This window comes from Chenopodium quinoa, unplaced genomic scaffold (assembly GCF_001683475.1).
Source record: "Chenopodium quinoa cultivar QQ74 unplaced genomic scaffold, ASM168347v1, whole genome shotgun sequence".
NCBI lineage: Eukaryota > Viridiplantae > Streptophyta > Magnoliopsida > Caryophyllales > Amaranthaceae > Chenopodium > Chenopodium quinoa.
In genome coordinates this window covers 10,305,303-10,365,803 of record NW_018743252.1, presented here as the reverse complement: position 1 = coordinate 10,365,803, position 60,501 = coordinate 10,305,303, and the positions used below count along the sequence as shown (strand labels likewise).

At 34.0% G+C, this 60,501-nt stretch overlaps 2 protein-coding genes and 2 long non-coding RNA genes across 6 annotated transcripts; all 4 read right to left on the bottom strand.

The window, feature by feature from the left end:
- Positions 1-426: 426 nt before the first annotated feature.
- Positions 427-3,418, bottom strand: LOC110735222 (pentatricopeptide repeat-containing protein At5g39980, chloroplastic-like). 2 transcript variants are annotated; one of them, XM_021915403.1, is made up of 2 exons: positions 3,264-3,418; positions 427-2,653 (listed from the first exon to the last, which is right to left on the bottom strand). In XM_021915403.1, exon 2 carries the CDS (start codon positions 2,641-2,643, stop codon positions 634-636), a length of 2,010 nt encoding a protein of 669 aa, XP_021771095.1. In that variant the 5' UTR covers positions 2,644-2,653; positions 3,264-3,418; the 3' UTR covers positions 427-633. The 2 variants fall into 2 exon arrangements, with proteins under 2 accessions (XP_021771095.1, XP_021771097.1); XM_021915405.1 differs by having other exon boundaries at positions 427-2,644; positions 3,264-3,417.
- A 19,104-nt stretch (positions 3,419-22,522) lies between these two features.
- Positions 22,523-24,994, bottom strand: LOC110735221. 2 transcript variants are annotated; one of them, XR_002514032.1, is made up of 3 exons: positions 24,750-24,978; positions 23,512-23,891; positions 22,523-22,800 (listed from the first exon to the last, which is right to left on the bottom strand). It is a non-coding gene; the product is annotated as an uncharacterized LOC110735221 (long non-coding RNA). The 2 variants fall into 2 exon arrangements; XR_002514031.1 differs by having other exon boundaries at positions 23,512-24,994.
- A 15,456-nt stretch (positions 24,995-40,450) lies between these two features.
- On the bottom strand, positions 40,451-41,847 carry LOC110734865. Its single transcript, XR_002513938.1, has 2 exons — positions 41,608-41,847; positions 40,451-40,792 (listed from the first exon to the last, which is right to left on the bottom strand). It is a non-coding gene; the product is annotated as an uncharacterized LOC110734865 (long non-coding RNA).
- A 2,897-nt stretch (positions 41,848-44,744) lies between these two features.
- On the bottom strand, positions 44,745-46,777 carry LOC110734945. Its single transcript, XM_021915066.1, has 5 exons — positions 46,761-46,777; positions 46,395-46,510; positions 45,666-46,249; positions 45,331-45,506; positions 44,745-45,003 (listed from the first exon to the last, which is right to left on the bottom strand). The coding sequence occupies exons 1-5, from the start codon at positions 46,775-46,777 to the stop codon at positions 44,745-44,747; spliced, it is 1,152 nt and encodes a 383-aa protein (XP_021770758.1).
- Between the last annotated feature and the right edge of the window lie 13,724 nt (positions 46,778-60,501).

Genomic DNA, 60,501 nt, shown 5'->3' with positions numbered 1-60,501 from the left:
TAAAAGTATCACAGTACGCAGGACAATGAAATTAAAGATAATAGGATACTGATGCTCACCTGGAAAAAATAGATAGGAGACCTTGCATCTGGAAGTAAAGAGAAGAAGCAAAAGCGAAAAATATGCAGAAGAGGATGAGGTTGCCATTGACGACTACACGCTTCTTAGTTCTTCCACTAGTAATAGATAACAAATTCCCTCAAAACATTGGAGCACTAATTTGATTAATCAAATTCAATTGTCAACCCTTAAAATCATCTAAGAGGTATAGAGGCAGATAATTACCAGTTGCTTCGGATACTAGAAGAGGGTCCTCAGAGACCATAGCCATTTAATTCAATCTTCAATGGAGATCTTTCTAACAAAGCAATTACCAGACAGAACAAGGAAAAAGAGGAGCAGGATAATATTCTAACAATATTATTAGTAAAATGAATTAAAAAAACCTCGACTTCATGACAACATATCTGTTTGTTATTACACAAAAATTAGGCGGAAGAGAGTATGTATGAAGTGTAGATTATGGAGAACATATACACCATTTACAGTAATACAACACAAATATGTAACAAATTAAGGCCAAGGCAATGTACAAAACTGAGCATATACATTTTAATTTTGGCGATCAAGATTTCATTGGTCAGTCATCTCATTGATGACTCTAGCAGCATCACTGAGTCTTCTAGCTGATTTATATGAGTTAGAAACAACAAAATGCAATTCCTTCTTATTTATGTTTGGGTCGGAATTCAGCATCTCAAAAAGTAATTCCACAGTCTCAAAGTCACCTTTTGCACCATATAGACTCAACATTTGGAAATGAACTTCACTGGGGAAAATACAGCCCTCTTCTCGCATCTCCCGATAGACTAAATCAGCCCTTTCAAAATCCCTGACTTTTCCATAAGCATTTAAGGCAAAAGCGATGACATTTGAATTGGGGAAGTATCTTGCTGCTCTCATCTTTTCAAATACCTCTATAACATTTGAATATTTCCTGTTTCTCGAATAAAGTTCTATCATACACTCAAATACAGAGATATCCTTTACTTCACCAGCATCAAATGCCTGTCGAAAGACCCATGTGGCTTCTTCAATCCTTCCAGCTCTGCAAAGAATAGTTATTGCAGTATCTCGGGGGATATTGTCTGGACACTTAAGCTCATGGAGCAGCCGTTTTGCATGAGCAACTAATCCTGCTCTCTCATAAGCCACTATCATAGTCTGATACAGAACCTGGTCAATTTCAACACCAGAACTCCTAAGCTTTTGAAACAACTTGGCGGCACGATCCAATTTCCCAGCCCTACTCCATATAGATATTATGGTTGAATATGTAATCGCATTTGGCTGAATCCCACTTTTCTGCATCTCTTGAACCAAATTTCCAGCTTTCTCGTGCTCCAGAGACTTGCCATATATTTTTATCATGGTATTGTAGGTAACAACATTCTGTTCAATATTTTTTTTCTGCATCAAGCGAAAAAGATGTATAGCTTCACCAAAAAGCTCAGCTTCTCCATACACTCTCAAAAGTGTATTATAACTAACAACATTAGGCTCAATGCCCATCTTTCTCATACTCCAGAAAAGCTGATCAGCTTCCTTGGCCATATCAAGCTGTCCATAAACATCTATCATAATGTTGCAGGTAGTTAGGTCAAGAACACATTTAGCCTCACTCATCTCAGAAAACACAGACAATGCCTCAACAAACTTATGATTCTCCACATACATATTCAAAAGCGTCGAGTAACTAACTGTATCTGGTTTAACTCCATTTTCTTTCATTTCTTTTAAAAGATCCTGAGCCTCACAAAACAACTTAGCTTTCCCAAACACATTAATCATTGTATTGTAAGCCACAAGATCAGGCCTAATACCGGACCTCTTCAACCTTGAAAACAAAGAAATTGCTTTGGAATAATCACTCAATTTACGAGACAACTCAATCAAGTTACTGTACAAAACAAGATCACCCGACACACGATCCTGCTCCATCTTCTGTAGCCAAGAAAGTGCAGAATCAAACAAGCCCTCTTTCCCAAATTGGGTAATAAGCATCGAGTAAGTAAACCTATCAGGGGCCAATGCTCTCTGTCGCATTTCATCAAACAGACCATGAGCAACCTCCCACTGCTTTGCCCGAAGCACATTACGGATAACAACATTGTAAACAAACACTGATGGAGAATATAAAGCAACATCATTTATCCAATCAAGCAATGCAATTGACCGTTGCCAATCTGATTCACGAGAAAGAAGAGAAACCATAAACCGAACAGATAGCTGCCTGCCTTTATAAGGTGACAAAAGTGCAAACAACTCTCCCTCATCAGCAGTTTGCGAAATGGACTTCAACAAATCATCCATGTCTACACTGTGATCCAAGAAAGTGTTTCTTTGAGGTGGGTTTTGGCGGTATGTTCGTGGTGATTGCTGTGTAAAAGAAGTAGATAATGGAGAAGGGGCTGCCTCTGATGGTAACCTGGTCCAAACATCTTTGGTTGAAGATAATGAGGTTCGTGTGAGATTACATCGAGTTCTATGTCCATGAATGATGTTCTTAAAAGCGGAAATTCGTTGAGTGTGTGCAATTGCAAGACCACCTCCATCCACCATCAACAAAGTATTATCAAGCATCCTACATAAACTAAAAAAACCCATTTTAGAGATCTTACTTATGGATAAGAGCTCAGCAACCATACACTACGACAATTTCGCTCCCTAACTTCACAATAATCCATTCTTTCTAAGAAAATGAAATGGAAACTCGTACTCTATATTTGATTTATATGTATAGGCACACAACCCCTAGAATTTGTTATGTCCACCTGAATGTACCATACACCCGGGCCATTTGCTCATTTAATCAACAAATGAGCAAATAATTATTTGTACGGTACATAATAGGCTCTCCACAATCCCGTCTCCGAGCAAGGGCAAGCGGGGTAGCTGCCTAGGGCCCAACGAGAAAAGTTTCAAATTCATACTTCTATCCTAACATTGAAGATTTATAAGCAAATGATTTGAGTCCATTATAAAAATTAAGCTCTAAATTCACATAAATTTTTTCTTGCTTAACAATAATAACATTAATGTTCGGTATAATCTATCTTTAACTTCAGTAATAATAACCCATAGTTTTGAAATCTACCTGAACCCTAAATTGACTATACTGACAATTCAATTAAGGATAACCCTATATTGTGAAATTGAAATTCAATGAATAAAAACAAACAAATAGAAGAAAAACAGCTTACCTCAGAGGGTACTTCAATGGTGGAGAGCTGCTTCAATGGAAGAAAGGAAGGTCAGAATATGGTTCAATGAAGGAGGAACAGAGAAAGAGCTGCTGCGTAAAAGTGGGCGTTCACGGTCCAAATTCGGAAATTTAAAATTATATATCCAGATGGCCAGCGATTGGACCAGTTGTGACTTGTGCTAGACTTGGAACGGATTGGTATTTACACTATTACATAATTCCCGAGTTATACAAATATTTGTCAATTACAGCCATTTAACATTTTGAAAATTTTGACAATTACCATCTACTATTATTTTTTTGAATGTCACTGCTACTTTTTTCTTAAACACCAAAAGTTGCTACCTAGTTGGCTCTCAACCACCTTATGACGTCATGTGCACCCCAAATAATGTCGTTCCTCCCTTTTTCCCTCTCATTTCCTATTTCTCACTCGAAACTTCACTTCACTTCCCTGTCTCCATGGAATCGTTGTCATGTTGTAGCAACATCAATTCTTGTTCCTTAATTTTGCTTTGAAGAAGTGAATTGCAATGGTTTCGATTTCTTTAATCGAAAAATTGAGACAAGGGAGTGAAGTATTGAGTGAGAAATAGGAAGTGGGAGCGAAAAAGGAGAGGTTCACAGCCTCTAGCAACTAGAGACAAGAATGTCTCTAACAGAGGGACTAAACTATAAATAAAAAAAAGATGTGAAAAAAAAGAGGAAAATAAAATTGTTAAAACAAAAAAAGTCACATGACTCCAAAAGAAAGAAATAAGAAATAAGGAAGTTTTACTTTTTGCCATCCACTTTTGCAGTACAATGTCACATTGTCACCCACTTTTGTAGTACAATGCCTCGGAAATTTTGAAGTCTAGTATTATTTCGTCAGTCTTTTATGAAATACCAGCAACATAACAAAGTAAATCATCGATAACGGAAAATTCAATGATAGTCTCCATAACAACTTTTTTGGTATGAAATGAATCTAGATAAAATTTATCGTTCATTGGTATAAAATGTAATGAATTTGGTTTATATATGGTTGGATGTGGTAGTGATGTGTATTGAACGACAAAAATCGTACTTGATGGTACGATTGAGTTGACCCGTGACAGTGATGGGTATTTGGGCGGGATTTGTCCCTCCTAAATCAAAGCAACATTCAAATTTAAGTTTCATGAATTGAGTAATGATGAATAATTAAGAAAAGTAAGCAAAGAAAATTGGTTATAGTCTTAAAGCCAAAACAGCACTCAAATTTAAATTTCGAAACGTAATTTTCATATTCAAACTTTTCATTATCATAACAGGAACAAACATTGGTTTTTGCATTAATTTTGATAAGGAAATTAAATTTTGTAATTTGGTAATTTGCAAAACTACCTATGTCACATTTACACAAAGATTTACTAAACATATTACAATAATAAAATGAATTATATAATTTAGATTAGTTAGATTATATAAACCATATTATGTAGGACCAGTTTCGCAATGTTATCGAACCAAATAGAAGTTAAACTCATTCAAACAAAACTAAGTAATTAAATCGAATGAAAGTTAAATGCATTGAGCATGAAACAATGCTAATTGAATCAAATAAAAGTCAAATCCATTGAATAACACTAATTGAGTAGCACTAATTGATGAGTAAGATGAAAGTCAAATGCAGTCATCAAAGCTAACTGAATCATAGAAGAGTGAAATGGTTTTAACGAAGCTTATTAGATCGTATGATAGTCCAATGTTTGAATTATTAGATCAAATCATATCAACAATTAGTGTAATTAAATCACGTGAAGTCAAATGCATTTAACAAAGCCAATTGGATCATATGAAAGTCAAATGCATTTTTATTAAAACATGTGAAAGTCAATGCATTCAACAAAGTCAATTGGATCATATGAAATCAAATGCATTTTTATTAAATCATGTGAAAGTCAAATGAATTCAACAAATCCAATTAGTTTATATATATGATAGTCAAATGCATTTTTATTAAATCATGTGAAAGTCAAATGCATTCAACAAATCCAATTAGTTCATATATATGATAGTCAAATGCATTCAACAAAGCCAATCGAATCATTTTAAAAAGATGAAAGTGAAATACGCTAAAACATACTCCCTCAGTCCCTAATTATTTGCCCCAACCACAAAAATCACTTTATTAAGGCTTTTGGCAAAAATTAGTGCACATGGGTTGACACAAATATCAATGAGGAGAGAGATAGAGAGAGAGCAAGTGGAAAAAGATGCCAAAAATAGTATGGGGCAATCTTTTAGGGACAACCAAAAAAATCAAGTGGAGCAAATAATTAGGGACGGAAGGAGTAGGTAATTGAATCAATTGAAATAGATGAAAGTCAAATTCATTCACACATAGGTAATTGAATCAGTTGAAATAGATGAAAGTCAAATTCATTCACAAAGAGTTAATTGAATCAATTGAATGAGATGAAAGTTGAATTCATTCACACATAGCTAATTGAATTGATAGATTGAGTAAGATGAAAGTCAAATTCATTCACACATTGCTAATTAAATCAATTGAAATAGACAAAAGTCAAATTCATTCACAAAGAGCTAATTGAATCAATTGAATCGGATGAAAGTCGAATTCATTCACACATAGCTAATTGAATCGATTGATTAAGATGAAAGTCAAATTCATTCACACATAGGTAATTTAATCAATTGGAATAGGTGAAAGTCAAATGCATTCAACAAAGTCAATTAGCTAGATCATATGAAAGTCAATGCATTTTTATTAAATCATGTGAAAGTCAAATGCATTCAACAAATCTAATTGGTTCATATGAAAGTCAAATGCACTCAAAAAAAGGCAATCGAATCATTTTAATAAGATGAGAGTGAAATACACTAAAACATAGGTAATTGAATCAATTGAAATAATTAAAAGTCAAATTCATTCACACATAGGTAATTGAATTAATTGAAATAGATTAAAGTCATATTCAGTCACAAAGAGCTAATAGAATCAATTGAAATGAATGAAAGTCAAATTCATTCACACATAGGTAATTGAATCAATTGAAACATGAAAGTCAAATTCATTCACACATAGGTAATTGAATTAATTGAAATAGACGAAAGTCAAATTTAATCACAAAGAGCTAATTGAATCAATTAAAATAGATGAAAGTCAAATTCATTCACACATAGGTAATTGAATCAAATGAAATAGATGAAAGTCAAATTCATTCACAAAGAGCTAGTTGAATCGATTGAATGAGATGAAAGTGGAATTCACACATAGCTAATTGAATCAATTAAAAAAGGCGAAAGTCAAATTCATTCACACAGAGGTAATTGAATCAATTGAAATAGATGAAAGTCAAATTCATTCACACATAGCTAATTGAATCGATTGAGTAAGATGAAAGTCAAATTCATTCACACAGAGGTAATTGAATCAATTGAAATAGATGAAATTCAAATTCATTCACACATAGCTAATTGAATCGATTGAGTAAGATGAAAGTCAAATTCATTCACACAAAGCTAATTGAATCAATTGAATAATGAAAGTAGAATTCATTCACGTATAGCTAATTGAATCAATTGAATGAGATGAAAGTCAAACTCATTCACACAGACTCATTCACACAGAGCTAATTAAATCGATTGAGTAAGATGAAAGTCAAATTCATTCATACATAGGTAATTGAATCAATTGATATAGATGAAAGTCAAATTAATTCACACATAGCTAATTGAATCGATTGAGTAAGAGCAAGTCAAAGTCATTCACACCTAGCTTATTGAATCAGTTGATATAGATAGAGGTGTAAATGAGGAACCGAGCCGATCAATAAACTACTCGGGTTTGAGCTCAGTTGAAGCTTGTTCATGTTTGTTTATTTAATACATGAGCTGAGGTTGAACAAAATTTGAAGCTTGTCTAATAAATGAGCTTGAACACGAACATATATATGCTCATTCAGATAAGTTCATGAACAACAATGTAAAGTGCTTTTATGTTGAATATAGATTTGATATAAATTGATCGTAAATTTAACTCTTTCACAATTGTTAATTTAACTCTTAAGTTTATAATTAAAATTTAATTATTATGCTGTTTTTGAGATCTTTAAATATCAAAAAATATAAAGCTCGTTAATTAGAGAAGCTCGTTTATTATTAAACACTCATTCATGAAATGCTCGTTTATCAACTCGTTTAATAAATGAGCTGTGTTCATGAATCGTTCGCAAAACATGAATTTACTAAATGAACCTGTGTTCGATCCTTCGCAATAACAATTGGGAGGGGACTTGAACCTAATCACTTAGAGCTGATCCACGAATACGAATTAACCTAAATAAAAAAACAGCACATTTCAGATTTGGCGATTTGGCGGAGTACATTTCAGATTTGGAGGTACAACAAAATTTCAAGGTTGGCGATTGGCGGTACATTAAAATTTTAGAGAAGTTAATAATAATCTCAAACCCTAACTCCTCATTTTCCATTCGTTTTACTCCTCTCACATCTCACTTCCTCTTCTCTGACTTCATTCCTTTCTCTAACTTCAAATTCGGATCAACATCTTCATCATTAATCACCACCGTTATCGCCTCAGCTTGCCAACATCCGTGTTCGATTGTTCATTGTTTTTTTAATTTCCTATTTGTGATATAAAATTTCTTTGATTTTGACCGCTGTTGACCTTAAGTTTTGATGATGACTCAAAGAACCTAAGCAAACTCATATAAGTTTAACTTTCGTTTTTAGCTTTGATTAATGACAGGTTTATGCTATGACGTTCTTAAGTAAGAAGGGAGCATGGAACAAGATCTAAGTTAGCTATGGGAGGATAAAGAAGTCAATCACAAGTCGTGTTCCTTTAGTGAGGAACTGAAGCTCCAGAGTTGAAGCTTCGAAAGCTAGTTCCTTGAGTGAGGAACTGAAGTTTCAGAGTCGAAGCTTCTCAGAGTATCAAGGAGTCTAATGTATTTTATCTTTACTTTAGGCTACTTGTAATTATGTTAAGTACAATGATTATTGATAGGATTTAAGTGGATTTAATTTAATTTGATAAAGATTTTATTTTCCATATTTCAACTGATTTAATTTCGAAAATATCTTTTATGTTAAAATATTTTTTTGGTTAAAAAAGATTTTCTGTTTTGATCTTTTCTTATTCTTTGGAAAATATGACTTGGAAAATATTCTTTCAAATGTGTGTTTTACCTTGTCAAAAGAAGTTGAGAAAAATAAGGAAGCCAGTTTAACCACTTCCTTATAATTCGATTGACTTGCTGCCCAAGCTCTCACGAACTGCACTTCCTAGTTTTATGGAAGTTGTGGATTAGTGGAGATTAAGGCAAAACGGAAATGTTTTAACTTCCTTCTCTGCCTATAAATATATTTTAGTTTTCTGTTGAGAAAAACACACTTGAGCATTACAGTCTTTTAGCTTTCAAAAGAGTCATAATCCACTTAAGTCCTTGAGGGTCTTTGTACTTATCAATTTAGAGTTTAATCTTGAGTTGTATTGGGATAGAGTTTGGGGAAACTCTAAGAGTGTTTTATTGCTTTGAGTGAAGCAAGGAGAAAGAGAGAGTTAGAGAGATCAAGTGATTGAGGGATCAGTTGATAGGAGCTTAAGTTCGTTGAGGAACTTGAGTTTAGAGTCTTAATTTGTAATAGGATGTTTGCCCTATTATTATCAAGAGTTGAGTTTAAAATCCCTTGTGGTCGTGGTTTTTATTCTTGATTAGGGCCAAGAAGTTTTCCACGTAAAATCTCTCTTTGCACTTTTAGTTTTTGTTTGAGTTCCTTTATAAATTCCGCAAAAATTACCCTAGTTCCTCTACAATACAATTCGCCCCCCCTCTTGTATTGTTTGTTCGAGTCAACAATTGGTATCAGAGTCTGTTCCTCGAAGAAATCAAGAAACCCTGACGAGTTAAGTTCCTGAAGCAACATGAATAATCACGAGAAACTGGAAGAAGGTTACTCTACGCAGCGTCCTCCTATGTTCAATGGGAAGTTCTACACCTATTGGAAGAACAGGATGGAAATTTTTATCAAAGATGACAACTACCAAGTTAGGAGAGTTATTGAAGTTGGTGATTTCGAAATCACCAAAATCTTTGGTGAAAATGAGGTAGTGCCTAAACCCATATCTGAATTTGATAAGGAAGATTTTGAAAAAAAATGAAAATTAATGCACTTGCTGTTAAATTACTTCACTGTGGTCTTGGTCCCCATGAACACAATCGTGTTATGGGTTGTAAAAATGCTAAAGAAATTTGGGATTTAATTCAAGTAACACATGAAGGAACTAACGAGGTGAAACGCTCTAAAATTGATCTGCTTATGTCTAAATATGAACGTTTTGAAATGCAATCTAAAGAAACAATACAGGAAATGTTAACCAGGTTTACTAATATTATTAATGAGCTTGTTTCTCTTGGAAAACAAATCCCTATTGATGAGCAGGTTAGGAAAGTTCTAAGAAGCCTCCCTCAAGATGAAAGATGGAGAACCAAGGTGACTGCCTTATGATGAATCACATTTATATAGGATTTATAGGCACGTTTATGCTAATTTTACAGTTGCTTTTTAGGTCTTTTAGTCGTTTATTAGGTCGTAAATACATAAGTTGTTTGTTTTGTACTCTATTACGCTCCGTTTGTGTTTTTATTAATGTTTCAGGTGATTTGATAGACATTTGGACGCTTTCGTAGTGTTTGGAGTTGATTCGGATGATATTTGGATGGAAGCCGATGAATTGAGTTTATTAATTGGAGATCCCATGTTTGTGATGTTGATTTTGATTAATATGTGAATGATACATGAATATAGCATTCACAAGGGTCGTTATGTACTTTACGGAAATGAATTTGAGTTAGAAACGAAGAAAAATGAAGGTTTGTAAAGTGGCAAAACAGACCTTTGATCACTCTTTTGATCATAACTTGAGTTTTAAAGATCGGATTGAAGCGATTCAAATTGCGTTAGAAACTAGACTTGAAGAGCTTTCCAATGATAGGTCACACAACCAAAGAAGCTATATTAGAACAGAAGATATGGCCATTTCAATCTGAGCAATGCAATCAGCGACGAGGTGTAACTGCCCCGCGCCCACTCGAGGCCACCTGATGCTACTGCCAGGCCGCGGCTAGGCCTGCGCCCGCAGGTCTAGTCGAGCAGCCCTTGAAGCCTCGAGTAGCTTCATCGTCCCACATCGTACTTAGTCTTCGTGCCACGTCATCATTTATCATCTAATAATATTGCAACTTATGTATATATTATTTTCTTATTTCTTTTCTTTAATTATTTTTAGATTATATTTAGCACTACAAGAATGAAGCTGTATTCCGATGGACAAAATCCATCGGAAAAAATAAGAAAAGCCGTCGGAAACAAAATTACCGATGGCAGCCATCGGTAATTGTCACGATATAAGTGCACTTTAACCATGTCACGATATGGATTAGGTTGGGGAGGTGGGATGATTGGAAACCCTTCACCTTGACACAACCATTCATGGTAGTCCTCCACAAAACCCTTTCTATATAAGTGCACTTTAACCGTCTCAGAATCATGTAGCTGAAGATTCTGACATTTGACACAAGGGCACCTAACCTCATCAACTTTACTGCTCTCTGGATGATCTTTACAAAACTGAATGAATTCATCAACCCCTTTCACGAACTCCGGTCTAATGTTGCGGCCATCCAACCTTTCATACATCCAGCTACGCTCTATTCGTTTCATGATTGCAATTCTACAAATCTCACCCAAATGACCACAATATTCAATCTAAATAAAATAATCATGTTGTTTGAACAAGTAAAGCAAGCAATAAGGTTATGAATGACATCGTAGGGTCCTTATCTCTCCAACCTAACCCATCCTTGGACGTGTAATCCCACTAGTAATTGTATGCCAAGTTTTCAATTCCATGGAAAATTCGGCAGCATTTCCCTACAGTTCTCCAAGTACACAATATGAGTAGTTATGTATACTTATATGTGTACCCAGAGAACAGATTAGGAAAACACGTAGCCAAAATTTTCCATAGAATCAATAACAAGGCATACAATAACCACCTAAGTGAGAATGAACGTCCAAGAACAGTCCCAACCGGAGACTATTCAAGACATACACCTAATGTGTATGTCTTGAATGGGTATCTAGGCAAATGATGATGCAATTGTTGAATCAAAATTGAACAAGTACATGAAGATCAAGAAACAAAATTATAGACATTAACATCATTATCCATATAGCATTGCATAAAAAAGTAACACATAAAAATAATTTAAAGAAAAATCCACAAAATGTATAATTAATTCACAACAAAATCCATAATCAATCAAGCTAGAAACATATAAATTTTTTGTTTTTTAATTTATGAAACATGAAGCAAATAGGTGTATTTAAACATCCAACTGACAAGCTCCTAACACATTATTATATTTTAGTTAACAAGTTAAGTACTAAAAAAACTAAGTTATTATCATATAGCATAACTAAATAATTAACACATATAAACTAGTACAACCAAATTTAGGGAATTTAACTAAAAAAAAGTTAGGGTTTTGACATCAAAAATTGAAAATTAAACAAATTACTCACCTATGGAAGGAGATCGTCGGTATACTTGCTACTAGGTTGTCGAATCTGTAAAGATTTATGATCCGTCGGTAAATAATTGAGTGAAAAAAATAATGTTTAATTAACAAAAAAAAAATAAAAAAAATTGACACTTACCATGTACAACCGGCCGACGACCGGAGGAACAGGACCTGACGAAGACTCCGACGGTGCTACTGGTGATGATGCGCCGGAACAGGGGCAGCCGCCTTCACCGAAACCCTTCACCGTCGCCCTGTATTCTCTCTCTCTCCTTTGGGTCGAACTTTGAAAAAAATAGATCTAAAACCTGAAACTATGTCGTGGTTTTTTTTTTTTTTAAATATCAGCATATTACCGATGGTAATGGCCATCGGAAAAAAAATAATATTTTTTTAAAAATTACCGATGCCTATAACCATCGGTAAAAAACTGAGTGTTTTATTTATTTTTTAAAAAAATTCTACGACGGAAGAAAACCATCGGTAATAAATTCCCGATGGTTTAGCCATCGGTTTACCATCGGTAAATTTAGTAATTTCCGATGGTCACGTAAACCATCGGAAATTGAAGGTATTACCGATGGAATTTAATAGCCAACGGTAATTGCCATCGGTATTTCATCAATTTCTAGTAGTGTAGGAAGTTTATAAATATCCCAAACATAGCCGTGACTTGTTTAGTTTCTCCAATTTCTTAGAGGTTAGATTGAATACCATCTCTCTGTGGATTCGACCCTGCTTACCCTGCTACATTGTTAGTTGGATTTGTTAGGAATTTATTTTTGACAGGTGTACGAAAACCTATCACCTTACAGGAAACTAAGGACTTCACGAAATTCAACACTGAGCAACTTGATGGTTCCCTCATGACTCATGAGTTGCATTTAGGAACAAGCAATAATGAAGGGAACAAAGGAAAAGGCTTGGCTCTCAAATCAGGTGATCTAGAAGATTCCGAGGTTGATGAAGAAGAGGCTGCCATGTTGGTGAGAATATTGAAGAGAATGTTCAATCGAAACAATAGAACAAGGAACTTCACCAAAAAGTCCTCTACCTCAAAAGCTAACTCCGGATGTCAAAAATGTGGGTCTCTAGATCACTTCATTCGAGAATGCCCTCTGTGAGAAACTGAGAAAGGGAAAGGGAAGGCCAAAGAACAAAACAATAGCAACAAAACTCCTTTTAACAAAACAGACATTAGGAAGGCTATGATTGCTGCTTGGGGAGATTCTGAGAGCGGAGATGAGGAGGAACAACCTGAAGAAGAAACAACCAATCTTTGTCTAATGGCCAAACGTGATGAAAAGGCTTACAATGAAGAACTGGCTAAAGAGGTACTTGTTGATCCCAATCACCTTAGAACTCTTTCTAAAGAAGTAATTATTGATTTTATTTTAGAAATGGAAGATGATTGGAGAATTGATATTAAAAGGCTTAATGAGTGTGAAAAAGCTCTTAAAGTCTGCAAGGAACACAGTACCTGGATTGAGAACCAGCGCACTGATGTTTAAGGCAGATTCTTTGATCTTTTTGATAAGAATCTTCTTTTAAAAGAAATGAATGAAAAGCTCATGTATAAAAATATTATGGTTAATGTGGAACTGACTCAATACAAGCTTGCTAGTGCTGACTTTAAATCGTCAAGTTCCTTTTCTGAATCATTCCCTAAATTTAATGAAGATTTTGAAAATTAAAACACAATCTTGATGAGTTAAGAATTGAAAAGGCAAATTTAGAGAAGGAACTTGCAATCAGAAAATAGAGAAGCACTGGTCAGCTTGGCATACCTAAATGGATTGAGAATGCTCAAACCAAAAGAACTGAAGGACTAGGATACATTTGATCTAAGCATAAAGGTAAAAAGAAATATGTTGATTTACCTAGCTATAAAGTTTGTTCCTTTTGTAGAAAAACATGTTACTTAATGGATACTTGTTATAAGAAGGAACAATCTGTTAGTAAGAGTGTTAAGCAAGTTTGGGTTAGGAAATCTGACATTGCTTCAACGTCCAAGGAACCCAAGGAAACCTGGGTTCCTGAAACTAATAAATGAGTTCTTTTGCAGGTCCTAGTGAGGGAGAACAACACGTGGTACCTCAACAGCGGTTGTTCAAAGCATATGACAGGAGACAAATCAAAATTCCTCTCTCTTGAGGCCTATTCTGGAGGAACTGTGACCTTTGGAGACAACAAGAAAGGAGAAGTTATTGCAAAAGGAAAAGTAGGAAGGTCAAGTTCCCATTCAATTGAAAATGTACTTTTGGTCGAGGGTTTGATGCACAATTTGCTGAGCATATCACAATTTTTTGACAAAGGAAACTCTGTAAGTTTTACTTCTGATTCGTGCAACATCATTAATGACAAAGCAGGAAGGGTTGTTCTTGAAGGAACTAGAAAAGGGAACACATATATTGTGGATCTCAATTCTGTCCCAAGGAACAACCTTACATGCCTGAGTGCCATTAACGATGATCTTTTATTATGGCATAAGTGTTTTGGACATGCTGGTTTTCACTCATGGATAACCTTAGAGCGAGGAACTTGGTCATAAGGCTTCCCTCAGTCAAGTTCCTCATACAACATATATGTGATGCATGTGTGAAAGGCAAGCAAGTTAGGTCATCTTTTAAAAGTAAAAACATGGTGAGCACCACAAAACCATTGGAACTCATTTACATGAATTTGTGTGGTCCCATGCGTGTTCAAAGTAGAAGCGGAAAGAAATATGTTCTAGTTATAATTGATGATTTTTCTAGATTTACCTGGGTGATTTTTCTGTCTAGCAAGGATGAAACCTTTGATGAATTTGTGTCATTTTCCAAGAAAGTGCAGAAAACTAATGGAAATCAAATTATCCACATTCGGTCAGATCATGGAACTGAGTTCGAAAATACAAGATTTGATGAGTTCTGCAAAGAGAATGGCATGGATCATAACTTCTCAGCTCCAAGAACCCCTATACAAAATGGGGTTGTGGAAAGGAAGAACAGAACCCTAGAAGACATGGCAAGAACAATGCTCATAGCTAGTGGACTTCCAAGGAACTTCTGGGCTGAAGCTATCAATACTGCATGATATATTATAAATCAAGTTATGATGAGACCAATCATCAACAAAACTCCATATGAACTGTTTAAGGGCAGAATACCCAATATTTCTCACTTTAGAGCTTTTGGATGCAGGTGCTTTGTCCATAATAATGGTAAAAGGAATATTGAAAAATTTGATGAAAGAAGTGATGAATTTGTGTTCCTTGGCTATGCATCAAATAGCAAGGCTTACAGATTTTACAAAAAAAATACTATGTGTGTCGAAGAAAGCATTCATATGATATTTGATGAATCTAATATGTTTATGAATGTGCAAGAACAAGACTCTAATGATTATGAAATTGGAATGGTTAGAGACATGGAGGATGATGAAGAGGAAACTAGTCATCCCAAGGAAAAGCAAATTGAACCTAAACAAGATCATCAAGAAAAAAATGCTGAAGTTCCTCCACCTGAAATTCAGGAGGAACAAGGTGAAGGAGTTGTGTCTTCGATAAGTGCAATTACTAGATATATCAAGGATCACGATTATGGAGATAATCAGTTCATTCTATAGGGTCGTCAATGTTTGGTGCTAGATATGACAATTGATCTTTGGGCTAGCTTAATGGCCCAAAGCCTTGTAGAATGGATCCTACAAGGTCACACATAAGAGTATTGGGTTAAAAAAGTTAGAGGCCCATTATTGGGCCTCATGAGTTCATGACATACCATGTTGATAATTGGGCTTGGATAGTTAGAAGAGTCTAATGGGTTTTGGACTTGACATGGTTTTATTTCTAGATATGATCTATAAATATAAATCATGCCTAGGGTTGCATGATACAACAATTGGCATACAGTGAATTGTCACACAAGCAACCAGGTTTCCCAAAAACCCTAACTCTCTCTCTCTACTCGACCCTCTCTCTCTCTCTCCTCCCTGACCGTACGACCCTCCACCCCGGGTGGCGCGTGTGGTGGCGCGTGGGTGGTATTGTGGTGTGTTCGTGGCTCAAATCTCCGTTGAAAAATGATTGAAGTATTCAGTCACAACTAACTAGCATTAGTGGAGGTTTAATCCATGCTCGTGGACTAAGTAGAGGAATCACGCTTGGGGTTCTTTATCTCTCATTGTTCTTGCTCGATCGCACGTGGAATCACGCTTCAAAGGTACAATTATATGTTATTTATGTGTTATGCATTAGATATTGGGATTAGATACTGTATGAATATGATTCATGTTTTTTCCGCTGCGTAGTACCTATAATTCCTTACAGTGGTATCAGAGCCTATTGCATTTACGCATATTGACTATAATTCTTTGATAATCAACAATTTTAATTCAATTAGGAGAGAGAATAATTTAATTATGGGTCAAATTATTTTATTAAATGTGATTTAACTCTTGGAATTGATTAAATGTGATTTAATAATGCTCAAAATAGCCATGAAGAGATCCAAATTTTGCCCCTAATCACTCGAAAATTTCGAAACCCCACCCTATTTTTTTTTGAAAATTTCGAAACCCTAACCCTAAATTATGAATTTTGTGTTTTGGTTTCGATTTAATTCGTTTACTATGTAATTAAAGAATTTAATCTAATTGATTTTATGATAAATTATGAATTTTTCATGATCAAATCATTTAATTTAAGAGTTAAATTAAATTGGGGATTGATTTCATGAAGAACCCTAATTTCAAAATTGAATGTGATTTAATTTTGAAATTAATTGGACCACATTAACATTAATTTAATTTTACAAAATATGTTTTGTTTTATTTAAATTAAATTAAAAAAAAAGGTTTTTTTCGTAGCGGCAACCGTGGCTGGGTGGCGCAGCCACGGCGGCTGCCGCTGCAGGTGGTCCGGAGGGAGGGGCGGGGTAGGGAAGCAGGTCGGGTCAGGGGTGCAGCAACAGCAGCATCGTGCAACAATTGCACAGCACTACTGCTGCTGCTGTGCACCGCTGCAGAGCAGCGTACACCTCACGGTGTATGGCCACCGTGGCCGGCTTCGGCTGGTCACACCACGGTGGCTGGTGCACGGTTATAAAAAAAATTAAAAAAAATATTTCAAGATAAATATGATTTATTTTGGATGAGATAAAATATTTTGAAAATACGATCTTTTATTTTGAAAGATAAATTCGGTTTTATTTGGATTAAATCTTTTATTTTAGGATAAAGTCAAATCTTTCAAAAGTTGTTATATTTGATATTATCCATATTTAAAGTTGTTAAATTGGTAATTATCCATAATTAAAGTGGTTAATTTTGGATAAGATTTGTTAGGATATTCTGAGCATATTCCAAAAGGATAATAATTGATTTAAATAATGTGATTATCCCATAATTAATTTTGGTTAATAATTGATTTAAAATTTTGTGATTGGCTAGTAATTAGGATAGAATTTCCTAACTTTGTTAGAATAATCTTTGAGGATAAATATGATTTATCTTTTAAGATTAAAATAAGATTTGATTCTATCTCATGACTAATTTAGAATATATGATATTTATTAATGGTCATGAATAATATATGATATTATCTAATTGCATTAATTAAAAATTTGAGATATTTTGGTGCCATGTTTCCTTAATTGTGAACATTCGATGTTGTAGTTTAGGAAAGCATGACGAGTGATTTATTATGTGGCAATTTTATAATATATGATGTTATTTATTGCTATATAATGACTAGTATGGCCCAGTAGTTTACTAAATACGATCTGCGCATTGTGATGTATTTTTGTAATCTTAGTACGGTCTACGTACCGATAAAGTATTTTTGTAATTTTATTTTATTTAAGTGTAGATAGAATAGAGTAAAACTACAGGTTGCAGTTAATCCAAGAAGCCCATGAAGTGAAGGCCCAAAGGAACAAGGTGGATGAGATCCATGAAGGTTCAAGTGGGAGTTTTTTTCTTTATTAGTTTCTTAGGATTAGGGGCCATGCTATTTCTTGTTTATGCATTCAGTTTATTATGCATGTTAGATTTTATTGATGTTTTGTGATGATGTGCTAGAGTTCACTATTTAATAACAACATAATAAATCTAGGTCCCAGTAATATTAAGGTTGCTTTTCCAATTAAAAACCCGATGAAACCTTCGATATTTATGATAGGTCATATTATATCTTAGGGGAGTGGGGGTAAATCATGTTTTACAATTTTAATTGGTTATACTCAACAAGGTTACCTAAAGCGTTTAGAACCTTGAAGCTAAGAGTAATAATTAAACATGTGATGATTAATTATTCAACCAAGAGTTACAAAGAGTTGTAATTAGTAAAGAGGTTACTCACCTTGAAAATGCAATACTTGATGGTAGGACCTCAGTCCGGTCAATTATTGCACAAATAAAGGATCTTGAAATCATTTTATTCAATAGGGATCAATTAAAATTGAATAAATGCTTTAAAGTTACCAACTTAATTCGCTTATGGTACTTTAAATTTTACTAAACATAATTAAATTTTGTGTTTACTTATAAGTAACATGTCGTTCTAATTTTATTTTACATATAATCTCCTCGATTGGAAATAAATTTGAGAAACGTTCTCAAAAGGTTAAAAGATAATCCATAAACCTATATTCCAATTATGCTAAGATGGTTCTAAAAGGCAAGTTTTAGAAATCCATGTCACATGTCTAAGGTTGGTTTTATTCAAATCGTTTGAGTAAAATGCCAACACATCTTCATTTTGAAAAGTGTTTCAAGGGATATAATGAGATGGGAGGTACAAACCCTCTAAAAGACAAGTATAAAAGTCCAATAAAATCTCTTATCTTCAATATGATTGAATATAAGAAAGTGATTGGAAATCTCTATGATCAAAAGTTGATCAAATGACGCTATTCTTCGTCCACTTTATATAAGAGTTAAATAGTTGATTAAACTCTATTATAAATAATGATTGAATAGACTTAGCAAAATCATGAAAAGTGCTTAAAGTAGTTAAGCAAAGCATCATTTTGAGCCTAAGAGAAGTGTTCTAAGTGGCTCAAATGGGAAAGATTTAGGAATATATGAGGATTGCATTAAGAAGTTATAGGCCAAGAAATGCAAACAAGTTGCTACTTCTCTAACCTAAAACTACTTACATGCTAAAAGTTATTATGAACAACAAATGTTTCAAATTAAATGGACCCATTCCAATTGATTAGAAACTACCTCATATAGTTGGAAGGTAAAAGAATGGAAATGTTCCAAATTTAAGAAGTATATTATAGAAATTGATTTAGCACATTACTACTTCTTTGACATATGATGTCTTGTTTAGTTCTCTCTTATTGAGAATGAGGTTGAACTAAATGAAGAAGTATGGCTAAAGGAGAAATAAATCTACAAGTTTAGAAGCAAATGTTGCTACTTCACAAGTAGAATCTACAAGTCTGGAAGCAAAAGTTGCAACTTTACAAGTAGGACCTATATTTCACCTTTACTAGTTATTGGCTAGAATTAAATAAATGTTATTCATTTTTGCCATTATCAAAACACCATTCAATGTTAGTAATGACTAAGCATCGAAGATTCAAAAACGTGTAATAAATGTTATTCTATGCTTCATTGAGTCATAATGTATTTTGAGATTGCTAAATAGGTTCAAAGTTCTATATGATAGAAATAATTAAACAATTTCTATATATGAATTGTCTCTAATTCGAACAAAAATGAACATTGCATGCGAAAGATCCAAAGGGATGGACTTTCAATATCATTAGATTAAGAATCCATTGACATATGTAATTATCATTCTAATTTGAAATTTTGAAAAGTCACCAATTAAAGAAATGATGATGTGAACTCGAGGTCGAATACATATCGATGTAAGAAAACCAAAGGTTCAAAGGCTAGAGACGGACAATGAAACTTCATTTGTGATACGATCACTACTTGTGCTTAGTTGAAGCATAAGAGTGAAAATTTTGAAAAGTTCAAAATGTTCAGTATGAAGTTCAGTATCAACTTGACAAGATAATAATTGCATTAAAATATGATTGTAATTGTGAAAATTTGAGTCAAGACATTTACTTGGAAACACATTCAAAATATTGCGATATGATCGTAATAAAGAAAATTTAAGCCAAGACCTTGATGAACATCCAAGAGTTGTGAAATCGTTTTACGACAAACTCCGAAAGAAAACCTTGTGAAGTGTTTATGAAGGGAGCTATCAATCTATATGAGATATATTTTGATAATGGATAAAATTACCTATCTTCCAACCATTATTCAAGAAATATACTTTTAAGATAAGCTACAAAACTAAACAAAGATACATAGGTCAAATCAAAATGTAGCAAATGTTTCGTATGTGATATGGATAAGAATAGTTCTTATAAAGTCTTTCTACAAAGAAAGGAATAAATGTTGTATTAAATCGTTTAATGCACGATCAATTCCTATACAGAGCATGGGGTACTACTACACAAATCATACTTAGCACAAAATGTTTGTTGCTCAAGTAGGTTCCCTTATGGAAATTGTTCCAAAAGATCAAGTTGGAGTAGTGTAAATCTTGAAAGAGTTCGAGAAAAGCAACAAACAAACATGGTTCAAACCATGGTTGGTTCACCCTATGCTAAAAAGTGTCTCCTCAAAAAAGGCAAGTGGGAGTATAAGAATCTTGAAAGAGTTCTAGAACCTTGAAGAGTTCAAGAAAAGTGATTTCGAAAATCTTGAAGAAATTCAAGAAGTATTTGAATAAAAGCAACAATATGAGCATGATTCACCTCATGTTACAAATGACAACGCGTGGTCTCATTAAGTACAATGAGATTAATAACCATGTGTCGAAGGTAGTACATTCCAAGTGCAAATCCTCTATTGTCGTTTCTCATTGAAACTAAACAAAGTTGTTGTATAAGTTTCAATTGTTGCATCAAAACCCACAATGATGACTAGCATACGTAAAACTTAGCCAAAGAAATATGATTTCATATTGACTAAGAGTTCTAAAATACTCATTTTGGAACATGATGATTATGCAAGTAACAAAGATGATTTGACAAGTTATAACTCCAAGTGGTTTAAAAACCAGGAAATCTGAAATAGATTCTAAATCTGTAAGCAAGTGTGTGACACTTGAATAATTTGCCTAATTGGGTGAGACCCATTATAAGCAAAACAGACAAGAAAGAAAAATGTTTTCTAAGTAAGCAAAGACTTGTTAAAGGATTCAACTAATTCATAGTATGACTATGACTACGACGAAAATTTTACATTAGTCATGTTGCAAAGATCTATTAAAGATATTTTAGTGATTTCTACCTTATAAGATTTGGTAGATGGATTTCAGAACGCCTTCTTGAAATTGTTCACGAAAGAAGATTTGTATATGATACAATCAGAATGATTTTGAAAATCCAATAATCCTAAAGATGCATAAAAGATCCTTTAATAGATTGAAGTTAGCATCATGGAGTTGATTAATGTTCTTAATTTTGTGAGTAAATCAAATCGTTTGATGTTCTCGTAAAATGAAGAAAATGTCTTGTGTGTACAAGATGTTTAGTGGGAGCTATGAAGTCTTCTTGGTCTAGTATAAAGAGAAATTATTCATTGCTTGAAGGGTCAAGTAATGGCTGAAGCATTTTGTATGAAAAACCTTGAGGAGAACGATGAGTATGTTTAGGATTCAAAATCTATAGAGATAGGTTTTGATGGCTGTTTAAGTTTGGTTAAGAAGCTTATATTGATAAGATTCTTATAAGGTTCAACATTATATTGAAAGGAGTTTCAATCCCATGTAACATGGCACATTGCTTAATGATTCAATACTTTGAGAAAGGTCGATGAAACTAAGATTTTGAGTGATGATCCTTATGCAATTCGCAAAGGATGCATCATGCATGTTGTAACACCCCCGATTTACTAGCTAATAATAAATAAGAAATAAAGGAAAAATAGACAACCTTTAAATAAAACTGCGGAAGCATACACTTAAATCGGAGGTATTACCGCCACACTCAACAACCTGTCGAGTGTTAAGGCTTACAAAATCCCAATAATTACAACCCAATAAACTAGGTGAGCTATTAATACAACTTTATAAACTCATGACATCACACTAATCGAAACACTTGAGCTCCTTTAGCTACGACCACTTGATCAACCTGCTTAGAAAATCTTGACTGCTCACCACTAAGGACAAATTCCAAAATAGATCGTCGCAGCACTACAAGAAAACTTTTTTTTCGCAACAAAAAAAATCGTTGCAAAAAATACAAAGTCGTTGCAAAAAAAATCTATAGCAACGACAATTGCCGTTGCAAGGTCGTTGCATTAGAAGGAAATTATGGCAACAACTTTTGTCGTTGCAATATGTTGAATAATCTTTTGCAACGACATTTGTCGTTATAAAAATACCTTTTAGTGCAACGACTAATATCGTTGCTTTATTTAATTTGGTGTATGGTAACGACAAATGTCATTTCAAAATAATTGTATGTTGTAACGACATTTATTGTTGTGATAATGCATTATATTTTTTACAACCATACAAGTCATTGCTAATTTATGGTTTAGCGATAAATCTTTGTAGAATTATTTATTAATTTATTGGAAATGCAAATAGGTAAATTGCTAATAAGTTAATATATATTTAACATGTGTAATATTTAACATAACACAAGTGATTATATCCAAAAGATTAGATAAATATATACATCTAATAGTCTAAGTCAACATTAAACATGACTTCTCCCAAAAGATTACATCCATCTTTGTTCCAAAAGGCTAATTTTCTAGTCATCCCACCAATGTACAACCATAATAGAGTAAACCATCTTTCCACTAAGTCATGTCCAACAAGTAGTCATTGTGCAAAATAAAACCTATACTACATATCATCTGCACACTTTCTCCATGCATTTACTAATACTTTTCCAACATAACCTGCATTAGCAAAATAAAGGAAGATATAATTTTAGAATTATGAAGAACCCAATGCAAAATCTAGCATCACTTGTTCTTTTGATTTTATATATAATATATGTAATAAATTTCAAGAAATTTTGATAAATATTAAAAGATCTATAAGAATTATATTGGCATCATGTATTTGATTTACTATAAGCATGATTCTGATGAAAGAAAATTAGAAATTGCTGTAACAAAGTTTGCATAATTAAGAAATAAAATGATCATAGAAATCCTATACCATATACATATGAAGCACACATTTGATAGCCAACTTAGTCTTCCTTTAAAAAATTATAATCATTTGCTTTTTAATGTATTATAATTACTACTATAATTGAGATGATGACTTTCAAAGAAACTTATTTGAGAGTTAGAAAAAGGGAGCAAAGATCTCACATAAGAACCCTGGATTTAAGAGGAGAAAAGTAGAGAGAGAGAGAGAGAGAGAGAGAGAGAGGAGTAGAAACACAAAAACAAACTAAATAATTATAATAAAAACAAAGTGTAGCACGTACTATAAAACTTAATTTTTTTCAAAGAGGTTGTACTGATGGAGCATCTTGGAAAATTGTAGACAAAGATGGTGATGTGGAAGTTTTGGAGGATTAAGTTTACCCAACTCGAGTAAAAAAAAATAAAAAAAAGCACACACACACACACACAAAGATTTACAAAATAAATTACCTGGAAATATTTGATGTTTAACTTGCAACTCTATTACCAAGTGCTCTGAGTAATTCTTCCTTCATTGCATTCATTGCACGTTATGTCTCCTCTTTTTGTTGTTGTAATTGTCTTGCTGTTGCTTCCTGAGTCTCTTCTAATTGTTTGGTAGTTCTTTCCTGATTCTCTTGCAACTCCTTAATTAATTCTTGTTGCTCCTGAATTTTCTTTTGTTGCTCACGTATTAAGCTTTGATGCTCTAATTGATGTCTTCCTTTGCTGAAGCCAGGCAAGGCAGTTCCCTTTCCACGAAAGTACCCTGATCTTGGTGTCAAAACATCTAGAAGAATCTCTTCTTGAGTCTTTGATTCACCATGTGCAACAACAACTTTTAAATGTTCCTAACCAAAAACATAAATTTGAAGTTAAAATATGTAAACATTCATACAACTAACACAACACATTACATCGTCACTTTATAAGTCACAATATCAATATTTTTATACCTAACACAACACATTCATACAACTAACACAACACATTCAACTTTTGAAGGCCCAATATCAATATTTTTATACCTAGGTAAATCACAAGTTGGACATTTGTCTAACTTTGCATTTTGTTTCCAATACAAAACACAATCATTTTTACATGCATAAATTTTAACACACTCAAGCCCTAAATCAGTAATCAGTTTTTTTGCCTCATAATAAGAATCTGGAAGGCTAGTTCCCCAGGCTTGGCATTGCAATTTCAATAGACTATCAAACAAACTATCACTCCAATTATTTAAGACTTTCAAGTGCAACAATTTAACAATATAAGACAACTTTGACATTGTAGTGCCACCAACTGTTAGGGGCTCCTGATATTCATTCAACAAACGATAAAACTTTGCTGCCTCCCCTTTAGGTTCCTCATTATTGTTATTGGAATCCGCCTCATCTCGCCCTAAATGCATGCTTGGCACTCCAAAAGCATCCTCCAACATGTTAACCTCACTGTCATTATGTCCAATCCCCTCTATGTCACTAATTTCACTTATGTGACCACCATTAGAATGGTTTACAATTTCCCCATGTAGTTCCCAGGTAGTATAATTTGCATACAATCCCCACTTTAATAAATCAAACCTCACATCACTCCTTTTTTTACAAATTAGATTACGACATTTATCACAAGGACATCTAATTGTGGTAGTATCATGAACTTCTGTGACATTTGAAAATGCAAAGTTCAGAAAGCCATCAGCACCCTACCTGTATTCGGGCAATGAATGATGACTAATTTTCATCCATTCCTTATCAAAAGCCATTCCCTAAGTTCACATTGTAAGGAGGTTTAGAAGCATGTATATCATATCATATCTAAAACAATGTCATATCTGCAAAGTAAAAGAAAAAACATGGCCAATTTGCAAAGGAGGTTAGCTTACTCTGTACTCTAAGAAAGATAAAGAAAGATAGAGGATTGTCAAGGGCATAAAAAAAAAAAAAAAAAAATCTTGTAGGTGACCAAATTTAAAATGAAGTATTTTTGGAAAGCCAAGATAAAACAAAGAATTGGAGGGGCTACATGTATATAAACTACACACAAACTTTACAAAATAATAAAATTGTTAAATAGAATCAGAATACTAACCGAAAACGCAAGGGCTAGAAGGAACATTCACCAGTAATGTTCGACACCCTCAATATTATCGACACCCACATCTTTCTGCTGGTTTATGTGACTTCAATTTTTATTTTTTTTACTTAATAATGCAATAGAATGATAGAGTTGCAGCGATGCGGTGACAATTAGTGGCTAGATTACTTTGCCGGAGAACGAGAACGGTGGCGGGATGAAAGGGAAATAATGGCGCGTGAATGAGGGTAGGGTTTTACAATTGGGATTAGTAAAGTAAGACATTCTCTAAAAAGAAGCTTCTAGTCCACTAGTACAATCTTTTAAATTTTTACCTTTTTGTTTTTTTATTTTTTGCTACAAAGATGTCGTTGTGGTATATTAATTGAATATTTAACAACAAAACAAGTCGTTGCTGTATTTTATACAATATATTACAACCAAAAATGTTGTTGTAAAAAATAGACCGTGAATTAATTCAATCTCGCGCGCTGGCATGGTGTGGAGGGAAATGAAAATTTACCAACTGCAACGACATTATCGTTGCTAATAAAATTTTCAGCAACGACTATAATGTTGTTGCCAAACATTTGTTGCGATAAATGGATTTTCTTGTAGTGCAGGGCCACCATAAGAAAAAGACATGGGCCGCAAATACAAGTAGCACAACAAAATAACACACACGTCAGCAAAAAGCTGAGTAATCACCACATATCAGAATATAGAGTATAATATAATAATTAACATTATTAGATCAATTAAACAATGTAGTTCGAAACTACATTTCACATTGTACTCTGAAAATAACCTTTGTCAAACTCAACCTCGAATAATAATACGAACCTTTACTCAATATATCCCATAAGTGTGCCATGCTCGTTGTTCTATACCTAGCCTTGGACATGGGTAATTCAAATAAAACCAACAAGTATAAAAATTTGAATACTCTCAATAACCAGAAAACACCTTGAACCAGACCACATACGGGCCAATTCCACTGTAGAAGACCATAGAAAAAAATAAATAAATAAAGATTGTACCTCATTCTTAACTCATGATCATTATCTCCTTACCAACATGCCAAGGACTAAGGTCTATAACGCCGAGCCTCAAACCAAAAACAAAATAATAATCTCAACCTTTTGATCTCATACATCGATCAAGTAATCTTTCACATGATAATAAATTCTCAATATTGGCACATGTTCCCAAATAACATGACAACATATTCGACTCATCAAATATCTCAACTCTTATAGAACTAATACTAGTACCCAAAAAGAATTAATTCTCAACCCAAAAACAATACTCTGTACTAACAACCCTAAAACCTCGATAAAACAATACTCCCTATAACAACAACATTAAAAACCATAGCATAAATAATACAATCAATTAATACGACACTCAAATTATATAATGCAACACTTTAATCACATATATATAAATCTTGATCATACAAATAAATCATAAAATTTACATATAATAATACAAAATATAATCAATACAAACAATAATCAATGATTAAATAAACAACTCCAAGGATTAAGATTCGTGTGATTATATATAATAAATAATAATTAAACATGAATTTTGTGTGATTACACATAATAAATAATACAATTAAATTAATCAAACATCTCCAAATTGATATCATACGTGTGATTACCTTTCGGAAACAACAAGACTTAGTAGATAAACGGAAGGATGTGCAATCACGAGCATGTACATACTATGTCATTGGGTAATTTTGATTTGGAGGAGGATTTTATAGGTGGAGTTATATTAATACCCACTCGTAAAAATTGAAAAAGAAAAGGAAGGAAGATAATGATGATTATGATGTTAAATGATCCAAAAGTATTTGGTATAAGCTGATCAATTCGAATGAGGCTATAGATGACTAATTAACTTGGTGATAATAAGGAAGAATTAAAGGCTCATAAATCAAGGAACAAGGGTAACCTACTAACCTCACAACATCACATAGTTCATGAACGAAATAAAAACGAAGGCAACGTTTTTATAGATTCTGAAATTGCACGGCAATATATATATATATATATATATATATATATATATATATATATATATATATATATATATATATATATATATATATATATATATATATATTTATCAAAAGATAGTTTTAGGGTTTAAAATATCTTTAAAATTTAGAGTCCTATTTAAAATATAATAGGGTTTAAAACCTTTTCGAACTCTAAAAAAAATATAAATATGAAATTAGGAAAGTTATTTAATAAATAAAAATAACTATTTTTTTTATAAAATATAATATATTAAATCATAAAATATTCGGGTATTACACATGCCATGGACTATACTCGTCTATTTGATTCACGTGTTTTAGAACAAGTGATAATAGGTTTCAATCGAAATCCAAGGTGATGTTGGAATACAAATTAGAAATTCCAAAATTCCTAGTAAAAGGATGAGAGAGATTCTTAATGTATGGAGATGAATATGATTATAAAATTTAGAAATTGCAAAATTCATGTTTATGAGAATGTCTCATGAACTCTACTTACTAAATCCCTTCCATTTCCAAAGCATGAGAAACATGCTAATGAAATTGGATTGAGGCAAATGATGTAATTAGAAGTTGTATTTATTTTTGGGAAAAACAAGTTACATGTGTAATACATTCATTTGCAGAATTATGTTTATCAATTGAAACAAAGTTTCAATCTTATTTAATCGTGGTTTCAAGGTTAAATAAAATGTCCAAAATAATTATGAATTGATGGGCTCATCAGGTTGATGACCTGTTGAATGAAACCCCACAGGTAAACTAAATTCATACATTATTTAAGTTCCTAGTTCGGAATCATTAAAGTGGACATAAATGATTTCATAAATTGGACTAGCATGTAAGATTGATTGGATAGTGCAGTTTCATGGGCTATAGGAACATAGTGATGATGCTCGGTCAATCACATGGATGTGCATGAATGATGCATGATCGAACTATAGACCTACTTTGAAGTTCAATTATAGAAATTCCGGATATATTAGTGGATTCCTTTGACATGAGTGGAACAATGATTCCTTTCAATGATTGATTTAGCTGTGGTACACTCAAACGTCCAGTCGTAACTGGGGATTATAAGGGTGTTTCCCGGTTGCTTCATGAGTTGAGTGGGAGCTTTGGTTGCCACAAGATTGGATTGAGTCTACCTATTAAATAGGAATGTGTCTTGGCCCCTTGAAGAGGGAGAATTCAGAAAATGCATGGCCATGCTCAAATGCATTACATAGTAATCATTTGTTCTGTAAATCTAACTCAGTATTTCAAGAAAAGATTTGTAGACTAATATGATTACGACATGAGATGCAATCATATTATCAAATTGGCACACATTGACTTAAGGAATTTGAATATTGCGCACTTGTCTTAGACAAGTGGGAGATTGAAGGAGTTGTGTCATCGATAAGTGCAATTACTAGATATATCAAGGATCATGATTATGGAGTTAATCTGTTCATTCTATAGGGTCGTCAATGTTTGGTGCTAGATATGGCAATTGATCTTTAGGTTAGCTTAATGGCCCAAAGCCTTGTAGAATGGATCCTACAAGGTCACACATAAGAGTATTGGGTTAAACAAGTTAGAGGCCCATTATTGATACTCATTAGTTCATGACATACCATGTTGATAATTGGGCTTGGATAGTTAGAAGAGTCTAATGGGTTTTGGACTTGACATGGTTTTAATTTATTTCTAGATATGATCTATAAATATAAATCATGCCTAGGGTTGCATGATACAACAATTGACATACAGTTAATTGTCACATAAGCAACCAGGTTTCCCAAAAACCCGACTCTCTCTCTCTACTCGACCCTCTCTCTCTCTCCTCCCTGACCGTACGGCCTTCCTCCCCGGGTGGCGCGTGTGGTGGCGCGTGGGTGGTGTTGTGGTGTGTTCGTGGCTCAAATCTCCGTTGAAGTTTGATTGAAGTGTTCAGTCACAACTAACTAGCATTAGTGAAGGTTTAATCCATGCTCGTGGACTAAGTAGAGGAATCACGCTTGGGGTTATTTATCCCCCATTGTTCTTGCTCGATCGCACGTGGAATCACGCTTCAAAGGTACGATTATATGTTCTTTATGTGTTATGCATTAGATCTTGGGATTAGGTACTGTATGAATATGATTCATCTTTTTTCCGCTGCGTAGTACCTATAATTCCCTACACAAGGTTATGAAGAAACAGGCAGCGAAGAGGAACTTGAGGAAGCAGAAGAAGAAGTGCCTCAAATAGGAGTTCCATCCAGAGAGTTTCATCCAAAGCCCTTCAAATATCAAGGCTCTCATCCTACTAATCTCATCATAAGTGACATTGGTAGAGGAACTCAAACTAGATCACAGATGAGGAACTTCTGTGCCTTCCAAGCCTTTCTATCCATAACTGAGCCAAGAAATCATGAAGAAGCTTTCAAAGATGCTGACTGGATAATTGCCATGTAAGATGAACTCAATGAATTTGAAAGGAACAGGGTCTGACATCTTGAAGAGAAACCCAAGAATAAAAAGGTAATAGGACTCAAGTGGGTTTTCAGAAACAAGGTGGATGAGTATGGAACCATTGTGAGGAACAAGGCCAGACTTGTTGTGAAAGGCTATAATCAGCAAGAAGATATTGATTTTGGAGAAACTTTTGCCCCTGTTGCTAGATTAAAAGAGTAGACACTCATTTGTGTCTCCCCAAAAACCAAACCCAGTGATGAGTACCTTTCGCGTTGAATCATAATCGAATGAAATGAACGTGTGGAAAGTCTAGTGTTGCGGATAGTTTTAATTTATTTTCTCTTCTCTCTATTTTTGAAAACTTATTTTAAGAAAATAACCAATCCAGTTTGGTTGCTCCATGATATGGGTCCAATAGTACTGTAGTTGGATAGGGCTTGAAAAGAGCTTTCCAACGATATATTATAAGCCCAATTCCGATGAATATTGAGGAAGTTATGGCCAATTTACTTAAATGGGCCCGGTTTGAGCCTTATATGCGGCCCAATGATCTAGGGGAGGGCCTAATATAGATTTATCATTCCTAATGCAATTAGGAATGGTTTTAGTCTTCTAGATTCTTCTAGAAGGTTCTTTTCATTCCTAATTCAATTAGCATTGATAAATTGACTTTTGTTGACTTTTTAGAGTTTTAATTAAAATCAAGGAACATTTCTGAGGAAAATACGATTTTATCCTCCTATACGGCAATTTTTATCTGATTTTAAGAAAACGCGTGAATTTCTGAATCAGCGCCAAACGCCAGCTGTAGCGCCGGGCGCTACGCTTGGCGCCTGGCGCCAATAGCCAACGTTGGCGCTAGTCCAATTTTATTTGCGCCAGAACTCTGTTTTGATATTTTATCTTTTTGGCTGATTTTCTTTATAAATAACGTCGTAAAAACTCCGTTTTGAATCATCAACAATCATCAATTTTCATTCATCTACAACCTACAATCATCAATTCTTATTCTCTCTCATTCTCACCAACTCTCATCAAGATTTTCTTGATTTCTCTCTCTCTCTCTCTTTTCTAAACTAGCCTTCTCTCAAATACAAAATTCCGCATTCATTAGATCTAGAAACACCTAGCCATATTCGAAGTTGCCTTCACCCTAGACGTGAAAGGTTTAATTTTTGAGGAAAGAGGTACGAGGCATCAAAGTAAGTGCTTTAATGGTTTTTATTGATGTTATGATATAGAGTTCGTGCTTAGGTTGTTATTATGATTCCTAGTATCATGTCTAGGGTAAATTTAATATCAAGTATGATTAAAAGTATGATGCTTCCTACATTCTTCCTAATATTTATGATTGTTAGTATCATGTTAGGGTTAAAGCTTTGATTTTTATTGCTTAGTGACATGCTAGGGTTTGTTATTAATCTTATTAGTATCATGCCTAGGATCTTGCTATTATTATGCTTTAACATAATTTATGATTATTTTATGATGATGATTATGATTATGATTATTGTAATTATTATTTTGATGATTATTATGTTGCTTGATATTTATTGTTATTGCTTGATCACACCCTTTTATGCATGTTTAAAGGGAATTGGTACTTGTAATCACGCTTAATAAGATAATTTAATAATCTTGTTAGGGTTAATTTGATTATAATTCAAGTGATCGCCAATAATAGTTTATTTGTGCATTAATATTCAACCAACAAAGATTAAACAGGTTTAGGGTAAACCTATTGATTGCATGTTAGTTAGAAAGCGCACATGAATACGATCTGAATAAAGTAGAGGCCTATTATTAGGGCAGGTTCAATCTCTTTTAGGTTGGATTTGTACCTTCATCCCCGAACCCTATTTGGTTCAAGACCTAATGGAATTGACGATCTCCTGGATCGTTAAGGGGTGTAACCTTCACCTCGTGAACGGTTTACAAGTTCCTAAAAAAACTTGTTGGCGACTCTTTTGCTCTATCTTCTTTCCCTTTGGACGCCACCGTACTTTAGTGTATGATCACAGTGGGGTTCAAGCTAGGGGTTAACGCTTGAAATATTCCCTACAAGAAGCTATTAGAATGTTAATTGCCTTTGCTTCATTTATGGGTTTTAAGTTATACCAAATGGATGTTAAGTGTGCTTTCTTAAATGGTTTTCTTGAAGAAAATGTTTTCGTGGAACAGCCACCTGGTTTTGAAAACCCCCAAATTCCTAATTATGTCTTTAAGCTTGATAAAGCTCTTTAAGGGCTGAAGAAAGCACCTAGAGCCTGGTATGAAAGGCTCTCCAAGTTCCTTCTTCAAAATGATTTTAAAAGAGGAAAAGTTGATAAAACTTTGTTTTTGAAATATGAAGGAACTGACTTATTAGTTGTTCAAATATATGTTGATGATATTATCTTTGGAGCAACTAATGAAATCTTGTGCAAGTATTTTGCTGATTTAATGAGTGGTGAATTTGAGATGAGTATGATGGGAGAACTCAACTTCTTCCTTAGACTTCAAATCAAACAAACTGAAGAATGAATTGCAATTCACCAACAAAAATATGTCAAGGAACTTCTGAAAAAATGCAACCTTGATCAAGAAAAAACTAACCATACACCAATGGGAACTGGCACAAGATTGGATGAAGATCTACAAGGAACTAGTGTAGATCAAACCAAGTATAGAGGTATGATCTGATCCGTTCTTTATTTAACTGCTAGTAGACCTGATATTGCTTTTAGTGTTGGCTTGTGTGCTAGGTTTCAATCAAATCCTTAAGAGTGTCACCTTACAGCAGTTAAGAGGATTCTAAGATACCTCAAAGGAATTGACAATCTTTGTCTCTTCTATCCTAGAAGTGATACTTTTGATTTAAAAGGTTTTGCAGATGCTGACTATGCAGGAGATTTGGTGAACAGAAAAAGCACTTCCGGAATGGTCCAGTTCCTCGGACCATGTCTAGTTTCTTGGGGCTCCAAGAAACAAAATACAATGGCCTTATCAACTGCTGAAGCTGAATATGTAGTTGCTGCAGCTTGTTGTTCCCAAGTTCTTTGGATAAAACAACTATTAAGAGATTATGGTATGAAGTATAATTGCATTCCTATTTATTGTGATAATACAAGTGCCATATGCATTTCAAAAGATCCAGTTCATCATTCTCGTGTGAAGCATATTCACATAAGGCATCATTTTCTTAAGGATAATGTTGAAAAAGGCTTAATTAAATTGGATTTTTGTGATACTGAAAATCAAATTGCTGGCATTCGACCTAAGCCTTTGAGCAGGGATAAATTTGAAAAGATGCGCATGGAACTTGTTATGATACAATTGAGTTAAGAAGACCTCAAGTTCCCCCTAAAGGTATAAGTTAATTATGTATGCAATATATGTCTTACACAAACTGAATATTGATGGGCATTAGAACGGTCACACATTCCACACTCAATCAAACACATTTATTAACAAATACCTTACACACCAAGCATAATGATAAGTAAGAGTTCGGTCCACAAGGAACGGGATATGGTTGCTAAAGATCTTAACACTTAAGCTAATTCGAAGTCTATGTCAATTGGGGTTCGTCAAGTAGACAAACAAACTATGATTCTAAATCGATGGATTAAAGACACTAGGGAATGGGATCCACTCAACCAAGGCAATTAGGCAAACGGGGAGCAAAATAGACAAGGTATAGTAAGGACAATATGTAAAATCAACCTCATGCAATTAGAAAACAACTCACACTACTAAACTTAGATTCCTCATTAGTCTAGCAATAAATGATACATAATCAAATTGCAATAAGTAATGACATAATCAATTTACATTCCCATGTCAAACTAAGCATATCATGCTATCAAGCTCCTAAGTCAAGGGTAGCTAATCCTATCATTGAAGAACTAACAAGCAATCTCATATAATCAATTTAATTGCAATACAAACATCAATGCTTCTCCCACATTTGCATAATTAACCCAAAAGGTTGAGCTTCACCCAACCCCTAGCAAGTAGACTACTCACAACTCATGTTTATCAACATGCAAACAAGTATTAGGGTTCTAACTTCTTCAATAATTAGGGAAAAGTGATTAACAATTGAAATAACTATCATCCAATAACAAATTATCAAGAACTAATAAGATTTAAATATCATGCAAGAACAAATAAAATCAGAAATTGAATGGAGAAAAGTAGAAGGAAGTTACTAATTGAGGCTTGGAAATGTTGAATACAAAGTGTCAATTCTTGAGGATGAATCTTGAAACCAACTATTACAATGATTAATTTGATGAAAACTAAGCTAAATTAATGTTTCAAACTAAGAGGAGTATCTAAAAACTAGGCTATTTCTGTCTAAGTTACAAATGAACTAAAGGGGAAGTATTTATACTCCCCGAAACACATAGGGAAATCCGTCAAAAGAAAACGGATTCCCAGAGAAGGAGCGCCCGCTCCATGGCCAATAGCGCCTGCTCCTCATAGGGTGCACATGACATTAAGTTTGGCAGAAGGTTTGGAGCGCCCGCTCCTGAGGGGTGCACGCCTGCTCCAGCTGGAGCGCCCTCTCCATTCTCTAATTTCCTTGCCTTGAACATAAACCATGCATTGAATGCTTGCCAAATTGAGTCAATAGACCTGCAAAACATGGAAAAACACAAACCAAGAGGGGGTAAGGCCGATACAAAACATTTTCATTCAAAAACGGGTTAGAAAGAGGGGAAATGAATGCAAAATCGGGTTTAAATTAACACAATAAGTGGTCAGATAAACCACTTATCAAATATGTGAAAACATAGTCCTGAGCAAAAGAATGTATGGCATTGCATATGGGATTGTGGCTGTATGTGAAGAAATCAAACTGCATTAGGCATATCTATGTTATAACAAACTATGTTGATTTGTTCCAAGTTCCTCCGAAATATTTTATAAGATTTTGTTTTATCTCTGTGAAAATTAATTATTTAATCAGTTAATTAATTTTATCCTCTTAAACATCTTATCACTTTATTCTGATTTTGAATTATCCTCAAATGCTTATCTTTAGAAATTCAAATTTATCTTCAAATTTTTTTTAAATACCCTAGATTCCTTGTATTTAATTCAAAGACTCAGATCAAACAATTAATCTAGAACTTCCTTGTCAAATCACACTTAATCAATCTGACCAATTGAGAAGTGTTTTTTACCACTCTTCTTTAATCGACACCTAACATATTAAACTAACCTTCCACACCCTTCCACCGATTTCTTTTAACCCTTGATATTCTCACCTCTATAAAAATGAAGCCAAACCCTAAACACTGTTCCTCACCTCCTCACTCCGTAAAATATACCTTACATTTTACTGATTCAGCTCATTCACCCATGTATATTTCACCAAAACCCCAAATTACACCACAAAAATACTCACCCATGGAAATCAAGCAAGAAACTCAAGCAAAAGCTTCTGCTGAAAAACCCAAGAACATGCCAGCAGCTCGTAGTGAATCGAAGAAACGGAAGCTAGAGGAGGAGGAACCTAAGAATCAAGGCTGGGAGGAAATGGGTGAAATGATTATGATGGAAAAATCTCCATCCATCAAGAAAATCGAAGCAAGCTCTGATCATTTCATCCATGGATTTTGCATCAATTTAAATTGGTGCGAAGTAAGTAAGTACTCTGAATTACTTGAAATTCTTGAGGCTCAAAATTGGGTGCAATTGTTTAGTGAAAGTTACAATAATGTGCTTGCTCATGCTCTTTTGAAAGAATTCTGTGCAAATTTCAAGAATATTGATGGTGTGTGTGTGTCTAAAGTTAAAAATAAGAAAATTAGTTTTGATGCTAATTATCTATGTGCTATTTTTGGAACTCCAAATGAGGGGTTTGATGAATATTTTAAAGGTGCTACTGATTTGGGTATTGGTGATGTGTCAATTATAGAAATTGTTGAATCAATTGGTGGAAAAGTGTCTAAGGTGCAAACTAACCATAATATGTTTTCCCCTATTCAAAAATTACTGTTTATCTTTGTTCACTTGGCCATTGTTCCTAGAACCCAACATAAACATGAAGCCAATCATCTTGATGCCATGCTTATGTATTGCCTTGAAAACAAAATTCAAATAAACTTTCCCTCCATCATGATAAAACATCTAACCCATTGCCTTGAAAACCATTTGAAAGTTGGATATGCTAATTTGATAATCACTCTCATAGAGAGTTTTAGTATCAATACCTCAAACTATGAACACCTTAAACTTCAAACCAACCACTTTGTTCAACCCAAAACTCTAGAAAGCAGAAACTTGCATGTTGTGGATGGCAAGACTCAGTTTCTTCCAAAAACCCTTCCCAAACCAAAACAAGATGAAATCAAGAAACTGTATGTGGAGGATGAGGTGAAGAATTGGCTGGAGGAACAGGAGAGTGAGAGTGAGAAATAAAATAAGGAGAAAATTAAGGAGTCAGAAAAGAAAGGGAGTGCTCCAAGTGAAGTGAAAAGAAAAAGTGTCAGGTTGGCTTTTAAGCCAAAGAGAAAGAGTGAAAAGGCATAATCTGTCCCATATGTGGATCTAAGTGAGGAGAAATTAGGTGCTCAGGGGGAACAGGGCACCATGGAACAGCATTCAGTTGAAAAGTCTTTTCCCACAAGTACTGGATTTACTGCTTTTAGTTCCCTCAGCTCAACTATGGAACTGAAAGCTCTCAAGGAATCAGTAAAACAGATGACTGATGCCCAACCTCTTCTAATTCAAAGGCTCGAGGCTCTTGAGAAGACAGTGGCTGATCTAGTGAAAACCTCCAAGGAACTCACTTCATCCTTCCAGCAAAGCACTTCTGCTATCTCTCAAGGTCATGCTGATTTGTTGAAGAAACTTGAAGAGATGGTCCTTGAAGCAGTTCCAGATGAGAATGCAGCTGACGAGCACCAGTCCTCAGCACCTGAAGCTTAATCTTATTTTCTTTCTGCCTACCCTATGAAACTATTTCTTTTGAACTTGGTCTGTATTAAACTCGGTTTTATTTTGCTTCTTTTGGTCTGTAAACAATTAAACAGGGTATTTTGCTTTTGTTTTTGATGTTCTGGAGGAACATCAGTTTGTTTATATGGATGTTGCTTGCTTGCTTTGTGACTATTTGCCTACTGTTTCTGCCTATATGTGCTTTGTTCTGTGCTTTGGACACAAACCATTACAATGGTGCTGTGTTTAGATATATATGTGCATTAATTTTGATGAAAGTTAAAAGGGGGAAAATAAAGGCAAACTCAATTGTTGACAAGCTCTCCATCCATCTTCATGTTGAGGTATATCATCAGTCTCAAGTCTCAGTTCCTTGTTTTGTAGATATTTCTAGTTAGTTTTTTTACTAAACTTTAGTTTTGTTTTTTTTGTTTTGTTTTTTTTTTCTCTGATTATCACTTCTTTATTTTACTGAGTTTTCTTAGGTTTGTCATTCATCAAAAAAGGGAATATTGTTGACCTTAAGTTTTGATGATGACTCAAAGAACCTAAGCAAACCCATATAAGTTTAAATTTCATTTTTAGCTTTGATTAATGACAGGTTTATGCTATGACGTTCTTGAGTAAGAAGGGAGCATGGAACAAGATCTAAGTTATCTATGGGAGGATAAAGAAGTCAATCACAAGTCGTGTTCCTTTAGTGAGGAACTGAAGCTCCAGAGTTGAAGCTTCGAAAGCTAGTTCCTTGAGTGAGGAACTGAAGTTTCAGAGTCGAAGCTTCACAGAGTATCAAGGAGTCTAATGTATTTTATCTTTACTTTAGGCTACTTGTAATTATGTTAAGTACAATGATTATTGATAGGATTTAAGTGGATTTAATTTTATTTGATAAAGATTTTATTTTCCATATTTCAACTGATTTAATTTCGAAAATATCTTTTATGTTAAAATATCTTTTTGGTTAAAAAGATTTTCTGTTTTGATCTTTTCTTATTCTTTGGAAAATCTGACTTGGAAAATTTTCTTTCAAACGTGTGTTTTACCTTGTCAAAAGAAGTTGAGAAAAATAAGGAAGCCAGTTTAACCACTTCCTTATAATTCGATTGACTTGTTGCCCAAGCTCTCACGAACTGTACTTCCTAGTTTTATGGAAGTTGTGGATTAGTGGAGATTAAGGCAAAACGTAAATGTTTTAACTTCCTTCTCTGCCTATAAATATATTTTAGTTTTCTGTTGAGAAAAACACGCTTGAGCATTATAGTATTTTAACTTTCAAAAGAGTCATAATCCACTGAAGTCCTTGAGTGTCTTTGTACTTAGAAATTTAGAGTTTAATATTGAGTTGTATTGGGATAGAGTTTGGGGAAACTCTAAGAGTGTTTTATTGCTTTGAGTGAAGCAAGGAGAAATAGAGAGTAAGAGAGATCGACTGATTGAGGGATCAGTTGAAGGGAGCTTAAGTTCGTTGAGGAACTTGAGTTTAGAGTCTTAATTTGTAATAGGTTGTTTTCCCTATTACTGTTAAGAGTTGAGTTTAAAATCCCTTGTGGTTGTGGTTTTTCTTCTTGATTAGGGCCAAGAAGTTTTCCACGTAAAATCTCTCTTTGCACTTTTAGTTTTTGTTTGAGTTCCTTTATAAATTCCGCAAAAATTACCCTAGTTCCTCTACAATACAATTCACCCCCCTCTTGTATTGTTCATTCAAGTCAACAACCGCCTTACCCTTATCCCTTGTATCAACTTATAGATCTACCTCAAATTGAAGAAATTGATGATTATTCAAATAATCTATCTTAATTTTTTCGACAATGAATGCATATATTCAATTATATTCTTCTCCTTATGTAGAGTATCGATTTTAAGGGGCTTTTTTCCCCATATGTTACATGTTTGATGTTTCGATTGGCAATTAAGGGTTTTTGTTTGTTTGATTTTGTTTTTAAATATGTAATTAATGATATATTTTATATTTATGTTCCTTTTTTTCAAGGATTTTGGGGATTTCATGCCAAATTATGTATCTTCTTTCCCTTCTAGTTCAGTTGTTAATTGGTTCTGCCTTTTAAAATTTTGCATAAATCAATATATTGGTTTTTCTTTTAATAGTTGTATGATTTTCATTTCTATGAATTTGCATTACTTGAAATTAATAGATGCTTGTAGCATAATTATTATATAGGTAATTAGAAAGGTTAGTAAGGATAGTTTATAATTTTATCCATTAACTAATATATAGTTTCTTGCTATGTGATCTACAAGGTTGGGGATACTCCAACAGTGACATCCGAGGATATCTTGGGACTCTCTGTTTTGCAGGTGAATGTAGTTTAGTTGCATTTGACTCTATGTTCACAAACACTATGATCATATTCTTAAGAAGAGCACCTTGAGAGAAATCAGAGGATAAAGACTATAGTTTAATGATCATTTGACTCCTAGAGTATGCGGCATTGGCAAGTTTGTCACAAATTACTCACATATGAATCATCACACAACAAATAAATAAATTAATTCAATATCACATAAAAAATAATAATGTGTCATGGGTGTGTACGTGTGTTTCAGGACTGCTACCTAGAAAGATTAGGGAAGTTGTTCATAGTGCACGCACCAAAAATCTTATATAATTTGGAGTTTCTTTGCCGAAAACATCAAAATCTACTTCAGATCTAGAGGTAGGAAGTTGTTTTCTTCTTCTCTTCTTGAATTGATTTCTAGGTATCTAATTGTTTAATTCTTGAATTCGTTCCTTTAAATTCTATGTTTCTTTATTTTTTCTATTTGCAATCTATATTTGATTCATTTTGGGCTTCTAATGTTTCAACTATCCTTTGTCTCTTAATTCGAGTAAGACATTCAATATGTGTTAAATTTAGTTAATATTTTTAAATTAAAACTTTGTTGACGAATTATTTGTTACCAACTTGCCAATTATACTAGTAAAAGCCTAGCATAAGTAACTCCAAGCAGATTTGTAAATATATGAGATTCATTGTATTTTTTGTATGCTCAACTCAAATTTATACATGCTCCATTGTATTTTTTGTATGCTCAACTCAAATTTATTCATGCTCCACTGTATGACTATGATGTCTAGTTAATACTATGATGTTGCTTGTTGTTTATTAACCTGTCGCGACTTTTTATAGGCCGTGAGTTACTCTTTATGTTTTGTTAATTCTGCTTATTATGAGTACCTAATCTACCTATGTCCATATTTATGTGCTCATTTGACTGTTTCAAGTGTTGTAACCTCTAAGAGATTAACTCATGTCAAACGTCTGGCTTGATCAGTAAAGATTACCGTGAAGTAGAATGAACTAGGCACAGGGGATGAACAGATTCTTATTACTAAGGTCTAAGGATAGGAGCTGCAAACTAGTTATGCAGGAGTGTTGCAAATGTGTAGCGTGAGTTCATTCACAATGTATCACACAATTTTGGCAATGTAAAGCACATCTGTTTTGTAATTTTGTACTGAATGTTACTTAAACTCTTTGTTTCACTTATATTGCACGCGTTTCACCAACAATAGTCCATAGCTCATCATGGGGTGAGTTATGTGTATGGACACTTATACTCTATGCGGAGCGTTTTGAACTATATATAAGAAATCTGATGTACAATGCATGCCAAAGAACTTGTGCCAGCTGATATTAAATGTTTCTTATGGGATCGATTATAGGCTTTATAGAATGAAAGTTGCAACAGATCGATTTCCTTGAGCTTTCATTAGTTTCAGTTCTTTCCTCAAATTCTCCTGCCTAAAGAAACCACAAATATGTTTTATCAAATCATTATCTTGCAATTTGCAAGAGGAACAATAAAGTGAAGTTTCATTCAAACATGCAAGTTTGCGAACCATAAGAAACTAAACTTTAATTATATGTTGTGACATCATCACTCATAAGGAGATAATTATTGTAATTTCTTTCATTAATCTATGTTTGTATCGTCAATTAATACTCAAATATCAATAACTAAAACCAAATAATGTTTTGTTGGTATAATACAATACCATGTTGGTATGCTATCAATTTCATAATTTAACAATCACACTCATTATAAACGAATTTCTAAATAAGTTACAATTTTAATAATAGTGCATGGCTAATGATGTCCATTTTGCAAACGTTTCAAGATGATGTCACAAAACTTGTGATATGTAGAAACCAGAAAGAGGATTCCAATGAAATCACGGAGTCAGAGCTAGTAGATTTGGATCCACATTCACGCTCAATGAACAAACCTGTAACATAAAATGAATCACGACGTGTTATAAAATGACAATAATACAAATCATAATTATCCATCCATATAATATTTGCATTTTCACCTGAATCTATGCTCCCACTATTTTAAAATAAATGTCCCAATCAAATTAAGCACATATATGACAACACAAAACTTTGATAAAAAAATTATCTTTGATAATCGATAAATATAAATTGAAGAAAATTGATATCTAGAAACTATATATTAAGACAGTTTTAACAAATACTTATATACGGAGTAATTATATATACTTTTCCTTATATATATAAATCACTAACATTGGTCAACGTAAATTTTGTGAATAGCGCAAAGAAAGTCAAATGGGATATTTATTTTGAAACAAAGAAGTTATAATTTCTTACACCATTATATTATAATGCATACTTTACACATTATATTGTCTCAATTACTTAAACTTAATACATTATACTCAACAAAAGAAGAATATAATTGTTCAATTCATCAATGATCAACTATGAGCATTAAGCCAATCGTAGTTTGATTCGTTATCCATTTTTATCTTCACAATTAGATCTCCACAAAAGAAAAATATAATTTTTCTCAACAAAAGAAGAATATAATTGTTCAATTCACAATTAGATCTCCACAAAAGAAGAATAGAATTCTAGTAAGTACAAATACATAATTTCACCTCAAATACAAGTCTACAACATGTATTTCTTCCCTACCAACGATATCAATGACTACTTACAATTTTCATTATTATAGATCTACAATTAAGGATATCATTTCCCTAAAAAATGAAGTTAAATATATACTATAACTTACAAGATGTAGTTGAAAGCTTAGTCCTTGCTCCTTGGATTGATGCTTCTCCTCTTCCATCTTTAACCAATTGATGAATGAATCGATCCTCCTGCTACAAAAAAAATGGAAATTATTTGTCTATTTTTTTTTCCTTTTTTGGTGCTTCAATTGATAATGGAGAGCTGACTTTTTTTTTTGTCCCTCTTTATTTCTTTCTCTTGGAATCTTTCTCTCTCTTGGACTTTTTCTCTCTCTTGGAGTCACATGACCTTTTTTTCTTTTACAATTTTGTTTTCCTTTTATTTTTTTAACACATTTTCTAATTTATTTATTAGTCCTTACTAGAGACATATTCGTCTCTAGTTGCTAGATGCTGAGACATTCCCGGGAAAAAGGGAGGGAAGGTATTATGTGGGTCCACATGATGTCATAAGGTGGTTGAGAGCCAACTAGATAGGAACTTTTGGTATTTAAGAAAAGAGTAGGTGGTAATTGCTAAAATGAAAAGAATAGTAAGTGGTAATTGTAAAATTTTCCTTAAATTTATATTTGTAAATTGTAGCCATTAAAAAAAAAAAAGAATTGCAAATTGCAGCCAAAAGTTCTTAAAATTGTAGTTCGATTCAACTTTTTTATCAGTTTACGTGTCAAAACAAATCCGGTTGAGGTTTTAGGGGCCATTTTAATTCTAAAGGGTCCCAATTAAGCTCGGAATTAGCAAAAAATAACATAAGTGCCTCGTTTTGCTTAACAAAAATGTATCGATTTGTGGGCAACTATTTTTTGCTGTAAAAACGAGGCACTTACATTTATTTTTTTTGCTAATTCCGAGCTCAATTCGGACTCGAAAGGGATAAAAGGGCCTCTAAAACCTTAACCGAATATTTTTCGACACGTAAACCGATGAAAAAGTTGAAACGGAATGCAATTGACAATTTATAAGAATTTTTGGGCTACAATTGCAATTTTTTTAAATGGCTGCAATTTGCAAATTGCTAACATTAAATGATTGCAATTTGCAAATTTTCCCAAGTGATATTCAATTTTTGAATTTATAACTATAATTGAAATGTAGAAAGGAAAAAGTTAACGAATGTTCCGATGGTGTTGGATAAAATAATTAAACTCGAAATATTAAATTAAAATGAACATTAAATATACCGATCTATGCAGATATACAATCATAATAGAGAATCAGTAAATTAATAAAAATATAAATCTAGAAAATTGTAACTCAATATTCAGTCATAATATAAATAAAAATACTTAGGGCCTGTTCACATTTACTGAACTAAATTGAACTGAACTGAACTGAATTGAGCTGAAATGAATATTTTATGAGAGAGGAAAATTATGAGCTGAACTAAACTGATTAGAGATGAACTTATATATATATATATATATATATATATATATATATATATATATATATATATATATATATATATATATATATATATATATATATATATATATATATATATATATATATATATATATATATATATATATATATATATATATATATATATATATATATATATATATATATATATATATATATATATATATATATATATATATATATATAAAAGAATAGAAAATCAGTAAAAATAATTTAAGTTCAGTAAAAATAACTTATATTATTATTTAAGGTTCCACGTGTTAGGATATATTTAAGTTAGATAACACTTTGTGAATATATTTGTATATATCTTGTTAGGAGTTTTATGGCAAGTTAGGTTATTGTTGTAAGCCTATATATATGTGATTAATGGTAAAGGCTTATCAAGCTGCTTTATCCTAAATATTTTCTTGACTTTGACATGGTATCAGAGCCTCTCTAATTTCAAGAGATTTTTGTTCGATCCTGATTTGTTATTCCATTATTTTTTTCCACAAATTTGTGAGTTTGGGGTTTCGATTTTTTTTGTACACAAAAATTAGTTTAGTCGAATTTAGGGTTCCGAATCCCTAATTTCTAGTTTGTTTATTCAAGTGTGTGTAGCGCTTGATCTGTTTGGTTAAGGTGTGCGCGTTGTAGTGTGTGTTGTGGTGTCCGATTGCTTGTTGTATGCTTCCGTCTTGTGTGTATTTTTTGGGAATTGTTCGTGTGTTGAGGAGTAATGGTTGGTGGCGGTAATCATACTTCTAAGAGTTCTTAGCAGACAAGTTCTCAAGAGGTGACTAACGATGATCGTGCTTCTGCTCCCACTTTAACTAATGATCACTGAGTGCAATTCTTGAAAGCAATTAAGACTTTTAAATCCTCTACTTCATCCAATGATAAATCATCTCACGGTAATTATTGTTCTAATGAGTGGATAATTGATACCGGAGCGTCAAAACATATGTCGGGTGATTTAAATTTGTTTTACGACTTGTGTGATATTTTATTTCCGGTTGGTTTACTTAATGGAAAAAATACTACGGCCACTAAAGAAGGAAGAATTAAACTGAGTGATCGTTTCATACTAGAAGATGTTTTATTTGTTCCTGAATTACATTGTAACTTATTGTCCGTGTCTCAATTATTAGAATAGCATGAATATATTGTTCTTTTCACTAACAAGCTATGTACTATTCAGGGCCGCACTTTGAAGAACTTGATTGGAGCTAGGGTGCAGTGTAATGGGGTCTATCTCTTCCGGTCGGTTTGTCCTCGTGTCCATCAAGCAAATTCAACAGAAGCTCCGGATACAAGTATGTTATGGCATGCATAAACGTTTAGGTCATCCTTTGATGAAAGTTGTTATGTCTTTACCTGGAGTAGCTAGTAGTAGTAAAAATAAAAAATGTGGTGTATTTGATTGTCATATTTGTTTTATGGGTAAACAACCCCGTAATTCCTTTCCTTCAAGTGTGAACAGAGCATCTGCTTTATTTTATTTGATACATTGTGATATTTGGGGTCCAAATAGAGTATCATCTAGTTGCAATGCTAGATATTTCCTTACTATTGTTGATGATTTCTTCTAGTGGCGGAGCCAGGAATATATAACCGGGGGGACGACAACTAAACATCGCGTCATTGACAAAAATATTTAAAAAAACTAAACGCAAAGATAGTTTTATAGTTAAAATTTTACAATTAAAAAAATCCACGATATATAATTAGTCTTACAATTAAAAAAAATTACATAAAGTTTAACATTAAATTATAATTTCATCATTCGAGTCTTCTTATTTTGAAAACGATCAATGATTTCTTCATCGGGAACTTGTAGGAACATTTCCTTCTCAATGAAAGTGACCAAACAATCATTCATAAATTGATCACCCATGCTATTTCGTAACTTACTTTTGACATATGTCATTGCGGAGAACACTCTTTCAACACTTGCCGTAGCAACGGGAAGAATCAACATCAACTTGATAAGCAAATATACAAAAGGATATGTCTTATCCTTCTTGGTACTAACAAGCATCATGGAAAAGAGTGTTAAGATCACGCAAGTTTTGAAATCTTTCATCATTGTGCACATTTTCCATGGATATATCAAGTTAACCTTCAAGTGTCATCAAATCAAAACTTGAAAATTCTTCGGGATAAAAAGAGGCAAGTTTGAGTACCTTTTCTTTGTCAAAAGATGAAAAATTATCTTTAGGACTTAATCAAGCCATACTAACTCCATGCTTCTCTTATTGAATCGATTATCAAGTTCGTGATGAAGAGGCAAATCAATTACCCCCAAAAATATTTCAACTCGAAAATGATGTAGATTTGTTGCTTTTTCGAAAAACCGTCGTGATCTTCCTTGAGAAACATAAAGAGAATCCATAGTAAGAACATCACTGTCTTGGTTAGTGCAAAATGAAGTAACCTTGTTTAAGAAAGTCTCCCACCCTTGTTCCCTCATTTTTTGCAATACACTTTTTGTAAAAGTAACTAGTTCCATGGCATTTACAATATCTTGCTCCTTTATTTGCAAAGCAATACACAAATCATTAGTGTAACTAAAAATAGTCAACATTAACTAAGCCAAAAAAATAAAATCAAATGACTCTAATTGTCCTAAAACAATTTGGGCTTTGAACTTATCTTCCGATGCGCCATGCTTCCCAATGTGAACAATTACCTTCAAAATTGTATAAAATAAGCGGATGATATTTACAAGACACTTGTAATGAGATCCCCAACGAGTATCTCCGGGTCTCTTCAAACCAAGTTCTTGATTCAAACCCGATCCACACAAAATTTCCCCCACTTCTATTGCTTGAGCAAGTTCTTGAGCTTGACTATTACGAATCATTTCTCTTCTCTTGCAATAAACTCCAACAACATTCAACAAGTTTGCAAGTATTTCAAAAATCAAACCACAACTATCATTTCTTTTAGCAACGACAACTAGTGTGAGTTGAAGTTGATGAGCAAAACAATGTATGTAGTAGGCTCTTGGAGTATCATTCATAATCAAAGTCTTAAGGCCATTTATTTCACCCTTCATATTACTAGTCTCATCATAACCTTGCCCTCTTATCATAGATGGAATTAATGAATATTCCACAAGTAGTGACATAATTGTATCTTTAAGAGATAACGCGGTAGTATCACCAACATGAACAATGCCTAAAAATCTCTCCATTACCTTTCCATTATCTCTATTAACAAAGCGCAAAACAAGAGCTAGTTGCTCTTTTTGAGACATATCACTTGACTCATCTGTCAATATAGCAAAGTAATCATCACCAAGCTCTTCAATTATGCACTTAGTTGTTTCTTTTGCACAACAATTAATAATGTCTTTTTTTTATCGGGGGAGAAGTCATTTGATAATTTCTGGGTGCATTTTCAAGAGTATGATAACCTACTTCCTTAACTTTTTCTCCTAACCATTTCAATAGCTCAATGAAATTACCCCTACTATAAGACTCATCACGTTCATCATGCCCACGAAATGCCAAACTGTGCTCCAAAAGAAACCTTAAACAAGTTAAAGATGCATTTCAACGAATATAATATTCACTTTTAATCACCTTACTTGCCTTTTCAAACATATTCACAATTAATTTATTTTTCCCATCTTTCAAGTTCACATGCTTCTCATAAGCAAGATTATGATCACTCTTAATTCCACCAACATGCTTCTCAAATCTTTCCAGCTTATTTCGTTTCCTAAACCCTCCATCAACAAATGCATATTGTCAACTTCACCTTTAAACAAGTAACATACAAAACAAAATGCGGCATCTTTTTCAATGCTATATTCAAGCCAATCCCATTTGTTGAACCAATTCACACTAAAACGACGCAAGCCACCCGCTTATCTTTGAGAAAATTTGTGAGTTTTTGGTAGGCAAGGTTTTTTGAGGATATAAGCCCTCCTCACCGCATTTCTTTGTTTTGAGGGATAGTCCACTATGTTAATTCTTTTTCCCGGATCATGAGGAAGAAGTTCAACATCATATATCAATTCTCTTCCTCCTCTGTTGGTAAATTACTAGTACTTGTACCACCAATTTCTTCAACATTTTCGTGATTTGGGGGGAGCTAATTGAGATTTCATTCTTTTAAACAAGAATTTTCGAAGATCGGGTTGTTTTCCCTTAGAATTGTTTGAATTAGGTGAATTGTTTGACATGTCCTAATTAAATCAATAAAAATAAAAACAATGAATCAATAATAATTCAATTACCATCATATCATCAATATTACCAAACAATTTAACACAAATAACAAGTTACAATTTTATAAAGTGAACAATTTGAAAATTGAGAACCCTAGCCTAACATTGGATTATAAAATATCAACCATTAAAAAAAATCTGAATTTAAACAATTAAAAATTCACACTTAAATAAAAAACTAGCACTTAAACAATTTAATTAAAATAAGATTTAGGATTTGGAGGGATAATTTAAAATTATAAGTTACTTACAATGAATTGGGGAAAAATCTTAAGAAAATTGACTTTTGCAATATATGGTATGTCGGTTATGCGGTGGTGACGGCAGCGTCGACGTCAACAGCGTGGTTGTCACTTGTCGGAGTCCGGCAGTCGGGTAGCAGGTTTGAGCACTCCGTAGTACGTTGTGGGAATTGGGAATAGAAACTAGAAAGCTTAATTAAAAAATAAAAATTACCTTTATACTTTTTAACTTTTATTATTGTTTTGTCTTTTAGTAAGTTTTATTGTTTTATATTTTTTGTTTGATATGATGTCAGTCCTACAACTCCTACTCCTGTTACTTTCACACTTTTATTTGTATGCTTGCCTTGGTTAGTTGGTTTTGTCAGACTTTTGTGGATTAGTCGCCTTTTGTAAGTTTTGTTTTGTTTTGTTTTTTTTTTTAAATAGAAAAATCTATAAAAAAAATTCAAAGTGGGGAGACAGTTGTCCCCCCTCCCTCCGCCCCTGATTTCTCCTGTGCTACTTGGGATTATTTGATGGTTGGTAAACATGAAGTAGGAAGTTAATTCATGATTTATATGATTTAATCAAAACTCAATTTAATAAAAAGATTAAAGTTTTACGAAGTGAAAATGGGCAAGAGTTCTAGTGTTTGAAGTCGTATTTTTGATAAGAAAGGGATAGTACATCAAACTTCATGTGTGGATACTGCTCAACAAAATGGTGGTGTTAAAAGAAAACATAAACATATTTTGAATGTTTCTTGTGCTTTACGTTTCCAAGATAAATTGCTTAAGTATTTTTGGGGAGAATGTGTTTTGGCCACCGTTCATCTTATTAATTTGACTCCGACTTCTATTTTAGGTGGAAAAACCCCTCATGAATGTTTGTTTGTGAAACCCCCCTCTTATGATGAAGTACGTGTTTTTGGGTGTTTGAGTTATGTTGTGAATAATTCTCGTGGTAAAGATAAATTTGACTCGAAATCTAAGAGGTGCATATTTGTCGGTTATCCTTTCGAAAAAAAAGGTTGGCGTTTTTATGATTTGGAGTCTAACGAATTTATAATAAGTCGTGATGTTAAATTTATTGAAGACAAATTTCCCTTTATTGAGCAGTTTGACGAGTTAGAAAAGGTGCAATGGGAGAATTATTTTAATCATGCAAGTTCGTTTATGGGATGATGAAGATTATGTTAGTGATTTGCATTCTTTTTCACCTACTGTACCTGAAGTTAGTAGTGCTTGTGATATGGATTTAATGCATGAGTTGCATGCTACTGTTGATCCACGTATAGTCAGTGAGGGTAATCAAACTTTGCATGTGCCTAGTAATGTTCCTTCTGGTGATGATGTTGCTACTGCCTCCCTTGACTTAAGGGGGAGTATGGGTACTCATAGTGATGTGGCAGGGGGTAAAACTCCCAATAATGGTGAAGTGTTGGGTCGCGGTCATCGTATCAAATTTCCATCCTCAAAGCTCCGTGGTTATGTGACTAATACGGTTGTTCATCAAGCAATAGACCCCACTCCTGCAACAACTGCTCCCGCTTCTCAATCACTTTCTTCAGGTAAATAATTTGATATAGCTTTTTATGTTGATTATAACAATTTTTCTAGGAGACATAAGTGTTTTCTGACAGCAGTTACAAAGGGTAAAGAGCCTTCCTCGTTAAGGAAGCTGTGAAACATAAGGGTGGCGTAAGGCGATGAAAGAAGAAATTGATGCTCTTAAACGAAATGGCACGTGGACATTGGAGGACTTACCTCCAGGTAAGAAGGATATTGGTAATGGTTGGGTCTATAAAATTAAATATACTTCTACAGGTGAAATAGAGCGACTTAAAGGTCGTCTTGTTGTGTATGGCAATCGACAAGTTGCAGGTGTTGATTATAATGAAATTTTTGTCCCTGTGGAAAAAATGGGGACTGTTAGACTTTTTATCTCTGTTGCTTCTTCTTTGAATTGGGAGCTGCATCAAATGGATGTTCATGATGCCTTTCTTCATGGATATTTGGCAGAGGAAGTATATATGCAGTTACCTCCCGGTTATAATTGTCCTACTCTAGGGAAGGTTTGTAGGCTGCGTAAGTCTATATATGGTTTGAAACAAGCTCCTCGTCAGTGGTTTTCTAAATTGTCTAACGCTTTGAAATCTTATGGTTTCAAGCAATCATATGCAGATTATTCTTTATTCAGTTATATTGGGGTACGGTCTTCGATCCCTTCATGTTCTTGTGTATGTTTATGATCTAATTGTTGCTGGGTCGTCTCATGATGCAATAATTTGTTTTAAAAAATATTTGAGTACTTGCTTTCATATGAAAGACCTTGGCGTGTTGAAGTATTTTTTGGGTATTGAAGTTGCCCGTGGTCCGGAAGGTATATTTTTGTCTCAACGTAAATATGCTTTGGATGTATTATCTGAAGCAGGAATGTTAGGTTGTAAGCCTATTGATACTCCTATGGAGAAGAACCATCGTTTGGCATATGCCGAGGGGGAGCCATTCTCCCAACCTGATCAGTATCGTCGCTTAGTTGGGCGAGTTGTTTATTTATCTGTAACTCGTTCAGAGTTGAGTTACTCTGTTCATATTCTTGCACAGTTTTTGAGTAACCCGCGAGTGCAACATTGGGATATGATGCCACAATCAGAGTACTACGCTATATTAAAGGTAGGTCAGGGTATATTGTTACGTCCTATGAAGGACATGTGCTTGACGGCTTTTTGTGGTAGTGATTGGGCGGCATGTCATCCGACTTGTCGTTCTTTGTCTGGTTATATGGTTTTTCTTGGTCGTTCCTCTGTCTCATGGAAGACTAAGAAACAACTGACAGTTGCTAGTTCTTCTTCAGAAGCTGAGTATCGTGCTATGACAGTTACTACTTGTGAATTAAAGTAGTGGTAGAAATCTTTGTTGTTCTCTCTTGGTATTTTGCATCCCAAGCCTATGAAGTTGTATTGTGATAGTCAATCTACTCTTCACATTCCTAAAAATCCTGTTTTTCATGATCGTACTAAGCATATAGAGGTGGATTGTCACTTTGTTCGTGATGAGTTGGTGAATGGTAATCTAGCTACTGCGTATGTTCCTACAGGTCATCAGTTAGCAGATATTTGGACGAAGGCACTTGGGAAGCGACAGTTTGGTTTTCTCCTTAACAAGTTGGACATTCGTGATTTACATGCTCCAACTTGAGGGGGAGTGTTAGGATATATTTAAGTTAGATACACTTTGTGAATATATTTGTATATATCTTGTTAGGAGTTTTATGGCAAGTTAGGTTATTGTTGTAAGCATATATATATATATATATATATATATATATATATATATATATATATATATGTGATTAATGGTAAAGGCATATCAAGTCGTTTTCTCCTTTTTTTGTTTTTGTTTTTTTTTTTAAATATTTTATAAGGATTTTTTTAATGTTTTTCTTTTGGGTTTACAAAATAATTAATTAAAGCTAAAAACAAAAAAATACTGATGTTTATCTTTTTATTTGTTCAGTTCATTCTCCAAACAACGCTTCATTCACTTCCCAAAATCTCTAATGTTTATCTTTTTATTTGTTTAATTTATTCTCTAAACAACACTTCATTCACTTCCCAGTTCAATTAATTTCTACATCCATTTAAGATATTTTCATTTCACAACTACCTTCTGTTTATCTTTCTTTTTTTTTTGTTTCCAATCTCTCTTCCATTCTTTTTACCCCAAATCATTTTTCTCATCCCCTACTCATTCTTAATAACTACATAATTCATTAGTCTAATATTACAAACAAAATAAAATAAAATTACAATGAAATTCATGATTTTGTATATATTTTAGGAAAATTTGTCAAAAATAAAACGACCTTTCAGCATTCTTCCAAAAATAAAATGACCTTTTGATTATTCCAAAATAAAACGATCTTTGATAGTCATCTGCTCAAAATAGTACACTACTGGTTGACGACCTGCTTAACAGGTTTTTGTGACATGTGTCTCAATGCGATAGGTAAGGTTTTTTTTTTTTTTTTTTTTTTTATTTTTTATTTACAATTATCTTTCTAAAAAAATAATTAATTTTTTAAAAATCACCCAAGTACCCCCAACGGCTAACCCCCAACCTGCTACAACCCCAACTGTAGCCCTCCACCCCTGCCGTCGTCGCGAAGTCAACCCATCCCCTCACCCTTGCCATCGTAGCAAACCCAACCCAACCCCAAGCCTTCGCCCCTGCTGCCGTCGGCAAACCCATGCCAAAACCCCTTGTTATATTGGCAAATCGCACCTAATTCCATATTTTTTGCGTGGGATTTAACGATTGGGGTTTGTGGCTTGGTTGATAGGGTTGTTTTCGGGTTTTTTGGGCGGGTGAGGGTGGTTTTGGATGATTTCGGGATGGTTTCAAGGGGTTGGGTCGTTGAGGCGTGGCTGTGGGCTGGGTTTGACGGTGGTTACAAGGATGTTTTTATGGCTGCATGTGGTTGAGGGATGATTGGGGAAAAGAGGAGGAGTGACAAAGAGTGCTGGACTGGCAGCCGTGGCAGGTTATGAGGAGGTTGGCGTATGGTGATTGGTGGCTACGGCGAGCGGCAGGTGGTTGACGATGGTGATTGTGGCCGGGCAGGGAGGAGAGTGATTTTTTTATTTTTTTATTTTGTTTTTTTAAAATAAAAATTAATTTCTTTTATAATAAAAAATGTAAAAATAATTCTAACCCATCATAGTTCGACACGTGTCCAAGTTCAACCTTTTCAATCGGTTACCGGTTTTTTATTCTATTTTGAGCAGATGGTTATCAAAGGTCGTTTTATTTTGGAATAATCAAAATGTCGTTTTATTTTTGGAAGACCGCTGAAAGGTCGTTTTATTTTTGACAAATTTTCCTATATTTTAAACTTATTTTCAATTTGTTTATTCATTGTTGGTTTATGTCAACTTGTGAAGTTTTGGGTTTGAATTGATATTATTTGTAGCAACATTTTTGCAAGCAGTAAGATGTGTTCCTAGGTTTTTTTTTTTTTTTTTTTTTTTTTTTTTTTTTTTTTTTTTTTTGAATAATTTATCAAAATTATAATCATGTGTCAAAACTCAAAACCAATATTAAATTGTAAGTGTGGTTATTTATGTTTTTTTTTTTTTTTTTTTTTTTGAAGTTTGCATTTTTTGTTCTTCACAATAATTGAATTACTTGTATGTTGTATTATACTTCGTATATTCTTAATTGATTTTTCATGCACTAATTATAATCATGTGTCAAAACTTAAAAGCAACATTAAATTGTAAGTGTGGCTATTTAATTGTATTTTAATTTGAATTTTTTAAAGTTTGCATCTTTTTGTTCTTCTCAATTTTACTACTTGTATGTTGTTTATATGTACTTTTAATTGAATTGATCCCATTAAAAAATTTAGAACTTTTTAATATTTACTTATTTTGCATTTTAATCCAATAGTGTGATTAGTTAATTAAATTTAAATTCCAGATATCCTAAATTTAAATTTTCTATTTTGCTTCATGTAATGGCATCTAAAGTTTTTGAATTGATAGATATTTTAAAAAATATGAATGGCAATAGGCATGAAATTCAATGTTATTCAATAGATGCAATCCAATTTTTTGCAAGGTAATTTTGTAACACCCCTGATTTACTAACTGAAAATAAATAAGAATTAAAGGAAAAATAAACAACCTTTAAATAAAATTAAGCATACTCCTAACTCGGAGGTATCACCGCCATACTTATCAACCGGTCAAGTGTTAAGGCTTACAAAATCCCAATAATTACAATTCAATAAACTAGGTGAGCTATTTATACAACTTTATAGACTCGTGATAACATACTAATAGAAACAATTAAGCTTCTTTAGCTACGATCACTTGTTTAACCTGCTTAGAAAATCTTGACTGCTCACCATTAAGGCATTAAGGACAAATTCCAAAATAGATCGTCGCAGGGCCACCATAAGAAAAAGACATGTCCGCAAACACAAATAGCACAACAAAACAATACACACACGTCAACAAAAAGCTGAGTAATCATCACATATCAGAGTATATAGAGTAAAATAAAATAATCCACATTACTAGCTCATCAGTTAATCAATGTAGTTCAAAATTACATTACACAATGTACTCTGAAAATAACCTTTATCAACTCAACCTCGAATAATAATACAAATCTTTACTCAATCAACTCATATATCCCATAAGTGTGCCATACTCTTTGTTCTATACCTAACCTTGGACATGGGTAATTTTAATAAATAAATCAACAAGTATAAAAACTTGAATACTCCCAATAACCAGAAAATACCTTGAACCAGATCACAGATGAGTCAATTCCCACTGTAAGGGACCATAGAAAAATAAATAAAATAAAGAACCTCATTCTTAACTCATGATTATCATCCGCTTACCAATATGTCAAGGACTAAGGTATATAACGCCGAGCCTCAAATAAAGAACAAAATAAGAATACTCAACCTTTTGATCTCATACGTCGATCAAATAATCATTCACATGATAATAAATAATAACTCCATAATGACACAAGTTCACAAATAATACAACAATTCAATTCAAAAACATCTTAACTCTTACGGAAATAATATTAGCACCCAAAAATAATTAACTCACAGCCCAAAAATAATACTCTGCATTAACAACCCTAAAACCTCGATAAAACAATACTCCCTATGGAAACAACATTAAAAACCCTAGAAAAATAACACAATCAATCAATATCACAAAAATAATATGGTAATAAGAATCATACTATACCACACACTAATCATGTATATATATAAATCATGATCATATATAATTCACAAATTATAAAATTTACACATAACAATACGGAGTACAATTAATATATACTAACGATTACATATAATAAATAATACAACCAAATTATAAACAAATGATCTAAGGGTTGATAGTGTAATTACCTTTCCGGAAACAATTAAACAAATATTATAGCAAAGTATTGCACTAACTTTCGACTCCTGACTTGCAATTCACGCCGACAAAGAATGTGAGGGCTTGGATACTTACATTGGAATTACATGATAAAGTTTGGTGGAAGAATCATGAGAATAATAAATACAATAAATTATGGAGTATATTGAGTGTAAAATTAACATTTTTAAGCTTTTAATGCATATTTTATAAAAAAAAAATATTAAAGACACTTGCAATATTTAGAGAACATTCTATTTACTTAATTTTTTTTTTTACAAGATATTAACCTTTTTCATATTTTTCATGATATTCACTTTATTTTCACTAATCTATAACAAACTTTTTTTTTTTTGGGTGTAATCAAGCTATAACAAACTATTGGTTATTATTTTCATTACTCCAATCAAATTCACTTTATTTTCACTACTCAATCAACTTCAATTACTCGCCATAAAATTTCCTGAAAAAAGGCATAACCAAATACTTCAATTTTCTTATAACAAAAGCTCATTTCAACTCCTCTATAACAAACTCAATCTGCACCAAAAAAAATTCTCATCTTAATAGCTCTCTTACATACACCATTTCAAACTACTAACATTATTACAATAATGGTGTCAATTCAGATCCCTATGAATTCACCTCCATTTTTATTTACTCCACCACCTTGCCCTGAGGCGGTTATAATCGATATTAAGAATTTCAAATTTGGATCAATATATTCTTTAATACATTCTCATAACCACCACCCACAAGGCTAAAATCAACCATCAACAACCAACACCAACTTCATTTTCTCTACCATAAAATTCTCAATTTATTCTGTTCTTATCAATCATTCTTTTTGTGCACTGCCCTTGGCATAACAATCATCGATAATGACATTGATGAAGACAAGGTTGAGATGAACAACTTCTTGTCCAAATAATTCATGCACAATATGCAAGGGAAGCAATTTCAATTTCCTTTTTTTTTTTTTTTTTTTTTTTTTTTTTTTTTAAATATCACTGAGAACTTCTTCAATTTGTCATGTTGCTACTTGATTTTTTATTTTCGATTTATTCTTTTTTTTACATGTTTTCAAAATTAAAATTAAAATTTATTATTATTGAATTGTTTTCATTTGTTTATGAAGATCTCAGCTTCTCTTTTGATCAACAACTTAAAAATTTTATACTCAATATAAAAAATATATTAGGAAGTTATTAATATTAGGAAGTAATAATATTAGTATATGAAAAAGAGAATATTATGAAAAAAATAATTTCAAAGTGTATATGAAAAAAAAAAAGAAAATTTTCAAAGTGGAAGGAAAATATTATAGTAGGTTATAAATACTATTCACTAAGGTTTGGCCAAAAATAAATATTATGAAAAAATATATGAGCATAAATAATAGGAAAATTTTTAAATTACCACCCAAAAATGTATTCATTTTCAAAATAACCACCCGTTTAATTTTTTATTTTATTTTACAACCCCTTAAATTAAAAAAACTACTCAGATTACCACCCATTTCAAATTCCGACGGCATTCTGTTGTGAGGACCCACCCAATGGCTGGTAATGACTATGTCTAAGGATTACAATCAGCCATGTCTTCACTCAACCTCCCCCTTAAACCAATTTATTGAGTACAAGACAACCTAAAACCAAAAGAAAACAACTAAAAAAAAACCAAGAGCATGCTGTCTGAATTGCCACTACTACTGATCATCTTCTTTCTTTCATCACTAAAAGTCGTTGGGTGGAGCCCACATAAGAAAAATCCACTTGAATTTTAAAATGGGTGGTAATCTGAGTATTTTTTAATTTAAGGGGTGGTAAAATAAAATAAAAAATTAAACGGGTGGTTATTTAGAAAATGGATATATTTTAGGGTGGTAATTTAAAAAATTTCCTAAATAATATGTTAGGATAATTAGATTAGTGTCCGTGCAAATGTGCGATGCTTTTTTTCTATAATTAATTAATTGTGATATAATATAAAAATGAGGTAATTGATGTGGAATAAACAAATGAAATGCATATTTTATTAATAAAATAATAAGGCAAATATTATTAAATTTACAAATGAAATATTATTATTATTAAATGAAATTTCATCAAATGCCCCTGAGTTATTTTTTTATTCACCAAACACCCATCAAAACTTTAAATTCACCAAATACTCCTGAGTTTAAGAAAAATGTCATCAAATGCCCTTAATGACTAAGGACGGTTAACACCGTTAATCATTAATGACTAATATACCACGTGGCAGCCTCTAATTGGTTGTTGTAATATTAATTAATTAATTATTAAAAAAACTTTAAAAATAAATTATAAAAAATTATAAAAAAAAATTACCCCAACCATCCAAGACCCACCCCACCCCCAACAGCTGACCACCGGCCACCACCGCCACCACCCCCAGACCCTGCGCCGGTGGTCCATTTTCGCCGGCGAGGGCAGCCCCCCACCCTCCGACACCCCCTCCCCTACCCCCAGCTCCTTCTCCCTCCGTTTCCCCTCCCCTTAAACCCCTCCCCCACCTCGAAAAACCCCCCTCCCTTCACGGCCGGCGTCCAAACCCCCTCCCCGGCGCCGGCGAACCAATTTCGCCCCACCCCCTGCCATCCCCACCTCCTTTCCACCCTAAACCACCACCCAAAGTACTACATACGAATTACTTAAACTACTAACACCAAAACTTAGGATGATATTTAAAAAACAAAATAACCAAAGACTTCATTATATTATCTAAATACACTTAGTCTATGTTGACGATCTCGCGGACAATAGTGCGTTCACCATCCTTTCCCTTGGAAGTACCCACCTTCTCTCCAAAGATAACCTTCTCTTCAAAGATACCCACCTTTCCCCCGGAAGCAACAACCTTACAGTTACATTTTTTGTTAGACGGGGGTGTCCCGGTGAAAAGTTGCTCTTAAATTATTTTCATTATTTATGAATTGTCTTGGAATTGATCTTTGTTGGTTACCAATGGAGGAGAATACTAAGAGTTTTCATTTTTTTCCATATTCTTAAATGTAAAAAAACATCTGTACCTAGCTGTAACTTTTAAAGTAATGGATTTCTTTTTCTTTTCAAAATATCTAAAACTAAATAATGAAAAGATTACAGTATAATAAAATGAAAAAATATCTTAAATGCTCTTTTTTTTTTTTTTAACTCCATAACTTTTTTATACGTAACTGATAAACCATACCGTCAATAAAAATATTACAATTGATAAACCATAGTGTTTCGGGTGAAAACAATGGGACCTTGCCGAAGGTCCGCTGAAATGGAGAAGACTGGATTCGGTCCAAGTTATGTTGGGCTGAAGGTTTCCTGCACAGTAAACACACGTAAACTAGCCTCGGGGGTGTTGCCGAGGAAGGCCCCTCCGATGCTAAAGTCAGTACAATGTGTCAAAAGAAGACACTATGCAAGAGAGTTTGTAACTTGAGGCTTTTATGGAATATATCCGAATATATTCAATGAGCATATGAATCAGAATATGAATATGAACGTGAATATGTGAATGTGTCAATATGATGGCTTTTATACCTCATCATACATGGAGAGGTTGGGCCTTAGCCCAATTGGCTTGCTTTGTGGGCTGACCTTTGACTTTTGCACAATTGGAGAGTTGAACCTTGACCTTGGGCTTTTAATTGGATCATTTAGTGCTTAGGCCCAATTTTGACTAAATTGGACCCAAACAACTTGCCCCCCAGACCCGATTTGGAAGGATGACGGGTCGGGTTTGATTTAATTCAGAAAAGGAGGGAAGTAAATGATTTAATTGATCCAAAAATTTGAATTTAAACCGTAATTAATGAGATAACAACGGTTAATGACTGCGGAAGTTGGACGGATAATGGGCAGTTTAATCGCAAGATCATGTGTTTAATGGTTACTTAGTGGGTATTTAAGAGAAATTAAAACACAGACTCCTCGTATCCCGTACCTGGAGATATAAACAGAGGCGCGTCATTCTCCTCACTTATTCACCAACACAAACCCAGAATTCTCAAGAGAGAAACCAAGAACCCGCATCAAAACTTCGCAAATTCCCCGAGCATTAAGCTTAGAAACTGAGACTTGCCACTACGAACTCGTAAATCGGCAACTTTCGCTTCAGATTAAGGTAAATTCCTTTGATTTCAGTTTATTTTTCTTCGAATTCGAACTCCTTCCCCTTTTCTTTCGACTTTTCTCTTCGAAATAATCAATGGCAAGAGGAGTTAGAGGTAGAGCCCGTGCTCCAAGAAGAGCAAGGCCGATTCCCGATCCTAGGAACAGGATTGGGACCTGGAATGGTCAAAGGCCGGAGTCTGACCCTGCTGAAGGGATTAGGGCGACTCCCCTTTCCTCGGCTCCTCCTCAAAGAACGGATGAGCCGAGCGCTTCTGGACGGGATGATGAAGTTCCCGCTGTCCTTTGGGATATCCTCCCTGGGTTTTCAGAATGGGAGAATGCCGAAGTCGCTTCGGCCATGATAAAGAACCGCCCCTACTCATGGTGGGTAGAGAACGCCGATCAATATCGATTTGCCGAGCAAATTTAGTTGCATTACGGCATTTTTGAAGCTGATGGGTATTGGTGCCGAATGCCCTCGGCATCCGATAGAATCCATCGTCCACCCCCGGGGTATGTGGGGGTGTACACGAGACAGCTTCAGTACGGGCTGAGGTTCCCTTTGGACGTATTCGTCCGAGACTTGCTGATCCATTACAACATCTCTCTATGTCAGCTAACCCCCACCAGCATCCGAAGGGTGATGACATACTTATGGGTCTGCAAGTTCTTCAAGTACGTGCCGAACCTGCACTGCTTCAAAAAGCTCCATCGGCTAGTGCCAAATATTCAAAGTGGGCACGGAAGCCATGGCTCTGGGTGGTACCGGATTGAGTCCCGGCCCCAATACCTGACCATGTGGCCAAACGACTCTTCAGACAAGGACTGGAGAGGTCAATGGATTTGGGTTAGGGCACCCACAGATCCGGGCCACCCTTGCGTCTTCAGCGCTCCCCGGTACCTAGCTGAGCCTGATCCCGAAATGGGAAGTCTAGGTCCCCCCGCAGATAACGGGGCGGATCCGAACCTGGATCAGCAACATATCTTCGGCAAGCTGCCGAACCGGGGGGGGAGTGGTCGAATGCAGCATATCCCGGAGACTTGGCTCCCCGATACGCATTACGTTTTCCAAGAGAACATGCTAGCAGCTGTTGGCCTCAGCCGAAAGTTTAAGGATGGTAAGCTTCTTCGGCTGGGGCCGAGGCTTTTTAACTACCTCTTTTTCTTCTCTCGCTTTGCTTTTTTATGCTGTGCCGATCTATCTGAGCTAACCTTTCCCCTTTCCCTTTTTCAGAGCGGGACGAGACCAACGTTGGCATTAACTACGCTCGTCTTGGTGTCAACCGAGAGCGAGTTGTAACTGAACAGGCCCCGTCTATCACTGAGCCGAGGCATAGGGAAGTTCATATAGACTCTTCCCACTTCCAAATTGAGGCTGTTGCTCTGTATCAGAGGCAGAAGCCTTGGTGGAAGAAGAGAGACCCTTGGTTTCAGCTGCTGGATGAAGAAGCTGAAGCTGCCCGCACAGCCGAAGAGGTTGCACGGGTACTCGAAGCTTGCGAAGGAGGAGAAGGGTCCTCCAGAGCTGCTGAAGCCGAAGCTGCAGCTAGAGCAGCTGAAGAAGACGAGGCTTTGCTGAAGACCTCGGTGAGCTTTCAGACAACTTTTTCTTTTTTCTTTTCTCTCTTTTTTTTTTTTTTTTTTTTTTTTACTCACATTCTTCTTCCCCCCTGTCTGTTACAGTCTGAAGAGAGTAACAGACACAGAGAAGGCAAAGCTCCTGTTCGTCCCGAAGACCAAATACAAGAGTCTTCAGACTCAGATATGGACGAGCAGCCCCTTCTGAAAAGGCGCCGAAGGATGGCCATCATCGGCCCTCATGACTTTCAGCGGAGGCCGATGACCATCGGCGTCGCAATAAGGGAACCCGAGGAAGGCAACGGATCGCCGAGGGTTCCCCAGCCACCACCCCAATCACCTCAAAAGACCCCTCCGCCACCTCCTGAGATGGAGGTGGATCAGAGAACTCCCGAACC

Bases quoted from the DNA above. Each gene is read 5' to 3' on its own strand.
- LOC110735222 (XM_021915403.1), bottom strand. From the start codon at position 2,643: ATGCTTGATAATACTTTGTTGATGGTGGATGGAGGTGGTCTTGCAATT.
- LOC110734945 (XM_021915066.1), bottom strand. The intron at 46,250-46,394 runs GTTATCATACTC...CTATATTGACAG, and splicing joins AGAAAAAGTTAAGGAAGTAG to ATGAGTCAAGTGATATGTCT. The intron at 45,507-45,665 runs GTAATTGTTCAC...TTGCAAATAAAG, and splicing joins TATTTTATACAATTTTGAAG to GAGCAAGATATTGTAAATGC.